Source organism: Helianthus annuus, chromosome 16 (assembly GCF_002127325.2).
Source record: "Helianthus annuus cultivar XRQ/B chromosome 16, HanXRQr2.0-SUNRISE, whole genome shotgun sequence".
Taxonomy (NCBI): Eukaryota; Viridiplantae; Streptophyta; class Magnoliopsida; order Asterales; family Asteraceae; genus Helianthus; species Helianthus annuus.
In genome coordinates, this window is record NC_035448.2 from 192,536,539 (window position 1) to 192,608,627 (window position 72,089).

At 38.1% G+C, this 72,089-nt stretch overlaps 3 protein-coding genes and 1 non-coding gene across 6 annotated transcripts; 2 read left to right on the forward strand and 2 right to left on the reverse strand.

Moving 5' to 3' along the window:
- Nucleotides 1-9,720: 9,720 nt before the first annotated feature.
- LOC110915038 (protein decapping 5) lies at nucleotides 9,721-14,081 on the forward strand. 2 transcript variants are annotated; one of them, XM_035985048.1, is made up of 9 exons: nucleotides 9,724-10,046; nucleotides 10,697-10,797; nucleotides 10,870-10,950; nucleotides 11,036-11,960; nucleotides 11,994-12,175; nucleotides 12,733-12,798; nucleotides 12,891-13,073; nucleotides 13,161-13,268; nucleotides 13,785-14,081. In XM_035985048.1, the coding sequence occupies exons 1-9, from the start codon at nucleotides 9,899-9,901 to the stop codon at nucleotides 13,935-13,937; spliced, it is 1,947 nt and encodes a 648-aa protein (XP_035840941.1). In that variant the 5' UTR covers nucleotides 9,724-9,898; the 3' UTR covers nucleotides 13,938-14,081. The 2 variants fall into 2 exon arrangements, with proteins under 2 accessions (XP_022015354.1, XP_035840941.1); XM_022159662.2 differs by having other exon boundaries at nucleotides 9,721-10,046; nucleotides 11,036-12,175.
- A 2,661-nt stretch (nucleotides 14,082-16,742) lies between these two features.
- On the reverse strand, nucleotides 16,743-17,216 carry LOC110920266. The gene has a single exon (XM_022164487.1). It carries the CDS (start codon nucleotides 17,214-17,216, stop codon nucleotides 16,743-16,745), a length of 474 nt encoding a protein of 157 aa, XP_022020179.1.
- Nucleotides 17,217-38,625: 21,409 nt separating this feature from the next.
- On the forward strand, nucleotides 38,626-38,698 carry TRNAR-UCU. The gene has a single exon. It is a non-coding gene; the product is annotated as a tRNA-Arg (tRNA).
- A 27,956-nt stretch (nucleotides 38,699-66,654) lies between these two features.
- On the reverse strand, nucleotides 66,655-67,980 carry LOC110915041 (transcription factor TCP24). Of its 2 annotated transcripts, XM_022159665.2 has the most exons (2): nucleotides 67,432-67,980; nucleotides 66,655-67,365 (listed from the first exon to the last, which is right to left on the reverse strand). In XM_022159665.2, the coding sequence occupies exons 1-2, from the start codon at nucleotides 67,853-67,855 to the stop codon at nucleotides 66,767-66,769; spliced, it is 1,023 nt and encodes a 340-aa protein (XP_022015357.1). In that variant the 5' UTR covers nucleotides 67,856-67,980; the 3' UTR covers nucleotides 66,655-66,766. The 2 variants fall into 2 exon arrangements, with proteins under 2 accessions (XP_022015357.1, XP_022015356.1); XM_022159664.2 differs by having other exon boundaries at nucleotides 66,655-67,979.
- Between the last annotated feature and the right edge of the window lie 4,109 nt (nucleotides 67,981-72,089).

The window sequence follows — 72,089 nt, forward strand, 5'->3', positions numbered from 1 at the left end:
TCCTCATGGACCAACATGTGGCTGAAGCTGAACAAAAGAGTCTTGACCTCCAGGCCATTGCAGTTGCCAAAGAAAAGAAGATCTCCCAGCTTGAAAACGAGAACAAGGCACTGCAAAAGGAGCTTCTTGTAGCTGAAATGACAGCCCAAAGGAAGAGGATAGAGGTCATGGAAGGGGCCAAACACTCTGCTGCAGTTGTGATGCTGAAGGTCAAACTCCAGATGGCTAAGGAGGCTGCTGATCCTGCCTTTGATAGGTCTGAGTGGGACTTGGAGGGATGGACCAAGAGGCTGGCTGAACTTGGAGATGATGAAGAACCTGAGGAGGTGCTGGCACTTGAAGCCGGTGGTAGTGGAGTTAAGGATCCCGAGGATGTAGCGGCTGGAGGCAGTGGTCAAGGTGGTGATGAGAAGGTGGAGGATGCAGCGAAGGTTTAGGCTGCACAAATGGGTGATGATGGATAATTCTAGACGTGGCCGGAGCCCATTTTTTATAGTTTAATAGTTTTTTGGTGATGTTTTGAACAATTGTCTGTAATAACTTGAACAATAGTTTTAGGGTTTAAGGATCACTGATCCTTTGGACAATAGAGGGTAGCAAAGGTGGATGGGTCCTTCTGTTTGTGGAGGATGAAACCTTTGATGCCCCTCGCCTTTTATTTCCTGCACTTATCGAACCTTTAGTATGGACACCCTTTGCCAACCCAAGTGGACGGGCCACGTTTTGCTGGTAGAAACTTGGGTTGGCAATTTTGACAACATTTTAAAGGGTTAACTTTGATAAATAAATAAAACTTTAACTTTTGGCTATCTTTGTGTTGTTTATTTTGCATACATTTACTTGTCAATTGTCATTGCATAGTTTTAGAATCTACAAGTTATTGGTAAAAGTATTAAATGAATATCAAAATTAGTTTATGTTAAAGAATTTAGGGTATGATCAAGAATCACATATCCTTTAATCAAAAAGTTTGAAAAGTGAGATAATTTAGGATCATATATCCTGTTGACAAAGAATAAGGGTATAATTGAGAAACCAAGAATAAAGTTAAAGTAAATAAGGATCATACCAGAGAATCCAAGTTAGGATCCTATATCCTTAACACTTATAACTGTGACAACCAAAAGATAAAACCTTGTAGAAAGTTAGGATCCAGGATCCTTAACTGTATAGCTTTGGAAACCTGAAATAAGACATAACTTGGGACTAAGCCAATTGTAAAACAAAGTGTTAGTATCTGGGGACAAGCCCAACAATCTGGGGACAAGCCCAAAAACAGGGGAGAAGCCCAAAAACTAGGGACAAGCCCAAAAACTGGGGACAAGCCCAAAGGATCTTGTGTAAACTAGAGTATGGCCCATACCGGCGACTATCCAAACTTAGTGACATGAAAATGCCCTAACTTTAGCTAATGTGAAAACGTTAGAAACCTTAGGAACAAATGTATGGTACGTCTACCATTATACTTAGGATCCTAAATACAGCCAGTACAATGAAATTGTCAGCCCCTAAAGCGGGTACTGGTCCCATTGCCTTTAACTGCACTAGGATAATCGTGCGTAACTGGCGAAGGTGTAAGAACCTGATTCGTAGAAGGTAGTAGATACCTTAAACTGGGGACAAGCCTACAACTGGGGATAAACCCAAAGACTTAAGAGATTTCAGTGGATACTTGATCCTTTGTCAAATATGCACCAACTTCTGCAAAACTCAGAATTTAGTGAAGAAGGATAAAGGATCCTGGATCCTTTTCCTTGTAATCAAATAAATAAAAGGATTAGATATATGATTAGTCTTTCATCTTTAACAGCATAAGAACCATTAAAATGATTAGTAATTAATAATGAATCTATATGTACCTCAACATACCTGTTCCTTATGTGCTTAGCAATTTGCAAACTAACTATTAAGGCTTCATACTCGGCCTCATTATTAGTAGTTTGAAACTCACAAGTAATTGAGTGGGGTATTATGTCCCCCTGTGGCGATTTTAGTAGTATGCCTAGTCCAGTTCCCTTGACATTTGAAGCCCCATCTGTGAAAAGTATCCAAGGATCCTTAGTCTCTTCAAGCTGTTGAACTTCTGTTGGGTCAAAATGGAGAATGATGTTATCAATTACGCCGGTGTTGTTTAGCGATTTTATTGTTTATATTTTGTGATGTTTGTTATTTGTAATAGTGGGATATTTTAGTGTTTTTAGTAGGTTTTCCAAGCAAGAGGCAGCTTGCTTGGAGGACAAGGCTCAAGGGTCTATAAATAGGGAACTACACCTCATTTGTTAGGTGTGCATTTGGGAGCCACCACCCCGGGGGAGCTCACCCGGGGTGGATCATTATCTTTTGTATTTGTTCATCACTATCAATCAAAATATCTTTGGTCTAATCATTAAAATTTCTATATTTCTTGTCGATTATCATTTGTTCTTGGCTCAAAATCACCCGTCTCATTATTTTTACCGAATCAAAGCTGAAACCGGATCGTTACGGACCTATCATTTGGTATCAGAGCCTCGTTAGCTCGTTTCAGTTTCGTTTTGGTCAGGTCTTTACCGGAAAACCGCCGGAGACGTTAAAATATGGCAGATCTGAAGATTTTTCGGTGTTTTTAATGTTGTTTCAGATCTGGGTTTGTAGAAAGAGAAACAAAGAAGAGGGATGAAGAGAAGGGTTCCATGCTTAGGTTCCGTTTTCGTTCTCGTTTTCCAACTTTTCACCGCCGGTTGACTGGTTGTCACCAGACACCACTGGTTGGCCGGTTTAGCCGGTTCATTCTTTGGCTCTTCATCTTTTTCAGTTTCATGTCGTAAATCTGAATTCTGTTTCGTTTCCGAGATGTATAGTTCGTAATTCTTGAGTTCACGCTGCAGTTCCAGCACTCGGAGGTTTCTCAGTGCTTCCAGCCACGGTACCGTGGCGGTGCCGGTGGTGGTGGTTGTGACGTCATCAATATCAACGGCATCGGTGTGGTTGAAACGTTGTTTAAGTTCGTTGTATTTCCGTTCGCAATGAAGGGGAGAGAGGTGGAAACGGGTCGGATCGGAGCTCCGTTTACGTAACTCGGAGGAGATGGAGTCCCAGCTTTTGGTGCCGTAGCTGTTGGCAGTTTATAGTGGATGGTGGCAAGGGTTTGTTTCTGGTTTAATCGGTTGTCAGTTTCCGGTCAAGGGTGATTATGGCGTCATACATGGTGGTACAAGGTGGTCTAGTGAACCATGTGGCGGCACAAGGAGGTGGTTGATGGCAGGTTATGAAAAAGATGGTGGTGCACGATGATATGTGGTTGTTTGATATGTTTGGAAAGTGATAGACGGAGATACATGATTACGATGTTCGGTACCTCCGGCACGACAAGTTGAACGGAATCCATAGAATTCCGGTGAAGTCGGCTGATGAGCATGTACCGGCTAGGGTTTGTCATATTTTTTGGTACATGAGCTCAATGCAATCTGACAGAAATGAAGATTCTCACAATGAAGCTAATTATTTAATTTTTATCATTGAAGTTTGAACCCTATCACATGCCTATTACAATTTTATCTTTAATAAGATACGGAGCTTTGATTAACAAGATATAGGAGGGTCTACATTTGCGGGGGAAAACGACAATGAAGATTTTGGGTATTTAGCCGATTTTTGAAGATTTGAAGATGGCGTCAGATTTATTTTTGAAGATCATTTGAAGAATTGATAGCATCATTCTCGGGGGAATATTGTTGGGTCAAAATGGAGAATGATGTTATCAATTACGCCGGTGTTGTTTAGCGATTTTATTGTTTATATTTTGTGACGTTTGTTATTTGTAATAGTGGGATATTTTAGTGTTTTTAGTAGGTTTTCCAAGCAAGAGGCGGCTTGCTTGGAGGACAAGGCTCAATGGTTTATAAATAGGGAACTACACCTCATTTGTTAGGTGTGCATTTGGGAGCCACCACCCTAGGGGAGCTCACCTGGGGTGGATCATTATCTTTTGTATTTGTTCATCACTATCAATCAAAATATCTTTGTTCTAATCATTAAAATTTCTATATTTCTTGTCGATTACATTTGTTCTTGGCTCAAAATCACCCGTCTCATTATTTTTACCGAATCGAAACTGAAACCGGATCGTTACGGACCTATCAACTTCCAATTCAGCTTCCCTTTGTAGATCACTACTGAAATCAGCCACAAAGTCAGCTAAGGCTTGGGATTTGATGGCATTTCTTGGTTTATATCTGATATCATAAGCACTAAGCTTGATTGCCCACTTTGCCATCCTTCCTGACATTTCAGGTTTCCTGAGAACATTCTTGATTGGAAAGTTAGTCTTAACAATAATAGTATGTGTCTCAAAATAATGGTGTAATTTAGTAGATGTCATGATTAAAGCAAGGATAAGTTTTTCTAGATGAGAATACCTGGATTCAACATCAAGCAAACTGTTACTTACATATTACACAGGATGTTGAGTACCTTCATGATCCTTAACAAGGATTGCACTTACCGCCTTAGAAGAAACTGCTAAATATAAGGATAATATATCCCCCTTTTTTCTGGTTTCATTAAGGCCGGAGCTGAGTATAGGTAATCATTAAGAGTCTTGAGAGCATTCTCATGCTTTTTAGTACACTCAAATTTTTTATTCTTTCTCAGGATGTCATAGAATTCTTTGCATTTCTCTGATAACTATGAGATGAATCTGTTCTAGGCCGCGATCCTTCCTGTCAATCTTTACACATCTTTTGCATTGGCAAGAGACTTGATGTTCACAATCGTCTTGATTTGTTCTGGACTTGTCTCTATCCCTCTTTTTGTCACCATATAACTTAGGAACTTGCCAGCTTTTACACTAAAGTGGCACTTGGAGGGATTCAATTTCATATTAAATTTATCAAGGATATCAAAGGTTTCCTCCAAATCTTTAAGGTGATCCTCAGCTCTCTTGAACTTGACCACCATATCATCAATATAGACTTACATTGTGTTTGGATCCACATCTTAATATATTTTGCCGATGTCACCACAAAATAAAAATATGTCACAATAACTAAAAGAAAAAAAGGAATTCGTGGATAATGGGTTTTCTTCAGTTATGAGGACTTCTTTCTAAATAATTAGTTTAATAATAACTGACCTAAATAAACGTGACATTAGTTTAATATGATACATTTCAAACATATATTTACCTTTTGTTATTTTGCTTTATGCCAGCAGTATCCTGATTCATTGCATTCATCTACCATCATTAGTTTTACTCTACTTTTCTAACCCTCACACAGTATCAATTATCAAAACATTATGTCTTTGAACTACCACTGGCACCTTCATAATTGTCTAATTGATGTGAATATATGGTAACTTGTTATCACAAATTTGAGTTTTTTTAACATATTAGTAGATATCTTAATTCTGTGACGTTAACAATTGAACATGAACACAATTTTGTGGTGATGTATATGTAACGTAATTAATTTATAATCTACATATTCGAGTAAGCAACTTATTATGATTAGTGTTGTTAGTTTAATAATACTAATTTTAATTTCATGGGGTGTCTGAAGGATAAAAGGAGATGAAAGAAACCATGAATTGAAGAAATCTTAAACATGTTAGGTCTAGAGATTGTGACTGTTTTTTTTTTTTTTTTAAGACGGAATCATATACAAGTTTAACTACAACTATTTTTTAGTCCGAAGATGTTGTTAAATGATATCGTACCCGATCACCTTAAATTGCTATCAAACTTTTTTAGCTATATCAAAGTTGTGAGGGTTTCATTTCATCTTTCTTTGGGTACGTGGACAAAAACGTGTAATTTAATAGTAGAACAGAAAGTTACTGTTCCAAAAAATATCAAAACCGAATATATGAATATTAATATTGAAACTTTATAAAATTTTTAAAAACCTAGAATTATTTAGAAGTTGTAACTGGTTGAATGATTTGTACTTGACTTTTAAACGTTTTAATTCAGTACTATTATTTATTAGAGTGGTAGTTGTTTTATTTTGACGAGTTAAATCGATGAAGCTTTAAACTATTCCGGAACATTAATCATAATCCAAACTTATTTAATATTTATGTGACTTGTATATGTCTGGTGTAATTCATTTAGCTAGACGGGCCAAAGTGGATTGTAACCAGGTCATAAATGAATGTATTAGATAGGTCATGAATGAATGTAATAGATAGGTCATAAACAAGCCGATGGCTTGATCCGATGCTGAGATTGTTTGTAGGGTTTTGAGCGTTTGTAGAATATCATGCCCCTTTGAACATATATGGGGAATCGGATGTGAGCGTGTTAAGAGTTTTTATAAAACCAACAAACTTTATGGAAAATGTATATTTTAGTTAAATTATATGGATGAGGATAGAAATTCCCTTGCGAAAAGTTCATACAATAGTTTAAAGCTTCATGATCACAGGTTCATCACACATAGGTTTAAAAGATCATATACAGTTAATACTAGATACAAGGTGATGTTATATTTTATTCAAAACTACTTGAAGAAATAGTAAAAATGTGTTGTTATATTTTATTCAAAAACTACTTGAAGAAATATTTTATTCAAACTTGTCTCTTAACTAACATGAAAATGATGATTGTTATTGGGGTTTCTCTCCCAATGTTTGCGTGTGATGATGATCTAACTTGGATATACAACCCAGCTTAGATATTAATGATCAAATGTGATTCAGCATTGTAGATCGATTGTAAAAACAAGTTTGTGTGTGATTTCAAGTTGATTTTAGCTAGTCAGGTTGGACATCACATGTTGGGTTATGTACAAGACTACTGAAAATAGATTTGTATAATATAGGACCTTTAGTAGAAGGAATGAATATTGATGCCTCAATTCTAGTTGTAGAGATGGTTCCCTAAACTTAATTTTCACCAACTTTTACTTTTATTTATTTATTAATAATGTGGTAATTGTTCATTTTGATAAGTTGAATTGATGATTGGGTACGACCCACATATTAAGGGCTTGTTTGACTTACGGGGTGTTTGTTTTTTCTTCAAACATCTTCAAGGGGTTGATGTTTGCAGGTGTACAGACGTTACCTTTGAAGACTGTTTTTTTTTTAAACAGATCTGAACTCAGCTTTTTTCATCTTAAAAAAATAAGCTATGGACCCCCTTCTTAAAACATCTTCACACCTCCCTCTTCTCCTCCCTCAAACATCAGCCTCTCCCACCGCCGCTCCTCCTCCTTCTCCGACATCCTCTTCTCCTCCGGCGACCTACCTCCTCCTCCGGCGACCTCCCTCTTCTCCTCCGGCGACCTACCTCTTCTCCGACCTCCCTCCTCCTCCGGCAACCTACCTCCTTCTCCGGCGCCCTCCTTCCTCCTCCGGTGACCAGCTCCTTCTCTGACCTCCCTCTTCTCCTCCGCTGGATCGAAGCGGAATTTGAATGTTTCGTCATTGTTTGATGCGCTTCAGACTGGTATCAACTTATAAAAACAAACATCCTTATATTTTCAGCTTGCAGATCTTCAGACCACATCTTCAGTTGCAGACATAAAAACAGATGAAATCAGCTTGCAGACAATTTATGTCTGCAAAAACAAACAACACCTAAGCTTATTTAACTTAAAAATGACTCTTTGTTAAAATGACTTATTGACTTATGACTTTTTGAAAATGAATAAAAGGGGTCGTAAAAGCCAATAAGTCATAAGCAACTTCAAAAAGTCACTTCTTACTAACATTTCAAAACTAACCTTTCCTCCTTTTAAAAAAGTTATTTTGAAAAGTGCTTATGAGTTTGCTAAACACTTTTTCTTCTTATTAGTTTTTTTTTTAAAGTCAATAAGTTATAAGGAGGTGTTGAAAAGCTTAGCCAAACACCCCCTAAATTGACAACATTAATCATGATCCAAACATACTTTTTTTTTGAACGGCAAATTTTGGATCACTGACGGATCACTGGAGTATTATCGTGCCACCAGCGGAACCACCCGATCATATCCATCTCCACTAGGCATAAAGCCTTTACACCAATTCAGGAGGAAACCCAATAAATATGGGAAAACCCCCTTTGTGGGAATCGAACCCAGGACCTATTGGTCCTAAAGCCTTATCCCACCCCCAAGATACCACTAGGCTATAAAGCCATGGGTATGATCTAAACATACTTAATATTCCGGTAGTATAAACCATTTAGCTAGATAGGTCAAAGGTAATTGTTTTTTTTTTTTTTTTTGAAAAGTAAATTTCATTAACCAGCACGCCAAACCTTAAACCGAGGCGGCAACCAAACACACAACAACTACATAATTACAAATTTACACAAATCATTTCAAGAAACCCTCAATAATTTCGCTCTACCGTCTAAACCGTAAAAAACCAACAGATTTGATCTCGCTTAGAATACCTCCAACACTAACCGGCTTGTTATTGAACCTCGCTTCATTTCTGGCTCTCCAAAGACTCCAACACGCTATTCTAATAATACCTTTAACCACTTCTTTTTTACGCCCACTAAGACCGCAAAATTCGTAAGCTTCCAATAGGTCCTTAACCGAAAAGCCATAATAAAAGATCTAATCAATGCTTTATTTTCATGTTTTTAACCTCAATCACCATAAATAGATCTCCGATAAGAGTTGCAACTTAATTTTTTTTTTTTGAAAGGTAAACTTTATTAACACAACCGCTACCTCAAACCGAGGCAACCCAAACAACTACAACCGCTAAATATTTACAAATTTACACCAGTCATTCCAAGACGTATCAATACCTTTATTCCTAGTTTTGAACCATAAAAAACTCAGTTTCTTCACTTCGCCGCAAATGTAATCGAGCTTCACCTCTTTGTTCTTGAATCTTGCTTCATTCCTTATTCTCCAGATCGCCCAGCACCCGATTCTAACAAGACCTTTAATGGCTTCCATCTTCATTCCGACAAGACCCACATGCTTATGAATATCCAGGAGGTCCCTGAAGGTGAATACCACCAACGGTTGGCACTTGCATCAGTTCCCTAACCAAGACCATAGCATAGAAGCGAAGTAGCACAGTGATTGTTGAGTTATAACCAAGTCGTGGACAAATGAATTCGACATGTCATAAAGAAGCTGACTTTGCCATATATGCTTTTATTAATCCTTTTATTTTAGCTTTTCAACTTGTTACGCATCTATTTAAGGAGACCATACCATGCTTGCTACATCAACACCTTATGACACTTTTGATTAAGTGATTTTCAACTCTTATCTCATCCAATGAGTAAATATCTACGTGCTCCCCATCTCATTGTCTTATGGTGTCTTTGGCGATCAAGAAATGACTTCATTCTCAATGGCAAGCCTATTACTCCACACAAGATATGAATGAAATCAAGAACTAAGGTTTTCTCTAGATCATAAAGCGTTGGAAGTTCTTTAGTATTAATTGAAACGCTTGGTGTAATTTGAATTTTTTTTCACCCAGTGTACCAAAAAACCCTCATCCAACCACAAACGTGCCACCACACTTGTACACAAAACTATCCGAATTAGTTGCGACGGTGTTCCCAAACTATCTAAAGTTCCCGAATAAACTTTTCAACACACAACAATCATCTGTCTTCAGTAAAAACCTCGGATTCACAAACCAAACTTTGCTTCCCGAATAATTTTCATCGGTGTTCCAAATTTACCCCTTAGTGATTAACAACTAGAAAGTTACATTTAGTGATTAACAACTAAAAAGTTACATTACTTATATTAGTTGTATGCATCATAAAATAATGTTGAAACAATATCAAGATTTATTTTGTAAAGAAAAAGGAATAATCTTTTTCTTTCTTTGTTGTCCAAAACCAGTTTAATATTACCGAAAGCACAACCCTAATCAATCATCGTCTCCCTCACACAACCCACAAGTCAACAAACACACCTGCACTTTGCTACTTGCAGGTGTTGTGATTATGGCCACCGAAACCCCAAGATCTTCAACATCATCCGCCGATTCCTACATTGGAAGCTTAATCAGTTTAACATCCAAAAGTGAGATACGATATGAGGGCATTTTGTACAACATCAATACAGAAGAATCCTCAATTGGGTTGCGTAACGGTACTCAATTCACTCAGTTTCATACGATCTTGTTTCTTTTTAATGGTTTTTGTTGTCAAGATTTGTGATTTTTGTTGGGTATTTGGGTTAGGGTTGTAAGAATTGGATACAGAATAAGTGATATGGATTTAAAGTTGATATTTTTTATTGATAGATTATGTATCCAGATTTATTCAGATCCCCTGATGCATTCATATGTGTGTTAGATACAGATTTGGTTGGTTTTGATGAAGTGAGTGATTAGGGTTTTGTGAGGATAGATTAGGGTCTTTTTTGGGGATCTATAGACTCTTGTCGAAAATTCTCGAGTTACGTAATCGTTAACGTACCGATGATGAAGGTTTATGGCGGATTTGTTGCATTGCATAACATGATGGATAGTATGTTGAAGTTAAGTTATGATTTTTGATGGTGTTGTGTGTATGTGTGTGGAATCCTGTTACTTTTTTTTTGTATTTCTGTAAGCGTGAGAACATGTTGCCGGAAAACTCACGGGCCCCACTAATATGTTTAGATAATGTCGTTAAACAACGAGATGTTGATTTTTAATTGGCACTTTAAACTTAACCGACAGCTATTCTCCAGAAGCTAGCTCACTGTAGGATAATATACGTCATTACGTATATTAATGTTTGTATGACTATCTGCAGTAAGATCATTTGGAAGTGAAGGGCGGAAAAAGGATGGCCCACAAATCATGGCGAGTGACAAGGTTTATGAATACATTTTATTTCGTGGAAGCGACATCAAGGTATTATATATTTATATTATAAATATTCATAATTTAGTTATGAATACGGATGTTATTTTGGTGCTTCTGCAGGATCTTCAGGTGAAAACTTCAACCCCCGCCCCTCCTGTTCAACCTACACAACCTATAAATAACGATCCTGCCATTATACAAGTAAGATTAACCAAACTTTCATATGCTAATATGTTTGCAACGGTATTATTATGTATAGGTTTTAAAGACTTTATAATACGTGCAGTCTCATTATCCTCGGCCCGGTCCAACGTCATCAAACCTACCGGCTGCAGTCCCGGGTAACCCTATGCCTGGTCTTAGCACACATAACCAACAAGCGGGACCCGCTTTTCAAGGTGGAATGCCTTTATATCAACCGGATGGAACTATGGGGTCGTGGGGCCCTTCACCGCCTCCACCAAACGTCAACATGTATTGGCCGGGATTCTATGCCCCGCCAAACGGGCTTCCACATCAGCAGTCTTTGTTTCGACCGACACCTATGCAGTATCCTGGTTTCGCCCCGTCATTGCCAGGTGGCGTTACCAACCCGTCTGATTATTCTACAAGCTCAGCTGGTTTTACTACTTCCACATCGTTACTTGCGTCCACTTTGCCTTCCGGTCTTCCTCCTGTACCGCCTTTGTTATCGTCTACTGAACCGCTGCCAAGTTTTATGCAAACGAAGGTCGTTAATTCTGTGGGCCCCACAGCAATGCCGCCCGTATCTTTGACCACTGCGACTACTAGTAGCTCTGATATAAATGTTACTGTACCTCCCGTTTCTCACAAATCCAACGGGCTTTCTGGTGTGTTATCCACACCGTCGTTAGTAACTCCAGGCCAGCTGTTGCAGTCTGGGGCTCAAGCGATACATAAGGTTGTTGAACCGGCTGCGCCAGCACCGCCGTCTGGACCTTTTGCACTACCTTCATCTGGACCTTTTGCACCAGCACCGTTATCTGGACCTTTAGCGCCATCGTCATTTGGACCTTTTGCGATAGCATCGTCATCTGGTCCTTTTGCGCCACCGTCATCCGGACCTTTTGCACCAGCACCGTCATCCGGACCGTCTGCACCAGCACCAGCACCAGCACCATCATCCGGACCGTCTGCCACACCATCATCTGGACCATCAGCACCAGCACCATCATCCGGACCGTCTGCCGCACCATCATCTGGCGCATCAGCACCAGCACCAACACCATCATCTGGACCATCCGCACCAGCACCATCATCCGCACCGTCTGCACCATCCACACCAGCACCAGCGCCGGCACCTGCACCAGCACCATCATCTGAACCATCCGCACCAGTTTCGGATCCTACAGAAACTCAGCCTCCAATATTACCATTACCAACTCAAACTGGTAATCATTCAAAGGTACAACGCTTCACCTTTTTTCATACAGTCATAAGATTATAATTTAAGGGTGTGCACGGTTCGGTTCCGTTATTAGCCTTAACCGAAACCGTAACCAAAGTCATCAGATTATCTATTTTATTAACTATTCGGTTTTCGGTTATAATTGGTTTGGATTATTCGGCTAAATTGTCGGTTTTTGGTTCGGTTAATAATCAAACCAAACGTGGGCTAAAATTTTTACTTAGAAATACATGATTTGGAGGTATAAATACATGAATTGGATGTATAAACATATGAAATGGAGGTATAAAAGCTAGACGTATATAAAAAATATGAATAGTTCGGCTCGGTTAATTTCGGTTAACCAATGGTACAAAAAATAACCGATGACTGATCTTCGGTTAATTTCGGTTCGGTTTCGTCGGTTTGGTTCGGTTTCAGTTAACGGTTCGGTTTTTGCTCACGATGCTACAATTTAGTATTTTTTTGTGGCTCTAAAGTTTCGTTCTCGAATAAAGAATAGGGCAATACGCGTCTCTGACATATTTTTTCTTATTATTAATTCTGATTGTTAGACCAACGGAGGTCCTTACCATAACCGCAACAGTTACAGAGGGCGTGAAAGAGGCAGAGGATCCGGGGTACTTTTTTCGAACTTCTTATTCATTTTAGTGTATTTTATAAGAAAAGGGTATATTCGTCAATTCAGTTTAATGGGTTCTTGACGATGCAGGGATCACGACCAGTGATGAAGTTCACAGAAGAATTCGATTTCACTGCAATGAATGAGAAATTTAATAAAGATGAAGTGTGGGGTACTTTAGGAAAAGGCAAAAAATCAAACTCAAAGGAAAGCGATGAGGATGATTTCGAAGATGAAAATAACGCTTCTGCTTTGCCAAAAATTGATGTCAAGGTATGGTTTCAACATGGTTTATAGGTTCTTGATCAATTTTCTTTTATAAAAATAAAATAAAATTAATGAAATTGGCTTGATTTACAGCCTGTTTATAGCAAGGATGACTTTTTCGATACTTTGTCATGCAACTCGAATGATAATCGAAATAACGGGAGGACGAGGTTCTCTGAACAGATGAAACTAGATACAGAGGTAATACTGATGTTATAACAATGCCATTTTCGTCCCTGAGGTTTGGCCAGTTTTGCGACTTTTGTCCAAAGGTTTGTTTTTCCGCATCTGGATCCAAAAGGTTTGAGATCTTGCTATTTTCATCTGGCTCGTTAACTCCATCTGTTTTTCTCCGTTAAGTAGGGGTATTTCCGTCTTTTTTGTTAATTTAAAAGGCAATTTGTTTTTTTTTTTTTCACTTTATGTAAAAAGACTGAATACCCCTGAAAAAGACCAAATGGCCATTTAAGTTAACAAAAAAAGACGGAAATACCCCTGACTTAACGGAGAAAAATGGATGGAGTTAACGAGCCGGATGAAACTTGCGAAATCTCAAATCTTTTTGATTCAGATGTTCAAAAACAAACCTTTGGATGAAAGTCGCAAAACTGGCCAAACTCAGGGACTAAAATGACATTTTACTCTTTTGCTATCGGTGGGGATTTGCTGAGTATAATGATGATTTTACTGTAATGGTCATGTCTTTTGGCGGTGCAGACATTTGGAGAATTCTCTAGATACAGAGGGGGTGGTAGGGGCGGGCGTGGGCCCAACCGTGGAGGTCGTTCTCGAGGTGGCGGTTATCATGGAAGAGGATACGGTTACGTTAATAGGGCCCGTGGTGGGAGAAACCCGGCTCGCGATTATTAAGGTTTTCAGGTGTGCTTGGAAAATCATTTTCAAAATTTTTATTTTGAGTATTTGTTACTTGCAAATGATTTATGAGATTTATCGATAACATGGAGACGCTCATCATAATAAAAATAAAGTTAGCGGTCATTAAAGTTTATGTGATTAGCGTTTAATATTATTTTTTTTGAACAAAAGACATGTGATTAGTGTTTATTAAGTTCAAATATATGTTGTTGGGTTTGGCTAATTGCCAACAGACTGTCACAATCTGAATACTGATTTTTTTATCAAAGCCAATAACGTAAGGTGCACAAACCCGGTATTTTAATACTCTATTTTCAGCATTTTGATACTGTATTGCGTTTTTATTACACTATTTTCTCATCTTTTTGTTTATCATTATTAAATATGCATTGTATAATGTAAAAAAATTAAAATAAATGCCGCAAAATAAATTTAAAAGATAGATATTAGAATCATGTATTGGGTATAGCCGGGTATAATTGGTTCCAGTTCAGGTTTTTGTTCGGTTTCGGGTATTAATCAGGTATGATCGGTTCCGGTTCTGGTTTCAGGTATTGAGATCAAAATGCATACCCTGTCTATACTCTACGGATAGGGTCGGTTTCGGTTTCGGGTATAGAATACCCGGGTATTAAAAAAACAGGTTCTGGGTTTTTTTAGTGCACCTCTAGTAATGACTAGAATCCGTCAACTTCAATATTTTTAGGTAAGGATAGGTTTGGCTTTGTTCGCTCTGGGTTTGTTATCCAAGTAGTTTTTTCAAGTAGAGGAATGCTAGAACCAAATTAACCTTTGAACATTTTGCTTTAAAACGTTAGAAACTGAACGAATCGCCCAAACAGAATCTATTGTCATATGTATATTTTTTCCCCCACCGGCACAGCCCTATATATAATGAAACCATTAATCTCTCAACTCGGTTTTTCCCTATGAGAATGTTCTATTTTGGTCTTGTTTTAGTGTTAACCGACATTGTGTTTAAACACGAAACTTGAAAAGTTATTTTGAGAAAGTAAACGCCAAACTTGATATAAATGAGCAGTTGCGCAAAAGACACGTTAAAAGGAAAAATGGCTAAAAACATGACTATACACATTATTATTAATCCATTTTTATCTACGAATTAGAAATAAGTAGTTCTTTTAGATGTGACAATTGATGAATAAAAGCTTTAAGTTGTCGGTGCATTACGACATGACGAAATTTGTAGTACTACATTCTTCACGACTAGCTTATTTATCAATTTTATATACGTCTAGTAATTATGGTATAAGGTAGGTGTGTAAAAAAACCGGTTTAACCGTAACCGGAAAAAAAAAAACGAAACTGGTTTCTTAAAACCGGTTTTAGAACCCCACCGAACCGGTGGTTTGTGACTGGTTACTATTCTTGATAAAAAAACCGATTAATAACCGAAACTAGTTTTAAAAAACCGGTTAAAAACCGGGTTTTTTGGGCAAAAACCGATTAAAAACCGATCCCAACTGATTACAATGGTTACTCTTTTGGACTTGAAAAACCGGTTAGTAACCGAAACCGGTTATTAAAAAACCGGTTTTTGTTTTGGATGAAAAAAACCGGTTCGGTTAAAAATCGGACCGGTTTTTCAAAAAACAAACCGATTTGTAAACATCTAGTATAAGGGAAGGAAATATTTAACTGATGGAGTGATATAGAGGTTATGCCTTTGTCTAGCTTTAGTAAATATTTAGAGAAAAATAATAGACATGATACACAACATTATTAAATAACAAGAAACACGTTTACACTAGTCCACATCGATCCTTTTGTTTTATAGCTATTTAAATGGTAAGACATGCAAGAAAAATACAGAATAAATAATTATTCATATGTTTTTAGAGCTATGAAACTTTATTTTATTTATTTCATGTTAATTTTCTTAGAAAAATCTATTCTAAAAATCTCCCACTTTTGAGTTAAATCTAACGTTAGTAAGATTTTGTGTAAATCTTGAGAAGTAGTGGAAGACATGTGATTTTTTTTAATCGTGGTTTTATGTGATTGAATGTCTTTTAACTTGATCGAATTTCAGTTCTGGTGGGGTCACATATATAACGACAATTTGTCATTACAATTGGTAAATGTATTTGTTACATTGAGGTTTTTAAAGTAATCATGATCATGACAACGTAACACACAACAATCATTCTGAAAAAAATAATTGAACTTCTTAATTGGATCCGATACTTTTTTTTTCGGTTTTAACTTTGTTTCCAAATCCAACATACATTACTTGATCGTTTCTAAGTAAGTTTAAAAATCTTGGGAGTAAACATCGAAAAACATTAAGGTCGATTGAAACACCATAATATAAATTACAAGCAAATAAAAAACCCGCAAGGTCATTTTTTTTTAACGGCAGATTAACTGGATTTCTAGCTGACTCCAAAGGGCCAACATATGCTGTTTAAATCTTTCACCCCAAGTTCGAATCTCTCCCAGAGGTTTTCTCCCATATTTACATAATTTTCACTTAGTAGGAATCGATCTGAGACTTTCCCAAGAGAAAACCACTTAGTGGAAAACCACCTGACCAACTGGGCTATACCATATGTCAGTTAAAAAACCATAATATGTGTTACATATAGAAGAAGAAAAAAAAAACTCGCAGGGTCGGTTGAACCTAACCGATGACAACTAAAACCAACTTTCACCACTCAAAATTGATATAAAAATTAATTAGGCGTAGAAAGAAGTTTCTTTCAATCAAGATGCATATACAATGTACAAAAAAGAAATAGACAACACTTAATACTAATATAAGTGTAATTACTTAACCTAAACTTGACTTTTGATCACCGGAAAAGTAAACTCCGGCGACGGAGCAATCCTAGGTGACCTTGGAGACCTTGGAGGAAACTCAGAAACTTGTTTCCCATCACAATCATAATATATAACCCCTGAAAACTCCGGGGGTTGACACTTTTCACCCATCAATATTTCTTTTTGCCACAAACCACCCTCACCAAACCCTTCATCCACCACCCTATCACCACCACCACCACCACCACCACTTCTTTTATGGTTGATGATTAATGAGCTCATAGCTTTATTACTAATGGTGGTGATAAGTTGTTTTGGAGACCTTAATGGAGATCTTGGTGGGAACTTTTCTTGATATTGATCATCCTTCTCAAGTGAATAATTATCAAACATGTTATTATTATTAGAAATAACATCTAGTTTACTTTCTTGTTTTCTTGAAGTACGTCGTCCGTGGTTGGCGCACAGAGCAACAACCGCGGACGCCATGACAAACAGGCCGATGCCGAAGGGTATAGAGAAGATATGATCATGATTAGTGGTGGTATGGATGAAGGTTGGACGAACCATCTTGCTAGATATTATTTGATGATAGGAGAAAGATATATATATGGTTGTCTAGTATTAATGTTGATTTTGTTGTGTATGTGTGTGTGGTGTATATATAGGGAGTTGGTGGCCAATATGCATTTAATATTATGGGAAGGTAGAGGGAGTAAAGATTGATGTTCAACTTTTAGTAGTAGGATTAATTAATGTTTTTGGATAGATATGAAACTAAAATTTCAATTTCAATACTATAAATTAGTAATATGTATATGCATATAAGGGTTGTATCTAGAGTTTTGGGAGTTTTTCAAAATTATTGGAGTATTTTACCTTTAGTCCTAAAGTTTTTGATTAATTACTTTTAATCAATTGAATTTTTACTTTTAACCCAAAACTGTTCATCTTTTACAATTTAACCTTACAGCCTTTTTACATTCAACTTTGGTCCCCTATATTTTTCATCTTTCGCAAATTTTTCGTGTTATGCTTCATTCTAAACTTCGCCAGTCAACACGGGGTAAAGTGCGTGTGTGGTTCAACGTTTTTACGTTTCGTTCTAAGTTTTCCGAGTTAACACGACGCAACGTGCGTGTGTGGTTCAACGTTTTTACGTCTTCTATTTTTTCCCGTTTGACAAGTTTGTTATAACGTGCAGGTCCGCAATCGACTTAGTTATTATTTTCTATGTTTTACGTTTCGGTCTAATTGCACCGTATTAACACGACGCAAATTCAATGTTGATGGTCGCTCGCGGTGGTATGACGTTGATACTATTTGGCATGGTTTTACGCCCCCTGCCGCAATGCGGGGGTGCTTAATACTAGTTAAAATTAAAACCTATGGTTGTGTATTAAGTTGATTTATAATATATGTTGTTGCATGATTAATGTTGTTAGTTTAATAATACCAATTTTGTGGTGATGTATTTGTAACATATTTTATTTAGAGTCTACATATATGAGTAATTGACTTATTATAAGTAACAGTTAAGTAAATATTAAATTGAGAACTATTTTTAAATAAAAAACTAAATAGTTTCATGGGGCGTCTGAAAAGGTAAACACAGAAATTGATCACGAATGGAAGAAATCTGAAACATGCTAGGTTTAGAGACCGTGCCAAAATTATCAAAACGGAATCATATACAAGTTGAACTTTAATTATTTTTTAGTTTGAAGATGTTATTAAATGATCTCATACTCAATTACGTGAAATTGCTACCAAACTTACAAAAATATGAAGTTTAGTAGTAAAACTAGAGAGTCTATGAGTTAACGTTCTAAAAATAAACACTGAGTATTTGAATGTTATACTGAAACTTTATATAATTATTAAAAACCTAGAATTATTTAAACGTTGCAACTGGCAGAATGATTTTTACTTAACTTTTAAATGTTTTAAGTTGGTGCTTGAGTTTAGGTTTGGGGTGAAAATTATACAACTAAAGATCATATAATGGGTCGTTAATGATTGGAAACCCAAAGCCCCCCAAAGAGATATGACGGAGTTTATGATCCAATCTTTGAGAATATGTAATAGAGGCCACAAATATAACCTTAAAAAGTTTCATCTTTTGAAAGTTTAGTGTAAAATAAAAGTATTGTTTTTGTTATAACAAATAAGAAACCTATTTATTAATGAAGCGAATACCTCATTAACCCCACAAAAGCCAATAGGAGATGTTCAAGTCAACTTTTCTTTTTGCTGTTTTTGTTGACTTTTGTTATACGATTTCGATTTCTATAGTGACTGAGTCATGTGAAGTTGGACACAAACCAACTCTAGGTGTTGATAAAAGGTCAAACCTTGTTGAAGTCGACCTCAGTCTTGACCAATTCCATAACCTCCACTTGTATTTTATTGATATTTTAGTAAATTATCAGATAATATTGAAGTTAATATTTTTACTTCAAATAGATTTATAGAAAAACCCTTACGATAAAGTGGTTATTTTATACATATATTATTATTTTTTATATAAAACTGACTTTTCAACAACTAACCATAAAGCATATTTTGACTTTAAAGAGAGTTAATTATATTTCATTGAAAGTTATACAATGGTGAAACCATTTCAAGCTTGCAAAATAAATAACTTCACATGAATTTGCATAACATTTCTTAACTCGTGTTGTTTGAACAAGATTTAAGACAAAACATGAGTCGACTTTATCAAAGTTTCCGACCAAGTCTACTTCTAATCTTCCATAAAAGTCCTACCAACTATCCTACTACTTCAAAACATCATTTTAACTTGTACAAAGTTGTGGATCCTTAGATCAACATTATCTAAATAAATTATTTAGTGACAAACATGGGCGTAGCTTATGAGGGGCCGGGAGGGGCGCCCGACCCCCCGAACTTTTCACTTCGTAATGTTATATATGTAGTTCTCGTATAGAAATTTTTGGGTTTATACATTTTCGACCCCCGAATTCAATAGAAATTTTTGAGTATATACGTTTTCGACCCCCCAGTCTTCGTTGTCAAGCTTCGCCACTGGTGACAAACTCATTTTTGTCTTAAATGAGACTTATTTCCATGATCACTTTTTGAAGCACCGTCACCGTTTGACAAAGAAAAGTTCTTTGTATCTAAGGGTGAAGGGGGCACCCCTAATGAGGTGAGGGGAAACTTTTTTTAACCCAATCATACGTTGCCATGTCATTTTCCCTTTATAACTTTCCTCTTGTCCAAAAACGTACGGGGTGCACCCCTCTTAGGGGAATTGTTTTTTTATTCAAAAAAAAAAGAAAAGAAAATAATTGATTGGTTGAAAATTAGGGTGACCCACCATCTCCTCTCTCCTTCATGCGGTGAACACTCCCCTCACACCCTCCCCGATTTGCCTCCCCTCTTGGATGGCGGCACCCTTCCCGCACGGCACACACCCTCCCCGCATGGGGTCACCGAGGGTGCTGCCGACACCCTAAGAGAATTTACCTATCCACTTGGGAATAGCCCAGTGGTGTTGGTGAGTTTAGATAGAGCTTAGGATAGGATAGGTCATGGGTTCAATCCCCATGGTGTGCAACGTTAGCCATTCAAAAAAAAAAAAAATCTAAGAGAATTTACCTTCATTAATCATTTTTTAAAACGCCATAACAACTATTCATCTAATTGTAAGTACCAAAGGGTATGCAACCAATGATACCAATATGTTGAAATGACATCCCTTCGAAGTGATGAAGGTTCAAGTCTCAATTGTTGGCAAATGGTGTATATTTTGGTTGTCTTTCAAAAAAACTTAATAATGATAATAATCTACTATAATACTTGACATTGCTAAACTAGCAATATCCTTACATGTAATTCCGCTTGTAAAACAAATATGTTGTTAGCTCTACTTTTTATTATTTGTTTGTATAGGTTCATATATGATAGTTTAGAAAGAAGCGAGCTAAAAAACAAGTTAAAACTATGGTGGATGTGGGTTCGTCAAAGCCAAAATAATGTCACATATCTCGGCGACTTATCTTCAGAGTCGTCAGCCATAAAGTGACATTTTAGAGGTCCAATATGCTGAAGCTCACAAGCGGAGTCTGAATATTAACAACTGTGAAAACATCGATTCAATGATTAAGTTTTTCCCCGACATATTTTCACAGTGGTGAGCTCTCCCATGAGAATCACACCCAACTCTATTTACATTGGAAACTAGGTTTTAACTAAATATCATTCCTTACTTTTCTTTATACACAAGTAGATTGACATTCAAGAGGTTCAAGATGGATATTTTGAGGCAATCTATGGTGAAAAATATCACAAGGATGTAATATATACAAATATACAATATCTATATGTTCTTCACTCTTTGGTTTGATCTCAATGCTTCATTTAGAACCATGTATATTTTTTGTAGTTATTTCCTTATCTCGTAATGTTTTTTTGGTTAAATGCTTTTATATATACTTAGATGACATGAAATTATGAACAAATGATTACATTTGATTAATCATCATTTGTGTGGATGAATCGAATATACATGTTTATTCAACGTCCATGTGTTACTATTCATTGTAATGATCGATTCTAATCGTGGGGTTGTGCTTGTATCTGTGGATATTTTAAACATGGTTAAGTAATTTGTTAATGATCGTCTATTGATGTTAAAAATGTTGTTAGGGTTATGAATCAATGTTCATGGGCATGCATTTATGCAACCAAACAACCTATAATGATTCACAATGCTTATGAAAACGTGATAATTAGAGGGATAGTTCTGATTTGGAGAATTATCCAGAAACTTTAAATTGTTTAAAGATAATTTAAGTGTCTTCGAGATAAAAATAGTTTGGTTTATTTGCTTAAATAGTTTAAATGGTCGGTTTAACAAATGGGTTTATCTAGTTGATTTATGTGATTAGTGTGAGTTTAGTATAATTAGATGGTTATGACTATTGTAATTTGTGTGCTTTGTTTAACCAATAAAAAGAGTCGAACAAGTTGTTTAATAAGAGTTTGGTGCCAAGGGTTTTGAGAGTCGTCTTCAGAGAAGAGATGGTAGCCCCCTTTTGGCCGCTGGGCTACAACGGTGTGAAGATGTCTTGCAAGAAGAAGAAGAAAAGGAAAAGAACAAAGGATGATTTTTCTGGTGTTGTTTGAAACAAATAAAAAACATGTAAGTTTGTTTCGTTAAATTAAAAAAAGAAAAAGAATGGAGCCAAGAGAGATAAAATAAATCCGTGGATCGTAATAATAATGCATTTTTAGAAGAAAATTGTCGTTGTTGGTTATGAAAATGGAAATGAGGTTCATAACTACTTGAATTAATTCAACCCACGTAGAATCAGGCCCACTATTTCCCACCAATGATAAAAACTTAATAACCAGGGTAGGTTTTTATTCTTGGCAGATTATATCTGTCCGGATTTGCGTGTAGGCATATACTAGAAAAGATTCATCAAAGTAGGATATTTTGAATCTAGTCTTGCCTAGCAGGCAAAAAAGAAAAACGGTACAAGCAGCAGGGTAGCGGACTTGTTTTTTTTTGTTGATCATTGATCAAGAACTTCTAAGACCCGAGAAGAGGGTATCAAGCTTGGTCAAGGGAGTGAACTTCTCGATAACGGTGTGGCTGTGAAGTGGATCCCAATCAGAATTAAGGGGGTCAATGACGGGATAATTATGATTTGGTGGATTATCTAGAAATTGTAAATGTGTTAAAGATAATTCAAGTGCATTCGAGATAAATATAGTTTGGTTTGTTTGTTTAAATTGTTTAAATTATCGGTTTAACAAATATATTTACCTGGTAGGTTTATTTGATTAATATGAGTTTAGCATAGATAGATTGCTTTGTAATTTATGTGCTTTGATTTATAATAAAAAGAATCAAACAAGGTTAGTCTTATATTTTTGTTTTCGTCTAAACTTGATTTTCCAAGAGTTGTTGAATTAGAATATATAGTTGAATGTTATTACTTATAAGTGCTTTTTCCAATAGTTAAATGATGTGAATTAAAAAGTTTAATTATTCGACGTATTATTGTATCGAAGTCGTAATTTTTCTTTTTTCTACAAAAATATGAATAACTAAGATTAGTGAGGTCCATTGGGCTCTCAGATTTTTTTTTGAAACTTAAACTTCATTAACACAAGCCGGCCCAAAAACAGGCCGACCAACCACAACAAACAACAGAAAAAAAAAAAAAACTTACATATTCACAAACGAGCACCAATCTTCCCAACCTATCCCCTTATACTTCGATCTATTCGAAAACCAAAGAAAACCCAAAACCTTTATCTCGCTAAGAATACTTTCTATTTTAACAGGACAATTCGAAAAAACTAAATTGTTCCTAGCTCTCCACAAACTCCAACAAGCGATAATGATGATTCCATGGACCGCGTCTTTCTTTTTCTCCGAAACACCGAGAGTTTTGTGAAAGTCAAGGAGATCGGAAAGCGAGAAAGCGAAGATATCGGGAATTCTGCACCACTTGCTGATACCGTGCCACATTGGGCTCTCAGATATAGCACCAAAAGAAGCCCGACAAGTAGTACAATTCCAAGGAGTTACATTACTCCAAATTCCAAACAGCAAATGTCGAGAATCGAGATCTCCAAACACCAACTTAAAAATTGCATGCTATATCTTTTAAATGCGAAGAGTAAATTAAACTAGGTTTTTTCATAATCGTCGCGTTTCATAATCGTCGCGTTGTGGCGAAACTTCTTTTATTATTTAGTATGCGTTTACATGTGTTTTGAAATCACTAAAAGCGCGTTACGCGGAACTGCTGACAAAAATAAAAAGAAAATATAGAAAAAACACTAAAAGATAACCGAAAGAAAATTAACAAAAAAGTTGTATGGTAATGATGTTGTTCGTATGAAACTCGTGGTCAGAGATGAGCAAATGGTACTCGTTATCGGTACCGAATTTCCCTAACCGAAAGATCTAAAGTACCAATTTGGTACCGACTTTTGGCGCCTACCGATTTTTACCTTAATATACTGGTACCGTAACAGGTATTTTCGGTACCAGTACCGATTCGGTATCGGTTGGCACCGAGCTCATCCCTACCCCAGAAACTAAAAAAAATCATTAAAAGTTGAAGAAAATTAACAAAAAAATTGCATGATACCGTTGTTGTTCATACGGTACCCGTGATCAGGGATAAGCAAATGGTACCGGGTAGTAGTACCGAATTTCTCTATTTTCAAAATCATTTCGGTACCTACTTTTGGCGTTTTCTATGCCAGGCTGGTGTCGGTTTTTACCTTCATGTACTGATAACGAAACGGACCGTACCGATATTTTCGATACCAGTACCGGTTGACACCAAGCTTATCCAACGTAAAGAAAATAATAATTATTATAATTATAATACTAAAATAATAAAAGTATTTAAAAGAACTATATATATATATCTTATAATATTAAAAACCACCGCCGACCACGAATACCACCCGCCAGGGGCGAAGCATTGAAGGAGCCCGACCCCCCGAACTTTTCGCTCAGTAGTGTTATGTATGTACATTTTGTATAGAATTTTTTAGGTATATATGTTTTTGACCCCTCGGTTTTATAAAAATAAAAAAAATTTAGGTATATACTTTTAGGTCCGGTGACTTCCGACCCCCCGGTGGAAATTTTCAAGCTTCGCCACTGCCACCCGCAACCACCAATGACCACCGACCATCGTCACCCACCCTCGCCACCACCAGCCACCGCCGATACTTCACCAGTTCTTATTTAAAATTTATCCCGTTTTTAATTGATTAAATGCTAAGCGCCTATTGTTCACATGTTTATTATTTGTTTCTTTATATGTATCGAGACCTAAATTGGCAAGAACATTGATTGATTTTGTTATAAGGAGGTATATCCTTAGCTCTACAAGTTCGACTACATCTAATTCCAGTAAGATAAAGCAAAAAGGCAGAAAGGTACAAGTGTAATTGTTTTATTGCAAACGTTGGCGAAGCTTCCCCCCCCCCCCCCCCCCCCCACACCCCTCAAATTTTTTGAAACCGGGGGCGGAAACGTATATACCTAAAAATTTTCTATACGAAAGTACTATTCATAACACTATGCGCCGAAAAGTTTAGGGGATCGGGCGCCCCCTCGGACTAAGCCTAAGTTGCGCCCCTGATTGCAAATAGTCTTTATGCTAATGAATTTTCTTATAATTGTCTGTTTTACCAGACTTGTAAAAAAAGAAATTCAAAACAACCAATTCGAATTCAAGCTTTTTTTTTCTACGGCTAACGAAAGAAATTTTATTAGATATCTAGCGGGCGGCTAGCATCAAACTTACACCCACTAAAGCAAATACATTAAAAAAACATATATAAAAAACAAAATCATAAAAAAGATAAAACTCGAGATCAAATTGGATATAAACACATAATCAACAAAATAAAGAATAATTTATTATTCATCACATATGAATCAATTCAATCCATCAATCCAACCCAAGACCCCAAATCAAACAACAACACGACATCATTTAACCAAGAAACCTCATCTTCAACCTATACATACAAGAAACTATTATAATGTAGATATACAACAAAACCAGCAATGATCACACCATCTCTGAGACCTTGGATTTAGAACAGGAAGAAGGTGGTTGATCAGTTGGATATGCATTAGGGGGTGCAATGGGAACCCCAAATGTCTGAGCATGAGTTCTAATATCTTGTCGTCCTCGTGCTCTTCCGAACAAGTAACATCCCACACCGAGCATCGCGGAGAATAGAATCAACGGGAGCGATATCACGAACACCATCGCCATCTTCTTTGTGCTTCAGATTATGAAAGTTTAGGTGAAGATCAAATATGTTGGATTATGAGAAACAACTCAAACAAGTTCTCTATTTAAAGTTGAAGGAAAGAGGGGGGTAACGGGTGGATTTTATTTACATTTCTAGTCCTTGTACTATTGGCCAAATGATCCACTCAACCACTCTTTTTTCTTCTTCTTTCTATTTGAAGAATTGAAGGTTTTTATTAGGGACGAGCATTTGATACCAGGTACCTATACCGAACCGTAGTGGTTATATTCGGTATCGGTACCGGTACCCATTTTCTCTGTTTTCCGATACCGGTACCGAACAAGTACTGTACTCATCCCTAGTTTTTTTTTTCATACCAAAAGAATAGTTGATGATGGTATCATTATCTCAAATGACTATTTGATCACTAATAATCGTTTTACTATATTATAGATATTATTTTTAGAGGATTTTAATGAAATTCATATGGGTGGGTGATTAAAAACGAACTAATTAGCTAGGCTAAGCTAATGACTCGTGTTTTACAAGGTCGTTATGGGGCTGAAATGATAATTCTATTTTTAAATTGGGTTAGATTTCTTAAAATCACTAATATATAATTGGCCTATAAATAATCAAAATAGTCATTGAATTCGAGTCAGTCTTCAAAAGTACAGGCTAAGCCATAGCTTGCGGCAAAAGCTGAAGCTAAAGTTGCCCAAAGCATGAGCTAAGCCGTAGCTAGCGACCAGAATCAAGTGACTGGAATTCAATGACTAATTTGATGATTTCTTGGCCAAATGTGACTATTTTGTTGATTTTTTATCATAATAAAGATACTCCAATATCATATCCAGTTCAATTTTCATTTTGTTTATTGTTTGTGGGCATTTTCACAGTATAAGGGCTATAAGAGGAGTTATTTAGAACACTAGGGGTACAAATGTTAAAAGGAGTAAAGATTGCCCAACTGGTAGCTACCTCCAACGGTACACGTAATAACGTTGTACTTCCCAACGGATACCTCAGACTGGGGTCGGATGTGACGGGGCCCACCTGCACTTCAATTTTGAAGTTCAATAATTCAATATTCTAAAAAAAATAAAATAAAAAAAATAAAAAAAATATTCTAAAAATCATAAAAAATATACCATATTATAGAAAAATCAAAAAAATATACCATATTATAGAAACCAGTAATAAGACCTCCGCACGTTGCGGCGCGAGTACTTCGCAAATATCGAACGGATTAGTTCAAACGTTATATGATGTGTTAACCATATGAAAACGTACGTTCTGACGTATCCGATTGAACTCAATGTATCCTATAGTTGCATTGCGATTGGACCAAAACGTAACGTAAATCAAATTTATATCCTACAATCATAATGTATTATACGTGACCCGACTAACTCAAATTTATATCGTCAAGCCAAAAACTCTCGAGGGAGTCAAAGTGACATTTACAAAGTTCATAAAAAGTTAAGTGGTTAAAAATTGCATTTCTTAAACTTAAGGGCTAAGAAACGGTAAAGATAAAATTTGAAAAAAAATTTGGGGTAAGAAGGAAACTATAACAAAGTTGGGGCTGAAAAAGAAACTACCAGAAAGTTGAGGAATCAAAAGCAAACTATTTGTAAAATGGAGAAGTAGTTTAGGGACTAAATTTGCAATTTTATGAAACTTTGAATGTACTAAAGTCAAAGGGATAAAATTGCAACATCGTGAAAGTATGAGGGGAGGGGGAGACAAAGCCGGTGGTATTTCTACCCACTTTTATCTTTTAAGAGTATGTATAATTACATGTAAAAAGATATAGAAAGGACAAGTTTTTTTTTTGTGTCATTTATAATTCAATATAAGTCGAAGTGAAATGAAAAATAAATTAGATGGAATCCCCGTTGCGTTACGGTCGACCACTTACAAATTAAGAGAAAAAGCAAAAATATGATAGATGGAAGCTCCCGTGTTGTTGTGGTGAAGGTTAGATGACATCAAACATTAACCATGTAAAACCTATAATAATACAAAACTTAAAAAAACATCAATCAACTTGGTAAAAGAAGAAGACAGGGATACGTGGAGAAAACGTGTCAAGCAACCAAGAAAAGCTGCATCAAGAGGATGTATCATGTGCTTTAACAGGTGGTACAATACATAACTTTGAGTTGTTATAGAACTTGTACTATTAGCATACAAGACTCTAATGCACAACACACCAATGAAGCACAAAGTATAATCTATTAAGCCAACAAATGTTACAAATTTATATTATATAATATAATTATGAGATGAGTAGAAGTGGCAGTGAAATAAAGTGTAAAAGATAAAAAACAAACGAGTCTTGACATTAACGTAAAAAGTGAATGAGATATATTTTTTGAAAATTTTTTCATACTACTTAAGAATGATGTTTAATTGCAAAACGTAAAAAAATGTGATTTTACAGTAGTAGAATAATTATTGTAGGGTAATTATAATTACTTTACAATTTTGTAGAGTAATTATAATTACTCTACAAAATTTCATAATTACTCTACTAGTGTAAAATCATGATTTTTTTTTAAATTCCAGGACTAAAATATATGCTTAATAAGATAGGAAAAAAGTTTCAAAAAAAAAAAAATTCCCTTTTTCACTTCTTACGTTAATGATATTTTGTATATTAAGACTAATTTATACAATAACTTAACCCGTGAAATATAAATATAAATATAAGATTACAAATACTTAGGGGCTGTTTGATAGCATCTGAATGGTCATTAAGAGGCTACCTCTTAATGCCTCTAAGAATTTTACCAATGAGAAGGTAGAAGAATGTGACATGTGATGATTTACCATTCAGAGGTTACCTCTTAACCATTCAGACTTGAGGTTAGAATTCATTCAGATATTTTAAACCATTAAGAGGTAGCATCTGAATGGTTATTAAGAGGCTACCAAACAGCCCCTTAGGTGAAACAAGGAAAAAAATTGTTACATCTTAGTTTCTTAGTAACTTAACCCGTGTAATATATCTATAATCTATATCTATCTATAATCTATAATATTATATAATACATTTCCAACGTACTAAATTGTAATTTTCTCTCACAATTTTAAGACGCTCATCAAAACTCATGCTTTGTTTCCCTAATTTTTCGTCTACGCTCCCAAAACTGCCCCCATTCAATGTCATCTCAACCTGTGTAAATTGAAGATGCAAATGAAACGGTCCAACCACCCTCGCCTCTTCCACATCCCCCCATCGTCCTCATCAATTGCAGGCAATGCGAATATTAATATCTGGTTGAATGCTACAATGAAAGGTCGTGATTTTATGAATGCGACTATTAATATCTGTTGCTCCTTAACTATCTCGCCTGAAACAACCCCTTTTCATCTCGCCAAAACCCTAATCGGATTTGTCAATCACCACATCTGCAAGTTTCTCTTTCCCTCTCTGCTGGTTTTGTTTATAATTTTCTGTAATATATGAACTCATTCATCATTCCTGTTGCAGAAACGTGTTATGATTCGAAATTGATGGTAGTCTAGGGGAGAATTCTACCGGTCACCATCGTTGATTGAATATATCCTGGTCTGGATCTTTTTATGCTTTTTCACAGCTTTCAATTTTCGTTTTTAACCCCAAAGAATAAAGAAAACAGGGGTCACACGTATCATACGAGTCAAGAACTGCAATAGGTATGTCGTTTTCTATTTCATAATCCTTTTCTTGTTGATTAATTTGTGATTTTTTTGACGATTTGTTTCATATTTTCTTAGAAACCACCTGTAGGAGTTACTCTCGAAACATGGAAGACAAATATTAAATGTTTATCCGCCACATGAACCCACCACAAGAGCAACTTTTGTCTTGTTTCCGCTATTTGTTTTACGTGTTTGACCCATTTGCTATATGACCTAACTCGAAATAACCAATTCAGTATGACAGTGTGGAAAAACACGTTTCAACTGTTCATGAACCATCATAAGGAAAAAGCATTTTTCTATAGCATTGTACATTGCTGAGTATGCTGCAACTGGGTAACGGGTCATGGCTTAGTGTCAAATCGGTACAATTTTGTCATAAAAAGTTTAAATTTTGTTATAAGTTAGTAGGTGAAGCAGGTGATGAATTAACTTTTTCAAAAAAAAAAAGTTAAAATTATGTTATAAAAAATCTAAATTTTGTTATAAATATGCATGTGTTGCTAGAAATTATCTTCGATCTGTTTCATTATTTGCAGGATATTGCAAACACTGAACTTGCCTCACACATCCGGTTCACCTCAGTCTGGCTCTTAATGTCTATTTTTTATTATGAAGTTTTGAACTCTCCAGACCACACTTGTTTATACTCTTCTTCCAAGATTTTTGATTAAGCAATTGCAGAGCTGGGTACCTTGGGTGAGGAGTCGTACAAAGAGAGCACCTTAATCACGTAACTCCTTCAACACAATCTCACTTTGTGGACCTCTGATGTAGGTACAAGTTTTCTTTTTCTATGTTTCTAACTTCTAACCCATTTGCTTATTAATAAGTCAAAGAGGGAACGTTATATCTCTAACACGTTCAATAAAAAAAATAAACTAAAGTAGAGTGTAAATAAGCTAAGGCGTTAAACCTCAAATAGAGCCAATCTTAAACTAAGCTTGAGCTCGTATTAGAGTTCATTTAACGAATTCAAATTCGACTTAGATTGGTTAGGTTCAAGAATCTAAAGGACCCCATTATTTATTTAAATTTTAGGATTTTTTTGTTTAATATTTAATAAACATATTTACATAGTGTGTGTGATATATACATATATATATATATATAATTATAATTATAAATAAGTATGAAAATTAGATGTGAATATAAATATACTGTTAAATTCATTAAACAATGATAAACGAGTCGAGCTCAAGTTTTTGAAACTACTCACAAGCCGAGCTCGAAGTTAAAGACAGAGAGCATGAAACACCCAAGGTCGAGTTCTCTAAACTGGTAGGCTATATTTGTTGTTATGGAACTATAAAAAGCTTAATATAGGTTGTATGTGTTACAAGACATTGTTATCAACCGTTGACCGGTTTGACGTCTTTTTCCTTCTTTCATTTGTAGTCGAGTACCTTTGTTCTCATTTGACCCACCATAGATAAAGAAATAACCAAAACTACTTATTAGTAATACCTTTTCTCAATATTGGGTCAAATATGGGCGTACATTTTCTTGTGGTGGTACTCAGTTCAAGAATGGAGCCCTTCATTATATAGATTTCATCCAACGATGGCGAAGTGCTGGGAGTTGGTGATCAACAATGACAACTTGAACGAGGTTGGTGCAACAATATACATAATGCCAACATCTAATCAATGCTATGAGAACAAGCAACAAAACGATCCATTTGCTAATTTGGACTTGCTATGAGATCACTCTGCTGAGATTTTTTTTTTTAAAAATTACTAAATTTCTGTTTTCTATAGCTACTTTGACCAACCAATAACTAGAAACTTTTGGTCTTTGAACTGTTGGACGGCTATCATGATACGAAGGAAAGGATTTGTTATGACGGATGCTTTGAGCCATACACTTCCAGTGTCTAGAAGAGTTTTGAGGCAAGTGATTATGTTCACTTGTAAGGAGTATTTGCTATATATGACCAGTAATTTTCTGCTACAATGGTGAATTTATTATTGTTATCAAGCATTTGTTGTATGATTTGATTGAGACGGGTCTCCTAATCGCTGGCCCAGATGGTTGTGTTTAGGTCTCTAAGGAAGCTTGAATCATCCTACTTAGACAGTGATGAAGAATCCGATTTTGGCAACAAGCAAGACGATTTTAGTAGGTTCTAGGCTTAGATCTGATTTTGATTGAGGAGAAACTATGAAGCGAAGATTCAGATCGAAAATGTTGTTTAGAAGCTTGTTAATTTAATTTCAATGCATAAGTGATATATGTGACCGTGGTCGCACTGAGGAAAGAACTCGAATTCGTTCTTGTTACACCCGATGATGTACCAAAGGTTGATAATTTATTTAATAATTCGTTTGTTGGGTCGGGTTAACGACATCCGAATATCTTTAGATAACTGGATTAGTGATTTGTGCCTTAAATGGCTCTTTGAAGTAAAAAACTGTTGTTGGACAAATTTAAAACGGATTATACGGTTTCATGACTTTCAAAATATGGTGCAAATGTGCACTTATTAGCTGACGTTTATTATAGACCAAATTGTGTATCACCCCCATTGGCTCTGATGTGGAAATGGTGATGCATCATCAGCAACAAAGTTGGTTAGTACACTGTCGAACTTCCATTCTTTTCTTTTCTACCGGTTTTTATTGTATTGCATTTGGATTTCAATCCTTGCTAAAAACTGCAGCCTCAAACCTTAAGCCACTGGATCAAAGACCTTAATATGGGCAGGGGCGGATATAGCCTTTGAATAGGGGTAGCCCCCGTTACCCCTTTACGCTCCGTGGACGGTGGTAGTGTAAATTTTTGGAAAAAACTTGATGTTTTTTCGATTTCGCTGCCTCTATAGAAAAGAAAATTTTGAAACATTACCGCTTAACGTATTTCTAGATCCTCCACTGGTTATGGGCAACTTCATCTTTTCAATTGAGGAAGACACGTGTATGTGTATGTGTTTGTGTCACTGATCTTTCGCTTATGTATTCTTTTCGACACATACTTATGCTATATGAAGAGTGCGAATATACTTAATTATGATGATATCTAACTGGGTTGTAATCTAAGAGTGCGGATATACTTGAAAAGTTATAAAATTAAAACACTATGGTTATTCTATGATAATACTCTTGTGATTATGCTATGACGTTGGCCATGTTTAGCTTACTGTACAATATCTCTTCACAAAGTGGTCTATAGATATCGTCAAATTTACTATTTAATGTCTCGAAGTTGCACGATGCAGCGACCTATATATATTTTATATATTAGCTTATCGTGTTATCTATTTATCATGCCATATCATCAGGAAACGTCATCAAACATTCACTCTGCTGGTTTTTTTGGCTTTTAACATTCTCGGGCTTTTGATTGATTGATTCATTCTACAGCTCAATTACGGTGTGGGAATGTGAGTAATGCATCTGAGTAATCATCAAAGAAGACCGGCCATGGCAGCTGCGCCTTATTGGGCTGAGTTAGGGGCATTAGAACGCTCACATGATAGGTCGGGCCATAATGTTGGGTTAAGACGTAAAAAGTGTTTAAAGGAAAATGAGAAAAAAAATCGATGAGACGATTGATAAATAACAGAAAATGAGTACTGCGTTGTAATTTTGTCGCCGCCGCTGCATCGTGCGGGTTTCCCAGTAGTACATAACAATACAAATACTTAGGTGAAAGAAAGAATGAAAGAAATTGTTACATCTTACTCTTGTTACCTACGATAGGATGGATATATGTCTGCTTAAGTATTTACTAGTGTTTTCAGACCCGGACCGGTAACCGGAGGTTGAGCCGGTCCGGGTCATGGTATCGGGCCGGAAATGCATTGAATCAGAGTTGAACCGGCGACACGGCGGTTGGACCGGGAAACCGGCCGGTCGGACCAGTTTTTGGAAGGGTTGGACCGGTTTTTTATATATTTTTTCAGATTTAACCCTATTAATTTTTATAATATTTACGATACCTTCCGGTTCTTACATTCGGTCTGACCAGTCAGACCATTGACCCAGTAAAAAGACTGGTTCAACGTCCGATCCAGTTCTGAAAACATTAGTATTTACTAAAACTCATTATTTCAAGAGTCCTCAGGGTATTGGCGTTCAAAAAAGTCTTTACTAGAATAATAGTTTGACTATAAATTGACGGCACAAACTTTATTTTAAGATAGACATTCGATGCCAATGCTTCGGATATTTAGAGTAACAACTTTTATCTTTTATCTAAGTTTAAGACCAAAATGATAACTAAATAGTTTACGGTTAGTGGGATGCATTTGTATTTACAACAAATTCATTGTTCTAGCTTTTATTACTGCAAAGTATTTGATAGTTGATGATATATACATTTTTTTTTAATCTATTTCATCAAGTAAACCTTGTTCGAATCGCGAGATCATTTGGGTTTTTCATTTGTAATATACTAACATGCCTTATGTGTTATTTTTTTTTATGAGAAACGTAATCATTACATGAATGGTTAACATGTTATTTGAAAAAGAACTAAAATTTTAATATAATTTATTATATTCTCTATTTTAAATTTTTAAATACAAACTATAAATTTTCAACAACTTTATGCATAAAGGAATTGTACCGAATGCTTAGGAAGGTTTTCAATTTTTCTTGATATTACACTTTTAACCCACAATTATTTGATTTTTTTTGCTTTTAACTCAAAAGTTGTCATCTTTTACAATATAACCTCACATTTTTTTTACTTCCAACTTTGTTCCTCTGTACTTTTCATATTTCACATTTTTTTTTGTTTTTCACGTGTTTGTGTGGTTCAACGTTATTACGTTTCGTTCTAATTTTTGCGAGTTAATATGGCGTAACGTGCGTGTGTGGGTAAACGTTTTTACGTTGCTTATTTTTTTTCCCGTTTGACAGGTCTGTCGCAACGCGCGAGCCCTAAATCGACTTAGTTTATATTTTCTATGTTTTACGTTTCGGTCTAATTTCTTTGCATTAAAATGCCACAACTTCAGTGTTGATGGTCGTTAGCGGTTGTGTGACATTGGTGGTATTTGACACAATTTTACGCCCCACCGCAATAGAGAGGCTTAATACTAGTTTTTGCAATATAAATGTAACTATGAATTTCTGAAGTCATTCTTGGAGGCCCAATGAAGTAATGAAAGGCTCAATGAAAGTCATACTTGGAGGCCCAACTAGTATCTGAGGTGCGGTAGCATCTTGTACTTTGGTATCCCCTTATAAGCAAATATTGTGATATTTCACCCTAATCGTTGTGAGAATTCAACCCCATATATAAAGTTTTCATCTGGTTTTACTAGTATATATCGAATTAACGCTTTGAATTTAACACAAAATAACTTTTTGTTCATAGATAAAACTTTTTGTCTTATGTGATTATTAATTTCATGTACAAGCGAGATTCTAAATTTCTAATATGAAAGTGATACATACACTATTCAGAAATATCCAAGTCAGATTGAAACGAAATCTCAAAACCTACATACGGTTTAACCGGTTCCTTATTCGGTTTTCCTAAAAGAATGCTAAACCGGAAAGGATTTAGGAATGGATACTTCGCACTAAATACAATAAAGTTACCTGATCTAAAGACTATGGGGTATGGGGCAGGGATTGGGGCGTGGGTTGGGTACAAACGCCCAAGTCATCACCCCGGGTGGGCTTGGTTTTCGGCGTGGCCCCTTGGGCGGGGGTTTCAGCCCGGGCGTTGGGTGGGCCTAGCGGTCTTCGTGGCCGGCTCTCATTGGCTAGGTTGGCTAGGCTATAGGTGGCTGGGATTTAAATTTTAATTTTGTGTGTATTTTTATAAAAATTGAAAAAAAAAATTATAACACGTGGCCAACCCACGCGGGCTAGCCATGCCCCGCCATACCGACCCAACATGCAACTGACCAGCGGTGCCCCTCGAAGTTCACGTGTCAACCCATGCCCCAAACCCCCGCCCCACCATACCCCGGCCCACGTTCTAACAAGTGGAAGAACTCAACACAATGATAGTTTGAAACGACTACAAAATTGAAAAGTCGGACCCGCATTAGATGAAATGGTGTGTCACGTGCACTGCACACTATCATAGCTTTTACACTAACCAACCTTCTTAATTTATCATCATTATGGTTCTATAGCAAGTTAGCAACGTTTGACCTTTGTTCCGTGCCGTTGCAGCTACTCATGTTTATTTTCCATTAAATTAAACCATAATTATCATATGATCGTAACTAATAATGAATATATTTCCCACAAACACATATATATTGTCTTAAAAATCTTTAGTATAAATCAATTATACATTTCATGCAAATACAAATTTAAAACACATATGAACAAAAGAAAGCAATCATACACACAAAGTATACGTATGGAGGTAGCTAAGAGCCACCTCTTCTAGTTGTGCAATGGGTTTGGACCAGTCGGCACGAGTCTCTTTTCAACACCATAACGAGGATCGATACGACTTCCACTTTGCTCAGGTAAGTTGTCATGATGGTGTTTTAGAAATGGAGTGAAGTCGAAGTTAGAGGCTAGGGCTTTTCGGTTAGTTAAAGGGTGATGGCGTCGGAGAGGTGAGGGGGTGGTAGATTTATACTTGATATGGAAGATGAGGAGGATTAGAGAGAGCCAGAAAATGAGGTGGAGGAGGAGAGATATTTTCATGGCCATGGTGGTGGAAGGTTTGAAGAGGAAACATGGAGCAAAGAGAGAAAAAAAGAGGATGAAATATAGGGAGGTTTAGTTGTTTGAGAGTTTTTGAAGGTTGACAGCTTGAATTTCCTGGATCAAATACATGACATAGAAAAATGTTCACTACTCAATCTTCTTTTAATACACACACACACACATATATATATATATATATATGTGTGTGTGTGTGTGGGGGGGGGGGGTATTCTTCTACTATTTAGAGTTTTTGTGTGAACCTTAAGGAAACTTGGTTTTTCTTACAACATGTTATATGACAACTTCTCAAACTACATGATAAAAAATGTTTGAGAACTAGGGGTCGGGTGGATCCCTAATTCCCTATTTATGTGTGTTATATTCTTCTACTATTTAGAGTTTTTGTGTGAACCTTAAGGAAACTTGATTTTCTTACAACATGTTATAAATGTTTGAGAAGAACTAGGGGTCTGGTGGATTCCTAGTCATCAGAATTTGTCAAATATTTGTTATAAAATCTAAGATTATTTTCTAAGAAAAGTAATCTTTAATGATTCTATCTAAGAAGTTGTGATTTTGTGATAAGGTATTATGTCTAAATTTTGTAAGGCTATAGGGTATGGTCATGACCCTCATGATCACCATGACCCTCCACATCAGCGTCATATCACCTACTTCTAATTCATTATTCAAAACAACTATCCTAAGGGTGTGGTCATTACTCAAACCACTATTCTATTACTTTAATTCATTTTTGTAAAAAGGAAAGAAAATATTAAATTAGGAAAGGAGGTCCATAGTTGCCATGGTTTAATCCATGGGAATCATGGTGGATGAGACAAGGGGGTGGTGTAGCAATCCATTAATAATCCTACATGGCTATTAATGACCCAACCATGTCCCTCACACCCTATAGCCTAAGATAATACAATTATGATATTACGACTTACACGCACTTGTATCTTTGTTTTGGTTATATAAACAGAAAAAAAGTGGACTTTATGTTTAGTTAATTTGGTGAGAGAGAGAGTGGGAATGTGAGAATGGAAGCACACTTGTTCCATAAAAGTTCATTTGAAATAAAGGAATGTATTTCTCAAATCCTCAATTATATAATCATTGAATATTTATATATTAGTGTTGGGTTAACTTTTCATCTGAACCAACAAGCAAAATAGTCTCCAGCACGCGTTTGGCTAGCTTGCAATTTGCAAATATTAATTAATCAAGCCAAGTATGATGTTTAAAATCATACATTAAAGATATTATCAATCCCTATCATTCTAATAAACCATACTTTATATCCCCTGTTACCCGGCAAAACACGGTCTATGGTAATACGCCCCTTGTCGCTACAATACAAAACATAGCGAGTTAGTCATTTCATTATCACATTAGTGAGCTATAAATGCCATTATTTTCTTTCGAGCGAATAAAGACAAAATCAACTTCATACTATATCTATATAGAGAACTTAGACGTATTTTCACATCAGATCTTAATCACGAGGGCCTAATTCTTATGATGAACGAGACTAATACGAAAGTCAAGAAAAATAAAGCCTTTAACATCAATGATTAAATGGAGTTCCTATCAAGGCACTCCAACCTATCATTTACTAGAATTTCTTCTTTATGGTTTAATGATTTTCCTTTTAATTTGAAAAACCAAAAATAAAAAAATTAAATAAACAATATGATTTTACATTAAGATTGAAGATTATAATCTTTCCAAAAAAATTGTGTTTTATATCATTATTAATTTCAAATTTTAATTCAATCATACATATATCTTTTTATTGACAATGTAGCTTTATAAAACTTTAATTTACTTTTGGCTTGGAGCAGTTGTTGATGAAAGCAGAAACGAGGGCTCTCCCACCCTTTTCAGATTCGGAAGTAACGTTATAATGCATCAACGTGTGAGATTATACAAAGTATATTTAAGTGTTATATGCCTAACGCATTTATAACTTGTCAACCCATATGACAATTCTTGATAAACGAGTTACACGAGCTATGTCCAAGTTATATATGAATTAAACGGGTCCGGCTCAGTGTCAAGTATTATACCATGATTCTTTTAAAAGTGGCCGGTTTGGTAATTATTAATTTGTAGAACCTGACACACAAATTGCCACCATAAAAATTGTGAGGGTTTATTATAAGTATAATATAAGTTTTATTTTCTTAGGTTTTGATAGATTAATTTGTGTATTGAAAAAGTATATATTAGTGAAAAACTAAATTCTTCTCAAGACATTTCCTCAAACAATATTATATCCATGCATTAATCATCCATTCATCCTCCACAGTTTAGGTTAGGTTCAAGACCATCATCCTATTTTTTAAATACAAATCCTGCTCAAACACAGGATTAATAATATAACTAAACACTACTTTAACTCCTCTAATCGCCTTCACGTCACACTAACATAAAAATTCGAAATTTAAATATTTCTAGAGCATCTCTATATCTTTTACAGTGGACCAACTTTTCAATCTAGCCACAACGTCATAAACTAGAAGTTAAAAACTCTCATCTGTGGCCGCTCTTCGACGTGGTTTACTTCTTCACTTCACCAGTTCACCGTGACAACTGTTTAGCAGTTTCGCCCTGATTTAAGGACATAATCGCTTTTTTACGTAAGACCAACTGATCCCAGATGCATGGATTGGAATCATTGTATCTTCTAATTAAGGCCCAGAAAACAAGTGTCTTTCAAAAACATGTTAACGGTAACTTTAGAAAACATACTAGATATGATTATGAGTTATTGAGAATAATCTTAAGCAACAATAGCACCCGTGGCCTAATGGATAAGGCGTCTGACTTCTAATCAGGCGATTGTGGGTTCGAGTCCCACCGGGTGTGTGTGATTTTTTTATTTCTTTGTTTAATTTTTTTATGTAGTTTTTAATTGTTGTGAACCTTTTTGTAAGGATTTTTATTTATTTCAGTTCTTTTTCTGAAATAGTTTATAATCTCTGTGAAACATTTTTAAGGTTTTTTCTTATTTCAATATCCTTTTCTCAAATGGTTAATAACACTGTTGTGACAGGTATTACAAACTTAAGTGCTAAAAGACCAGTCATTTATAATCGTTAGGTAAACATTTTTAAGGTTTTTTCTTTATTTCAATACCCTTTTCTCAAATAGTTAATAACACTGTTGTGAAAGGTATAACAAACTTAAGTGCTAAAAGACCAGTCATTTATAACTGTTAGGTTTTAAAACTACTTTTATAAATTGGTTTGTGCTGGGTGTTACTAGGTTAAAATAGGTGGTTGTGTATTAGATTGAAATGGGTACTTATGTGCGGTTGTAATGTGTAATACTTTTTAATATGTTAAAAAGGTGAACCTAAAGACTTTGGTATCAAAATGATTGATAATTTTCCATCAGGACAAAAACATATAAATACAACAATAAGTAAAAGACTGAACAACCAAAGTTTGAAAATACAACAACGGTCTTATTTACACGACAATATACAAGGGTAGAGATATATCGGTAAAAATAATATGCCTTCCTTTACTTCTCATTAAGCTGGAGGATGTCTCGAACACCCAACTTGCCAAGTAATGTTTGTAACTGACGTACGCCAAGGGCCTTTGTGAACAAATATGCTATTTGGGCTTTTGAGTCATATGCCTAAGCATTGTCACTCCTAATTAAATTATTAATGTGACGAAATAACAACTCGTTTCTACATTTTAGTTCTTAATTTCGTGGAAGACCGGATTATTCGCTCTGTGTCTAGCAGCCTGATTATCACATAAAATGGAGTCGGTCCTCTGGGAGTCCCCTCGAGTTCCCTTAATAGCGTTTTGATCATTGTGAATTGATTTGTTATCCGGGTCTATTAAGAATTCGTAAAGCCTCTCCTTTTATCTTCATACGACCATCTTCTACCTAGTCAATGGCATTAGGGTGATTGCCATGAGAATTCTTCCCATCACATTTCGGTCGCATGAACAACAAAGCATAGGAAGAACATATATTATCTCATCCCACAACCCTCGTATTTTGGTGTAGCAGGCAAACATAAGTTTCTGTTGGTGCACTTGTGTCTGTACTTTGTCTGTATTCGGTCATGATGTAAAACGATGTCCTTGTTAGTTCTGTAAGTTGACCAAGTCAAACCATCCTCCTGGTTTGACTTGGCCAAACAGTTAGAAAATGGTTGTCATATATTTGTGTCGAAGGATGAGTTGTCGAAGGATGACTCATCGAAGGATAAGCCTTCGATGGATGCAGAAGGACCTCGAAGGATATACCATCCTTCGAGGTATATATAGATCCTTCGATGGCTGACTGATCGATAGATGAGTTCACTTCATTTGATGCACACAGACAAGTTAGACGAGAGATAAGGCAGACAAGGAGAGACACTTCTGTCAAGAACACACACACACTTAGAGAGTTTGCAAAACAGATTTGTAAACATTGAGCTTGTAACCGAACCTTTCATACGTATTAATACAAGTGGTGTTAATCGGTGAATATTGTGTGTCTTGTGTTTGTGCTTGTTTCATCTCGGTTTGCACTCTAGCTTGGATTCCGCACTTGCTAGTGTGTTTCATATAACAAGGTTAAGGTTTGACCTCATCCTCCGAGGGACCTACAAGTGGTATCAGAGCTTTGGCTCTTTTCCTTGTTAAAACCGAGTTTTTACAAGACTTTGGAGTGTTTGGACACTTGGTTTAGCACCCGTTTTTAGTGTTTTTCTTGCTTTTCTTGACATAAAAACGTGTTCTAAACTAACCGGGTGTGTTAAAGAGCGGGTTGGGTAACTTTAAACTTGTTTTTAAGAATCTTGGTGATTTCCGGCCAAAATTCCGGCTTACTCCGGTGACCGGTTTCTGGATAAGATCTTTCCATTTTAAGCATATTTTATTGGTCAAATCGGGTTTGGTGAAAAAGTATGGTCTGACCATACCTTTCTGCCGAAAGATCTCTACCAACCCATCACCTTTTCACCAACCTGTCACTTTTGTGTCAGCTGTGTCAGTTCACATCGAAAGATATCCTTCGAAGTCGAAAGATCATCTTTCGATCAAAGGGGGTTCGACAGATATTGATCCTTCGAACATCCTTCGAAGTCTGTGATTTATCTTTCGAGCCAAGGGAATCTTTTCGAAGGATATATATTCGAAAGATAAGGATCTTTAAATTGTGAATCTTTCGAAATCATTGTTCGAAAGATAAGGATCTTTCAATTGTGAATCTTTCGAAATCATTGTTCGAAATTCAACAGTGATCTTTCGAACACTGTTGATCCTTCGAACAAGTCTTGATCCTTCGATTTTAGTCTGTTTAAGTTTAACAGTTTGTGTTTGTCTTGTCTTTCGATCAGGATTGGATCCTTCGGCTGGTTATTATCATTCAAGATATTCATATAGAATTTACTTGTCTTATCTAACATGAATCCGAGTTGGTGGGGAACTCCGGCTCCAGATAGTGGAAAATATACAATTACAGGTTCCACTCCCTCATGGTAGGGTACACCGGCTCCAGACAGTGGAAAGTACACGAGTACAAGTTTATCTCCTTCATGGGCCGAGTCTCCGGTGTCGACATCTTCACAAGCAAATGCCATATCGTCAGGTCAATGGGCATTAGTATCGAATTTTACTCCAAGTATTCAAAGTATTTTATTGAGCGAAAGCGAAACCGGAAGTTTGAATCGACCTCCAAAGTTGATGCACTTAAACGAGTATCCGGGCTGGGTTGATAGATTTCGTACATATGTTCTTGGTCAAAATACCGAACTGTGGATACGTTTCACTACAGATTTCGATCAAGCTATAGAGGTTGCTGCTTCAGATACTGCTACGTTTGCCGATCTTCCTGAAGATCAAAAGAAAACGTATGATCTGGAAAAGAAAGCATACGCCATTCTCACTCAGGCGTTAAGCAAAGATATCTATCACCAGTTTGTCAGTTTCAAGACAACGAAGAAGCTGTGGGACGGGTTGAAAACCAGAGGAGTAGGGAATGAAGCAACACGTCAATTGCGTCATGATCTTCTCAAGAAAGAATTTGACTGTTTCACGTGCATGGATAAGGAGTCTTTGGGAGACATGACAAGCCGGTTTTATCACTTGCTTACAGAGTTGAACAATTTTGGAGTAGCAACAACTACAGCAGAAGTGGTGAAGAAGTTTGCTGATGCTTTGCCTCCACAATGGAACAGTTTCTTGGAAATCTTGAAGTATAACGGAGTCTTGAGAACTACAAATATCAATGACTTCGTGCAGCTTTTAGAAAACAAGGATCAGGAGGAAACATTAAAGGCAAAAAGAGTTCCATTGCCACAGAATCCAGAAATGTATTATGGAACTTCCAGTTCTTCGTCTGCAAGAACCGGTCCACATGCTCCACTTCAAACGGCGTTTGTCACAAGTACAGATATGTATGGCAATCCGGTACAAGTTCCTGTTAAGCCACCTCCCACCACAGACATGTATGGAAATCCAATACAACCACCTCCTCCTCCTCCTGCTCAACAACATGCGTGTTATGGAGGAACATCATCTGCTGGTCAGCAATCAAAGCCAAATACAGTACAGCTCGACACTTCAAGCCTCTCTAAGGTCAGTGTAGAAGTAGCAAGGGAACACATGGAGCTGCTTAACACTATAGTGAGCGCGTACTGCGGATTAGTGGAAGGTCAGATTGGCAACATTAATCTGACGCAAGAAGATTATCGGCAGATTGACAAGGAAGAGATGGACTTGATGGATATCAAGTGGGCCTTTGCTAGTGCTGTAAGAAGGGCAAAGGATTTCATGGAAAGTACTGGCAGAACCAGCTTGGAAAGCAAGAAAGACACCAAGTATGGGTTCGATAAACAGGCAGTAAAGTGCTTCAATTGTGGTGAACGGGGTCATTTTAAAAGAGAATGTACAAAGCCAGCACAGCACGGGAACCAGAACCCCTTCAGAAACCAAGGCAACCAGCAGAACCAGAACAGGAACAATGAACGTACATTGATACCTGTCAACAACCAAAGTCAAGCTGGAACATCAAATGCCAACAGGGCACTTGTGGTTCAAGTGGATGAAGGTTGTGACTGGTCAATCCAGTTGAGTGGTGATGCTCCAGATGGAACAACATGTTTTGCTGAAGTGGTTAAGGATTTAGTTCACACCAGTGGTGGAGAATCTTCCGCCAATGGTGGTGAATCTTCTGAGGATGAAGACTCTTCGGGTTATAGCAGGAGTTCAGATGAAGAATCCTCAAGTTCAGGCGATGATCATGTGGGTGAGACATCAAATGCGTCAGTCGATGCAGATATTGATGAGCTTTTGGAGGAAGCTGAAGCAGGAACTCAAAGAAGATCTATCTTGGTGGATCAAGCTGCTTATTCTTCGTCTTCTCTCCATTCAGCCTTTATGGCTAATGTCGACAGTTCATCAAGTCAGGTATGTGTCGATGAACCCACTGCTATAAATTGTGCTAATTGTGATAGTTTGCGTGCTAGATGTGCTGATGTAGAGAAAAGTATGTCTGAGTTGCAAGGCAAACATGATGCTTTACAAGCTAGTTTGTTTGACTTGCAAGACAAACATACTACAGTGAATGAGAATTTGTGTGACTTGCAAAGTAAGCATGAAGCGTTGCAAGAAAAGCATGATGTGACTTTTATTCACAATCAGAAATTGACTGTGGACCTTTCCAAATGTACAGAAGCCAATATGTTTTATGAAAATCATGAAAAGGAGTTTAAACCGGTAATCGAAAAGTTAAAGAAAGATAAAACCGAGTTAACTAAAATGGTTTCCAGAAAACAAACTGACATTAATTTGTATATATCTCGCCTTGAGACAATGCAAAAAGAGATGGCTTGTGTAAAAACGGAAAGTGAGGCAATCCAACTCAAGTTAGATAGTTATTTGAGTTCTAGCTATGTGTTGGATCACATCATTGATGTCCAAAAGGAGAAAAGGGACGTCACGTGCATAGGTTATAAGAATTGTCCACCACCAGTGAGACATAATTATGATGCCATGCCGGATGAGGAGGACAGAGTGTTCTTTGAACCATCTTGTAACACCTCGAAAAATTTCGTCCAATAATGTCTTGACACGTGTCATAAGGTTCCGTTATGTGAAAACATACTTTAGAGGGACTAAAAGTGACAAACAGTGAAAACTATGGAACGTAAGGGTCCAAAGTGTCAACAATGGATAAATAGGCTCTATGATAACCCCACATAATGTTTGTAACCTTAAACGGATGGTTCATGGATCATACGACGCGGAAATTGCACAAAAGTGAAGTATTGTAAACTATAGGGGCCAAAAGTGTCAACATGTTTAATTTATACCTCTGAGTGAACTTTTGGCAGACCCGAAGCTTTGTATAGCTAAAATATACTCACTAGAATATGTGGTAAAAATTTCATAAAGTTTCGTCAACGTATGAGAAAGTTATGGCCAAAACCGTGCTTAAGGGACTAAAAGCGTCAACGTCGAATTCAGGGCTTTTCGGTTGAGCGCAAAGTTATCCGAGGGCATTACCATGTTGGTAAGAGTCCCAAGGTTCTTAAAAACCAAGTTTGGGGGTTTACGGGTCGAGAAAAGTAGCCGAAACATCACGTACAAGTTCAGGGGTCAAAGCTGTCAACATTGGAAAGTTGTTTGGCTGAAACAAGGGTCAGGCGACCCGCCTGGGAAAGCCCAAGCGGGCCGCGTGGGTTGCCCAGCGACAGAATTCGCAAATATGGTTGAATTGGGTCCGAATTTAAGTTGTTTACAGCTCAATTGCACCTCCCAAATGCTCCAATACGTGCCCTTGCATGCCTACATCAACAGTAGCCTACTACAAACATCTGATTCACTCTTTAAATCAGATTTGATCAATGTTCTTGGCACTTGCATTTGTAAACATAAGCTCTCTCTATCAAGAACCTTCAAGGCAAGACTTCTGGAGCTAAACTGATCATCAAGGCCGACTTCTAGTGTCCACTAAACATCTTTAGGACCATTGTAAGCTTTCAATTCGTTCCTTAATCCGTTCTTGTTGTGTTAATTGCTAAAAGTCAAACTGGGTGTTCATAACCTTTGACTTTCTGATTAAACGGATTTCTTTCAGTAATTTCTCGAATTGAAACTTGTTATAGATTGGTATTTATGTGGGAAACAAACCCTCTAAAGGTTACTAACTGATTCCCACTACATGCATGCTTAATGTCGAGTCAAACCTATTTCTAAAAAGTCAACAGAAGTGATTTTTGCGAAAAATGACATGATTAATGATATAGATGACATGCAACCTGATTGATCATTGAAAATAACTTGTAATATACATATAAATGTGTTTTAATCATCATCAACTCGACAATCTATAGTATAGCCACGAATCGGAACCGAAAGTCTTGTAAAACGATTATTTCGTAGACTATCGATTCGGATTCGTACATGCATGTTCAAGATCTGTATTGGATAGTATTTTTGACTATTTTTATTTTTGTTAAACTTTCTGGAATTTTCTTTGATTAAGTCTATGCTTAGCCTATTCGAATGCTTGTTTCCGGTTTATGCATAAAGTTGACTATTTTGCCCTTTTTGATTTAAAACGGGATTTTTGGAAAAGTGAAAGGATAGAAATCTTTATTTTTATTATATAAACTTGCACCGAAAGTTTCGGATCAGTTGGTGGTCCAGATTGTGAGTTATGGCCATTAGCGTAAAACTATATTATAAATTTACATAAACGGTCCTTTTCGCGTAGAACCCGTTTCTGGCCACATTTTGACACGAAACTTTTTACCAACTGATGTATTATAATATTCTGGGAATTTTGATGATTTTTAATTAATTTTTGGCTGAACGGATCCTAGGTCGCCTAGTCATTTCGGCTTATGTCGGTTTTGACCGTTTTAGCCATAAAATGAGTTTCACACATCCTTTTGACCCGAAACCTTTTTCTACTGATTTTATATGATGAATAAATTATTTTAAGTATTCTGGAAATATAAAAATCTCAGATTTTATTTGAAAACCCGAAAACGCCCTTGAATCGCATATTTAGCGTTTTTAGCGCATAGTAAGCGTTGTACTTGTTTTAAACCTATAAGACTTATACCTACTGATGTAAATTACATAATTTCATATAATAACAGTAAGAATAAAATTTTGAACCCAGGTTTCCAGTTTTGGCGTTTTTAGCCCTTGTGAAATTACTAAATTACCCCTACGGTGCATAGTTTGGTTTTAAATGATATATTTGACATATGGGTCATACCCTACTGATATAATATGTTATATTAAGTATATTTACTGTATGAACCAGACCCGAAACTCAGATTACTAATTTCACCCTTTTATTATCCTTTAAATGACCAAAATGCCCTTCTAAGGCATAAAATTGAGTTTAAAATTATCCCGGGCAATATAGAACATAACTTACTGATATAATATCATATTCTAAGCATATTAATTCAGGGAACTTGCATTTGAATCTTTTGGCTACCCGTATCGCCCTTTTCGCGTTCGGATCGGTTTACGCAACTAGTTTGCGTAAATTGACCAAAACGGGTCAAACGATATCGTTTTTACTTCAAAATCCAGAATGTATTTAGTATACCCATATTATACAAGTATTCAAACTTGTCGGGTCTAAATCACATTCTATCCGGTCTTTCGCTTAATCGTGCGTAAACCGTATCATTCCTAAAACTAACCGGTCAAAGCTTAAGCTTAAATAAAAGGCCGTTAGGAATCTAATAGGTTAATTATAAACCTTTGTTCCAGATTAGGAAGCCCGGTAAAAGCTACCACCACTTATCGTTTGTGACTTATACTTGCTCAGGTAAATACATTTTGACTTATTTTCCCTATACGGGCTTGGGGTACGGTATTTAAAATACCGCTTGATCGGGCGCACAAGTCCTGCTCCTTATAGGTGTTCAGTCTTGAATAGCTTGTGCGACTTCGTTTAAACAGTTTTGTCTTACTTAAAAGGCTTTGGGGGGTTGTTGACCGTGTCCCGGATATCCTTGGCATTATCTTACGAGATGGCCACGACCAGAGCACGGGGTGTAGGCGTACACCCGTCGTGTATAACTCTTTAATGTGGTGTGTCAATTAAATCTCTAGCCCGGACAGTAGATCCCGGGCCACCAGAGATATAAGTGCATGTAAATCGTTCACAAGTTTATATTATATAATTATCCCAAGTTAATAAAATATTTATGCCTTGTGCATTTAAATAAATTTTCAATCATTTTCAAAATGAGTCAGTCGATTTGTATTTACCAGTGTAAACTGACGTATTTTTCCCAAAAGATTAAGTGCAGGTACTATACGGAAATAGGCTGGCTGTTTCCTAGAGAGCGTCCACAATAGTCTCGCAAACTCGGACGACATTTATCTGTTGAACTATTTATTTCTATTTTTATTTGATCCGCCTGTGGATCCATTTCAACTACCGTGATATTTATTATTACACTTTATTTAAAGGTTGAAATGTTTCTATTCTGCTTCCGCTGTGCATTATTATATTGTGTTGATTGTCTATGACGATGCCAACTACGTCTCTGTACCCCACACCGGGCCCACCGGTGACACGTGGAAATTGGGGGTGTGACAGGTTGGTATCAGAGCCAACGCTGAGTGAATTAAACACTATCCTAATGTGTTTAATCTCAGTTACACAATTGCACATTCCTCGATTTTCGAGTCTAGACAAAGAACTTAGGAAATGTTCAACATTTCGTTTAATTTATTTCTATTTATTATTGCATTGTCTTACATATATTGTTGTGCAACTTGTTTGATTTTTGACAGGATCAGGATGCCGCCAAGGATGAGAGGTCGTGGAGGATTTCCTACATCGCACGATCATGAGGCTGGCCCCTCGCATAGGCGGGCTCCATCCGCCACACACAACACAGCCGCCAACGACCTTTGGAGGTCTTTTGCCGAGCCTGCTAGGCATTCGGTTTCCGCGAGCACTTCTCCGTCATTACCCCACTCGTTTGGACCCCATTCGGAGAACGGGCCCCATGGTTCGCTTGGATCCTACATACCTTTACAGCAGTCACCGCACCAGTATCCAGCGCCAGCCTACCAGGGTTTGTATAACCCTAATGCTTATGTGGAGGAGCCAGTGGGCCATAACCCACTTGGACAGGAGGACCACTTTTCTGGTGGTCACGAGATGGACGTAGACGAGGAGACGGACCCTTCGCTCCCACCATCAGGTACACCAAACCACCCGATTGAGATATCGGATGGGTCACCATACACAGGATCACCATTTAATGGTGTGGACAGCTTCCAGGAGAGGTTTAAGCAGCATGATTGGTACTTCACCCCTAGCCACAACTCTCCGATGCTTCAATCACTCCATGGTACTCCGATGCTCCAATCGCTCCATGGTTCGCCGGTGCACTCACAGCACCACTCGCAGCAGCAGCAGCTCCAGCAGCAGCCGCCTCTACCGCAGGACCTATCTGAGGCCCTGTGGCGTGACGTGATCACTCCGTCACCACCGCCGCCGCCAGTTTTACCTCCTCCACCTCAGAGGCCGAGGAGGAATGCGCGCATGTCTACGCGCGGAGGGATTCGCATAGGCACCCCTCCACGTGTTAGTAGCAGCCGCTACACGTCTCTACCCGGGGAGTCTGAGACAGGGGAGTCTCAGCATCCCGTATCGGAGGTTACTTCTGTTCCAATCCCGCCTCTGCCGCCGCAGAATTTTGGAGAGCCGATTCCGGCTTATGCTAGTGCCGCTCAGTTCAACCCGTTCGAGCAGGTATTCCCTCAGGGTTACGACTACACGGGAGACCCTTATTGGCAAGCTGCCAACTTCAGCTCACTCCCACATAGTGGTCCACTTGGAGACCCTTGGGCTGCTGGCCCATCTACTTTTGGTTACCCTCCGGGTTACCAGCAGCCACCGCAGCCGCAGCCTTACCAGCCGCCGCAGCCGCAGCACTACCAGCCACCACCACCGGCGCCTATGATGTCGCCGCCGCAGGTTCAGGAGATCCTGCAGGGGATCGATAGCATGCGACGCGAGTTTCAGCACAATATGCGAGAGGATCGCCGACGCACCAGTGGCATGTTTAAGAAGGTATTTGATTTGCTCAAGGGTAAGAGCAAGAAGGATCGTTGAATCCTTCGATTATCATTACATGTACTCATGTCCCTGCGTGGACATTTATTCCAGTACTCTACCCCTGCGTGGGTATATCTATCTTTCTCTACCCCTGTGTGGGTATGTTATCCTGTTAACCCCTGCGTGGGTTTGTTTTATTTTATTTTGTTATTGTTGTACTGTTTAGCCCCTGCGCGGGCATGTTTTTCATGCTAGTTATGTTATTTCAAAGTCCCGTTTAGGGCAATTATGTACTGGTATTTTATTGGAAATTTAAATGGTTAACTTGAATTTATCATTTTACTTATATGCATGAATAATATTAAAATAATGGAAAATATCAATTTTTATTTGATTTGCCATTTTATAAGAATCTTAGTAAGGTATAACCTAGCCTGAATGCCTTATTAACAGGCCTGGCCCTGATGGTAAAACCTGGTTGAAAAGATTCAACTCCCTGTTAACATCTGAGAACATGTTAACATTCTGGGCTAAGCGTGATCTGTAGAATCACGCGACCCACCTTTTAATAAATTATCTACAGATTTTTCTGTATACAAGTCTATTAATGACTTGATACCTACGGGTTATGACTATGTCATACAGTGGCAGTTGTGGTCTATGACTCCCTGCCTAGTAAAGAATTATCTACAGATTATATCTGTACACAAGTCTATTAATGGCTTGATACCTACGGGTTATAATTATGTTATATAATGGCAGTTGTGGTTTATGACTCTCTGTCTAGTAAAGGATTATTTGTTTAATTATACAATTTATAATCCTATAAAAATCTAAATTTATCATTTAGTGATTGTCCTTGTGACTAGGCCTATGGTGCCAATATATATAATTTCATTCCTTGATTGCTATTAAGAGCCTGAATGAAATTTATTAAATTAACTGCTAAGGTTTTTGATACCATGGTTAATAAATCGTCTAGAACGATAAAACTGTTAGGTTCTAAATAAGACCTTGTCCTTTATTGTAGCTTAAAGCTACGATGGCCAAATCGGAAGAAACCAACAGTCATTCTGGGGAACGCTCAGATAATGCAAAGATTCACGTTACCGGTGCAGAGTTACAAGCACTGATTGATAATGCTGTCGCCAAGGCTATGGATAGGCAGTTCAAAGAATCTAGTGGTACTCAGAGTAGAACCCGCTCAGTGACGCATGTCAAGGCTAAGACTCATTCTGGGGCCCATAGTAAGCCTCCATCTAAAAAGAGTGAGCCAAAGAAAGTCGAGGATGATAATCATTCCTCCAACCACAGCAGCATCCCAAAGCGGGAGATTGAACTAAAACGTGACACGTACAGCAGGTCCTGTACGTACAAATACTTTGTATCTTGCAAGCCCAGAGATTTCACTGGGGAAAAAGGAGCCGTCGACTGCATGACGTGGATCGACGAGATGGACACTGTAGTTGATATCAGCGGGTGTGCTGATAGGGACGTCGTGAAGTACGTGTCCCAGTCATTCAAAGGAGATGCGTTAGCCTGGTGGAAGTCACTCCTACAAGCTGCCGGTAAGGCCACACTGTACGGTTTGTCATGGGAACAGTTTGTGGCCCTGATTAAAGAGAATTTCTGTCCGCAGCACGAGGTCGAGCGAATTGAATCGGATTTTGTATCCTTAGTTATGAAGAACCTCGATTGTCAAGCGTATCTTACTACGTTCAACACGCTGTCTCGTTTAGTGCCTTACTTGGTGACCCCGGAGCCGCGTAGGATTGCTCGATTCATTGGGGGTCTGGCACCGGAGATTAAAGCCAGCGTCAAAGCTTCAAGACCCACTACATTTAGATCCGTAGCGGATCTATCCCTCTCCCTCACTCAGGACGTGGTTAGATTAAGAGCCATGAAGAGCTCTGAGGAGAACAAACGAAAACGTGAGGATGACACCTCACGAAGATCTGAAAAACGACATAGAGGGAACAACGACCACAGGAAAGGGTCGGGGTCTAGGAAAAATGATCATCAGTCGGGTGAGAAACCCAGATGCAAGATCTGCAGGAGGCACCACTTTGGGAGGTGTCGGTTGGAAACTAAATCCCAGTCTTTCGAGAAACGTTGTGGAATCTGCAAGTCCACAGATCATAAGGCTGTGGATTGCAAGAAGATGAAGGATGCAACGTGTTTTGGTTGCAACGAGAAAGGGCACATTCGGCCCAACTGCCCAAAGTTTGCGAAGAAGGCCGAGGAAGGGAAGAAGACTAATGCGAGAGTCTTCAAAATGGATGCAAAGGAAGCAGTCCTTGATGATAACGTCATTACCGGTACGTTTCTTGTAAACGATGTTTTTGCTAGAGTCTTGTTTGATTCTGGAGCTGATAAGTCGTTTGTAGACAATAAGTTTTGTAAACTGTTGAACCTTCCTGTTAAAACCTTAAGTGTGAAATATGAGGTGGAACTAGCCGATGGAACCATAGAAACCGCCTCGACTGTTCTAGATGGATGTGTTATATCCATTAGGAATCATTCTTTCCCGTTATCCTTGCTTCCCTTTAAGTTAGCTGGATTCGACATAGTGATAGGCATGGATTGGTTGTCGAGTAACCAAGCCCAGATCCTGTGCAATAGAAAGCAAGTAATAGTTAAGACTCCGTCTGGTGAGTCACTTACTATTCAAGGAGATACCCAGCATGGATTGCCGGAGCAAGTGTCCATGCTCAAGGCATCCAGGTGCATGCAGAAAGGATGTGTCATTTATATGGCACAAGTTACCATTGATGAGCCAAAGCCGAAGATTGAAGATATTCCTGTTATTTCGGAATACCCTGAGGTATTTCCTGAAGAACTACCCGGATTGCCACCGGATAGACAAGTAGAGTTTCGGATAGATATCATTCCAGGCACTGCCCCTGTAGCAAGAGCACCGTACAGATTGGCACCAACGGAGATGAAGGAGTTAAGGACGCAGTTGGATGAGCTTTTAGCTAAAGGCTTTATTAGACCTAGCTCGTCTCCTTGGGGAGCGCCAATCTTGTTCGTTAAAAAGAAGGATGGTTCGATGCGTCTATGCATCGATTATCGTGAGCTTAACAAGGTCACTATCAAGAATCGGTATCCGTTACCCAGGATCGACGACCTGTTCGATCAGTTGCAAGGAGCAAGTTATTTCTCCAAGATTGACCTAAGGTCAGGTTATCATCAGTTGAAGGTCAAGGAGGAGGACGTACACAAGACCGCGTTTAGGACTCGTTATGGACATTACGAGTTCCTAGTGATGCCGTTTGGGCTCACTAACGCACCAGCCGCATTCATGGATCTCATGAACCGCGTCTGCAAACCTTATTTAGATAAGTTCGTCATTGTCTTTATTGACGACATCCTTATCTACTCGAAGAGCCAAGCTGAACATGAGAAACACCTTCGTTGTATTCTCAAACTTCTGAATCAAGAGAAGCTTTATGCCAAATTCTCGAAGTGTGAATTTTGGCTTCGAGAAGTCCAATTCCTTGGACATGTTGTAAGTGAGCGTGGTATCCAAGTAGATCCCGCTAAAGTAGAAGCAGTCATGAACTGGCAGGAGCCGAAGACTCCTACTGAGATTCGCAGTTTCCTCGGATTGGCAGGATACTATAGGAGATTCATCGAGAACTTCTCAAGGATTGCTGCGCCCCTAACCTCATTAACCCGTAAGAAGATTAAGTTTGACTGGGGCCCTAAGCAGCAGGAATCCTTTGACATTCTGAAGCAGAAGCTGAGCAATGCGCCAGTATTGACGTTGCCCGATGGTATAGATGAATTTGTGGTGTATTGTGATGCATCACATACTGGCATGGGCTGTGTACTCATGCAGAAAGGCAAAGTCATTGCCTACGCTTCTCGACAGCTTAAGGTGCACGAGAAGAACTACACCACCCACGATTTGGAATTGGGTGCGGTTGTGTTTGCTTTGAAGTTATGGAGACATTACTTGTATGGAACCAAGTGTATCATTTATTCGGATCACAAGAGTCTTCAGCACTTGTTCAATCAGAAGGAATTGAACATGCGTCAAAGGCGATGGATGGAAACTCTCAATGACTATGATTGCGAGATACGATACCATCCAGGCAAGGCAAATGTGGTTGCCGACGCCTTAAGTAGAAAGGAAAGGGTTAAACCGATCAGAATCAATGCCAAGCGCATTGAAATCAGAAATAATTTGAATGAAAGGGTGTTAGCTGCACAGAAGGAAGCTGTGCTGGAAACTAACTATCCTGCAGAAAAGTTGGGAGTAACTGAGGAGCAGTTATCCCACGACAAGGATGGAATGTTACGCCTGAACGGACGAATATGGGTTCCAGTATATGGAGGACTTCGGGATGTTATCCTCCAGGAAGCCCACAGCTCTAAATATTCCGTTCATCCTGGAGCTGATAAGATGTACCAGGATTTGAAATCAAACTACTGGTGGATTGGTTTGAAAAAGTCCGTGGCCGAGTATGTGGCCAAATGTTTGACTTGTGCGCAAGTCAAGGCTGAGCATCAGAAGCCGTCAGGTTTGCTTCAGCAACCTGAAATTCCCAAATGGAAGTGGGAAATGGTGACAATGGATTTCATCACCAAGTTGCCAAAGACGAAAAAGGGAAATGATACCATATGGGTCATAGTAGACAGACTGACTAAGTCAGCTCATTTTCTACCCATCAAAGAGACGTATAGCTCAGATATGTTAGCTCAATTATACGTCGATAAGATAGTAGCGCTACATGGTATACCTATATCTATTATCTCTGACAGAGATACTAGATATACGTCACATTTTTGGAAGAGTTTCCAACAGTCGTTGGGCACTCGTTTGAATTTTAGTACGGCTTACCATCCTCAGACTGATGGTCAGAGTGAGCGTACTATTCAAACTCTGGAAGACATGCTTCGTGCATGTGCGATCGACTTAGGTGGTAGTTGGGATAAGCACCTACCACTGATTGAATTCTCCTACAACAATAGCTACCATTCCAGCATAAAGGCTGCGCCTTTTGAGGCCCTATACGGTAGAAGGTGTAGATCGCCCATTTGTTGGGCAGAAGTTGGAGATGTCCAGTTGTCTGGACCAGATATCGTCTTTGAGACGACAGACAAGATCGTTCAGATCCGTGATCGTTTGAAAGCTGCCAGGGATAGGCAGAAAAGTTATGCGGATCCAAAGCGCAAAGATTTTCACTTTGATGTGGGTGAAAAAGTGTTGCTTAAGGTATCACCTTGGAAAGGTGTAATGAGATTTGGAAAGAAAGGCAAGCTGAGCCCGAGATATATAGGACCTTTCGAGATAATCGAACGTGTCGGGGCAGTCGCTTACAAGTTAAACTTGCCTGAAGAGCTTAGTGCCATTCATAATGTGTTTCACATCTGTAATTTGAAGAAGTGTTTCGCTGACGATTCACTGGTTATACCGCATACAGATATACACATAGACGAAAGTCTAAAGTTTGTTGAAAAACCTTTGTCGATTGAGGATCGACAGGTAAAGAAGCTTCGAAGGAAGCACGTGCCTATTGTTAAGGTCAAGTGGGATGCCCGTAGAGGTCCCGAATACACGTGGGAAGTGGAATCCACGATGAAAGAAAAATATCCCCAATTGTTTGAATAAATCTCGGGGTCGAGATTTCTTTTAAGGGGGTGAGGATGTAACACCTCGAAAAATTTCGTCCAATAATGTCTTGACACGTGTCATAAGGTTCCGTTATGTGAAAACATACTTTAGAGGGACTAAAAGTGACAAACAGTGAAAACTATGGAACGTAAGGGTCCAAAGTGTCAACAATGGATAAATAGGCTCTATGATAACCCCACATAATGTTTGTAACCTTAAACGGATGGTTCATGGATCATACGACGCGGAAATTGCACAAAAGTGAAGTATTGTAAACTATAGGGGCCAAAAGTGTCAACATGTTTAATTTATACCTCTGAGTGAACTTTTGGCAGACCCGAAGCTTTGTATAGCTAAAATATACTCACTAGAATATGTGGTAAAAATTTCATAAAGTTTCGTCAACGTATGAGAAAGTTATGGCCAAAACCGTGCTTAAGGGACTAAAAGCGTCAACGTCGAATTCAGGGCTTTTCGGTTGAGCGCAAAGTTATCCGAGGGCATTACCATGTTGGTAAGAGTCCCAAGGTTCTTAAAAACCAAGTTTGGGGGTTTACGGGTCGAGAAAAGTAGCCGAAACATCACGTACAAGTTCAGGGGTCAAAGCTGTCAACATTGGAAAGTTGTTTGGCTGAAACAAGGGTCAGGCGACCCGCCTGGGAAAGCCCAAGCGGGCCGCGTGGGTTGCCCAGCGACAGAATTCGCAAATGTGGTTGAATTGGGTCCGAATTTAAGTTGTTTACAGCTCAATTGCACCTCCCAAATGCTCCAATACGTGCCCTTGCATGCCTACATCAACAGTAGCCTACTACAAACATCTGATTCACTCTTTAAATCAGATTTGATCAATGTTCTTGGCACTTGCATTTGTAAACATAAGCTCTCTCTATCAAGAACCTTCAAGGCAAGACTTCTGGAGCTAAACTGATCATCAAGGCCGACTTCTAGTGTCCACTAAACATCTTTAGGACCATTGTAAGCTTTCAATTCGTTCCTTAATCCGTTCTTGTTGTGTTAATTGCTAAAAGTCAAACTGGGTGTTCATAACCTTTGACTTTCTGATTAAACGGATTTCTTTCAGTAATTTCTCGAATTGAAACTTGTTATAGATTGGTATTTATGTGGGAAACAAACCCTCTAAAGGTTACTAACTGATTCCCACTACATGCATGCTTAATGTCGAGTCAAACCTATTTCTAAAAAGTCAACAGAAGTGATTTTTGCGAAAAATGACATGATTAATGATATAGATGACATGCAACCTGATTGATCATTGAAAATAACTTGTAATATACATATAAATGTGTTTTAATCATCATCAACTCGACAATCTATAGTATAGCCACGAATCGGAACCGAAAGTCTTGTAAAACGATTATTTCGTAGACTATCGATTCGGATTCGTACATGCATGTTCAAGATCTGTATTGGATAGTATTTTTGACTATTTTTATTTTTGTTAAACTTTCTGGAATTTTCTTTGATTAAGTCTATGCTTAGCCTATTCGAATGCTTGTTTCCGGTTTATGCATAAAGTTGACTATTTTGCCCTTTTTGATTTAAAACGGGATTTTTGGAAAAGTGAAAGGATAGAAATCTTTATTTTTATTATATAAACTTGCACCGAAAGTTTCGGATCAGTTGGTGGTCCAGATTGTGAGTTATGGCCATTAGCGTAAAACTATATTATAAATTTACATAAACGGTCCTTTTCGCGTAGAACCCGTTTCTGGCCACATTTTGACACGAAACTTTTTACCAACTGATGTATTATAATATTCTGGGAATTTTGATGATTTTTAATTAATTTTTGGCTGAACGGATCCTAGGTCGCCTAGTCATTCCGGCTTATGTCGGTTTTGACCGTTTTAGCCATAAAATGAGTTTCACACATCCTTTTGACCCGAAACCTTTTTCTACTGATTTTATATGATGAATAAATTATTTTAAGTATTCTGGAAATATAAAAATCTCAGATTTTATTTGAAAACCCGAAAACGCCCTTGAATCGCATATTTAGCGTTTTTAGCGCATAGTAAGCGTTGTACTTGTTTTAAACCTATAAGACTTATACCTACTGATGTAAATTACATAATTTCATATAATAACAGTAAGAATAAAATTTTGAACCCAGGTTTCCAGTTTTGGCGTTTTTAGCCCTTGTGAAATTACTAAATTACCCCTACGGTGCATAGTTTGGTTTTAAATGATATATTTGACATATGGGTCATACCCTACTGATATAATATGTTATATTAAGTATATTTACTGTATGAACCAGACCCGAAACTCAGATTACTAATTTCACCCTTTTATTATCCTTTAAATGACCAAAATGCCCTTCTAAGGCATAAAATCGAGTTTAAAATTATCCCGGGCAATATAGAACATAACTTACTGATATAATATCATATTCTAAGCATATTAATTCAGGGAACTTGCATTTGAATCTTTTGGCTACCCGTATCGCCCTTTTCGCGTTCGGATCGGTTTACGCAACTAGTTTGCGTAAATTGACCAAAACGGGTCAAACGATATCGTTTTTACTTCAAAATCCAGAATGTATTTAGTATACCCATATTATACAAGTATTCAAACTTGTCGGGTCTAAATCACATTCTATCCGGTCTTTCGCTTAATCGTGCGTAAACCGTATCATTCCTAAAACTAACCGGTCAAAGCTTAAGCTTAAATAAAAGGCCGTTAGGAATCTAATAGGTTAATTATAAACCTTTGTTCCAGATTAGGAAGCCCGGTAAAAGCTACCACCACTTATCGTTTGTGACTTATACTTGCTCAGGTAAATACATTTTGACTTATTTTCCCTATACGGGCTTGGGGTACGGTATTTAAAATACCGCTTGATCGGGCGCACAAGTCCTGCTCCTTATAGGTGTTCAGTCTTGAATAGCTTGTGCGACTTCGTTTAAACAGTTTTGTCTTACTTAAAAGGCTTTGGGGGGTTGTTGACCGTGTCCCGGATATCCTTGGCATTATCTTACGAGATGGCCACGACCAGAGCACGGGGTGTAGGCGTACACCCGTCGTGTATAACTCTTTAATGTGGTGTGTCAATTAAATCTCTAGCCCGGACAGTAGATCCCGGGCCACCAGAGATATAAGTGCATGTAAATCGTTCACAAGTTTATATTATATAATTATCCCAAGTTAATAAAATATTTATGCCTTGTGCATTTAAATAAATTTTCAATCATTTTCAAAATGAGTCAGTCGATTTGTATTTACCAGTGTAAACTGACGTATTTTTCCCAAAAGATTAAGTGCAGGTACTATACGGAAATAGGCTGGCTGTTTCCTAGAGAGCGTCCACAATAGTCTCGCAAACTCGGACGACATTTATCTGTTGAACTATTTATTTCTATTTTTATTTGATCCGCCTGTGGATCCATTTCAACTACCGTGATATTTATTATTACACTTTATTTAAAGGTTGAAATGTTTCTATTCTGCTTCCGCTGTGCATTATTATATTGTGTTGATTGTCTATGACGATGCCAACTACGTCTCTGTACCCCACACCGGGCCCACCGGTGACACGTGGAAATTGGGGGTGTGACACATCTGTGCCTCTAGATGTGAAAGAGTTTGCAGCAGGGCTCGGATATACAAAGGAAGTATCATCAGATTCGGATGTATCAGCAGATACATGTGTGTCTTCTGCTGAACTGAATCAGGATCCTCCAGTCATTACTGAGGATGCTGATTCTTCTGATGATGAATCTGATGATGCTGTCCCAGCAAAGTCTGATGCGGTAGTCAAAAATGAGGACATACCTCTCGTGAATCACATTCTATGTGATCCTCCTGCAAAACCCGCTAAGACTGTTGCAATTGAGTCCTCGTCTGCAAAAGAGTCGGAGAGTGTGAACTTGCTGTACACTCTTATTGGTGATGATAAAATCTATTCAGACAAAGACTTTCCCATTAAGAATGTGAATCAATCCTTAATCAGCAAAGTTTTTGAAAACTCGACAAGTAAGTTTTTGGGAAAGACAGGACCACGTGTTACAGTTACACAGTGTCCTCCTATTCCAAAGGCCGAAATTCGAAAACAATTTGGCAACAAGAAATTACCAACAGTGCAGAAACAGCAAAATCATACCAAGCCAAAAGCAAAATCACCGGCTCAAACTCAAAAGAAGCCGAATCGGAAGAAAAACAAGAATGTAAACTTTGTGAAATCGACGGGAACGGACAAAATTGAAACGTTTGAAAATAAATCTAACTTAGATTTTGTCAAGAAAGCTACTGTTTTGAAAAGAAATGAACAAACCAGTTCAAAGCCTAGTACCCCGGGTTCACAAAGTTCAACATCATCGGCTAAACGATCACATGATACTTCGGGGTTTGTTGAACGAAGATCATGTTTTGAGTGTGGAACAATTGGACATATAATTCGAAATTGTCCATATCTTCATAAACAAAAAGAAAAGGTTGATGTTCCCCGTGACCAAACTGACCGCAGGCAAACTGTTTCCGCAAAACAAGATCCCCGACTTGTAAAAGAAAAGGAAAAGAAACAGAGACGCCAACAGGTCAAGAAAATTGAAAAGGCGATTAAAACCGATGTGGTTAACAAAACATCTATTTCTGTCAAACCAGAAAATTCAAAAACTTCAGACAACCATGAAGTTAAAATTTTAAAGAACAACACTGGTAAAACAAAACAGACCTGGAAACCAAAAACGGTTAATGAATCAGGGGGACCATCACAATTTACCAATCATCAAAGACAAGAAGTTATTGTTATTGATGAAAATGGAAGACCCAAGACCACAATGGCTTGGGTCCCCATCTCCAACTAATCATTTGAGTTCATGTGCAGGGTGTTCCAGGAGGAACTATCAGTAGTCATTGGATTGTTGATAGTGGGGCATCCAGGCACATGACAGGCGACATGAAGCTTCTCTACGACGTCAAATCTATTAGAGGAGGTTATGTTGCTTTTGCTGGAGATAAGGGAGGTTATATTACGGGTGAAGGAATGATCTCCAACGGGATTGTCAGCTTTGACAAGATCAACTTTGTGCAACAACTTGATCACAATCTTCTTAGTGTTTCTCAAATTTGTGACAAGCAATTCTCAGTACACTTTGATGCTAATGGATGTTATGTGCTGAAACCCGGCTTCAAAATTCCAAAAGAATGGATTCTCTTGTTAGCTCCAAGGATAAATGATTTGTACGTCCTTGATATGAGCCAAGCTATTACTACGTCTGCACAAGCAACTTGTTTCGTTTCCAAAGCCACAGAAAAAAACTCTATCTCTTGGCACAGACGAATGGGTCACATTCACTTACGCAAAATGAATCATTTGGTTTCAAATGAATTGGTGAATGGTGTTCCTCTTAAAAATTTCCATCTTCAAGACGTCTGTGTTTCATGCCAGAAGGGAAAACAAACGAAGAAAAAGCACCCTACAAAGAAGATCAACACGGTGGCAGTTCCTCTTGAACGCTTGCACATCGATTTGTTCGGTCCTGTTAAGCACAAGAGTATTCGGAATGATCAATACTGCCTCGTGATTACTGATGATTATTCAAGATTTTCTTGGGTGGCTTTCATGGCACACAAGAGTGAAACCTTTGGCATTATCAAAAACTTGATCATTCAGATTGAGAATTTGTATAAGTTGAAGGTTAGGCGGATACGTAGCGACAATGGTACTGAATTTAAAAATCATGCCATGGCGGAGTTTTGCACTTCAAAGGGTATTCTTCATGAGTTTAGTGCAGCTTATACTCCACAACAAAATGGCGTCGCTGAACGTAAGAACCGCACATTGATCGAGACTGCTAGGACAATGTTGGTAGAGTCGCAGTTGCCCATTCCATTCTGGACTGAAGCTGTGGCCTCTGCATGTTACACATTGAACCGATTCCTTACAGTCAAAAGGCACAATAAGACCTGCTTTGAGCTTCTTCAAAAACGGAAACCAGATTTGTCTTATCTTGAACCGTTTGGAGCTCCATGTACAATCATCGATCCTAATGGAAAGTTTGGGGCAAAAGCAATAGACGGATACTTTCTTGGGTATGCCACCCCTAACTTACGAGTCTGGAATCTAGAGACTAAAAGGGTCGAGGAATGGTCTGAGGTCAGAGTACAAAGGCACACTTTGCCAGTTAAATGTCCTGGTCAGCCTTGGATGTTTGAGTACGATGACTTTTTCAATTCGATCAATGTTGAAGCCGTTGAAGAAAGTGCTGCGGCAAGGATGTTTTTCGAGAGTGACAATGCAACAGTTTCACCGGTGGTGCGTCCAATTCTTGTCAATCAAGAACCATCTTCGGTGAACAATAATGCTCTCGACAATGAGGATTTTCATGATGCAACTGAATTGAACGAATCTTCAGAGGATGATGAATTTCTAGATGCAGATCAAGAAGCTCCAATAACAGCAGTTCATGGTATTTCAGAGGGTACTCCTCCAGTGGATGCACATAGAACAGCTGAAGCTACTGCATCATCCTCTTCGTCAATTCCGGGCATTGATTTAGTTGTTGATCTCAATTTCAACAATCTGGGTATAAATATTCCAGTTCCAGATAATCCAGAAACAAGGATTCATAATACCCATCCTCAACAAAACATCATCGGAAATGTGCAAAGTGGCATTCAAACAAGAAACATGTTGCGAAACAACAACAATGCAGGACTGTATGCAGCTATTCGAGAATCCGGGCAACAAAACGATTGGTCTTTCGCGTGTTATGTTTCACAGGAAGAGCCAAGAACTTGGAAAGAAGCCATGAAAGATAACTCTTGGGTTGAAGCAATGCAGGAAGAACTGCAACAATTCCAGAAGCTTGGTGTCTGGAAACTCGTAGAGAAACCTGCTGGTTACAAGAAGATTGGTACCCGTTGGGTTTTCAAATGCAAAAAGGATGACCACGGAGTTGTTATCCGGAACAAAGCACGTTTAGTCGTTCAAGGTTTTCGTCAGATAGAAGGAATCGACTACAACGAAGTGTATGCACCTGTTGCACGTCTGGAAGCAATTAGGATCTTTCTGGCTTATGCCTCATTCAAAGGATTCAAGGTTTACCAGATGGACGTCAAAAGCGCATTCTTACATGGTGTGGTTGAAGAAGAGGTATATGTCGAACAGCCTCCAGGTTTTGAAGATCCTATCCATCCCGATCGGGTTTGGTTGCTCAACAAAGCTCTCTATGGTCTTCATCAAGCACCGCGAGCTTGGTATGCAACCTTATCTAACTATCTGTTGGAGAACGGTTTTCGAAGAGGTCTTATCGACTGTACTCTTTTCATCAAAGAACAAGATGGAGATCTTCTTCTGGTACAGGTATACGTTGATGATATTATTTTTGGTTCTACTAATGATGTCTTGTGTAGGAATTTCGAGCGCATTATGCAGGATAAATTCGAGATGAGTGCTATGGGGGAAATGACTTTCTTTTTGGGCCTACAAGTGCAACAAACTGAGTCTGGGATATTCATCCATCAGACTAAATATGTTGGTGACATCTTGAGCCGGTTCCAGATGTCTGATGCAACGCCCATTGGTACCCCACTGCCACAAAATCACGGAATTACTCCAGACTTGAAGGGTGAAGCTGTTAGCCCCTCATACTACCGCGCAATGATCGGATCTCTTATGTACCTCACAGCATCAAGGCCAGACATAATGTACCCAACGTGCCTGCTTGCCAGATATCAAGTCAACCCGAAGGCCTCACATCTTGCAGCTGTCAAAAGGATTTTTCGTTATTTGAAGGGTTACCCTGACACCGGTCTATGGTACCCTAGGGATAATAACTTTGAATTGGTCGCCTTCAGTGATTCTGATTTTGTCGGATGCAAAATCGACGGCAAATCCACAACGGCTGGATGTCAGTTTTTAGGAAATCGCCTAGTCACATGGCAGTGCAAGAAGCAGACGTGCGTCGCTACATCAACATGCGAAGCTGAATACATTGCTGCCTCAAGTTGTTGCTCCCAAGTTCTTTGGATCCAACAACAATTACGCGACTACGATTTTGAATTCCTAACTACTCCTATTTACGTTGATAATTCTGCTGCATTACAGATCACTAGAAATCCTGTGCAGCACTCAAAGACCAAACACATCGAAATCAAATATCACTTCATACGTGATTGCTTTGAGAAAAGGCTAATCGATGTTGTTAAGGTCCACACCGATGACCAACGTGCCGACCTTTTTACCAAAGCATTTGACAAATCAAGATTTGACTTTTTATTATTGGTAAACGGCATTAAGGTCAAGCAAGAGTAAAACCATCATCGGAAAATCATTTTTGTAAATATCTTTGTGTTTTAAATTTATCTTAGTTTATTGATTTTAGGGGGAGTAAATCCAAAATCTGAAAATCCAAAAACATCGAAAAATTTCAAAAACACAAAAATAATAGAAAAACAAAAATGAGTTTCCTGGCGAGCAAAAGAGAAAATGATAGTACATCAGTGGTCTATCCAAACCTCTTTAAACCTTAAATGAAAAACGATAAGCAGCTCTATATAAGATGTATCGGTAGGCTCACAATCAGTTTAAAGTGTGCAGGGTGATATAAACTTAAATCGACTGAAGACCAGGTGGGAACCATTCATTGGCATATGGTCTTAGTACCGAAATTTCGTTTGATAGATTGCCGAGGTTCTGAGATATTCGGTGTTTATGCTGCTTATCATCTGGGTATCATGGTTGTTTCTTTTACCGAAAAATAACGGGGACGCAAGTCTAGATCTTCCATGATACTATACATACATGTACATATACATACTGCATTCGACCTCAATAAGTGATAAACAATCACATGTCCAAACAAATAAGTGATAAAATATCACATTTATCCGGGAGTCAAGTTCGTCTCTCTGCTGTACGGAAGTATTGACCTGTTCACGGACTTGCTCCTGTGCCCTCATGCATATGAAAATCAAGTTCCTCATCAATAAGTGATTTTATCACATAGGGCTTGTTTTCAAATCAAAATAAGTGAGAATCTCACATCATATACGGTCAAACAGATGATAATCGGTATACTCACCGGTAAGATGAACTCTCGTGCATACCTTGATACGGAAATGTGTCGTTATGTGGATGAACACCGGTCGGTAAGTATAAATCATACTTAACGTATCCCCTCGCCATGATTACATCTGATAAGTTGAGTTTAAGTGGACAACAATACCGATAATTGTTATAGGATGCTTATCTTAATGTTAACTAACTGAACAACAAGAGTGTTTTGGCATGACCGTACACTGATATGATTCTCTTACCCTCGAAACTCGCAAAAAGAATGTCTGTATATATTTATTTACTGCTTAACTTTTATTGTCTTATTTTAAACAATTTTGTCGTTTGGTGCATATCAGCACGACATTAGCGGTGATGTCGTTTGATAACACTCAAAGGATATTAAAATTGTTGTCTTTTAATATAAACTTTATAAAAGCCAAAAAGATTTTATTTCTATTTTATTTTCGACCGTACGATGTTGGATCTCGAGTCTTCGTTACCTGAAACCTGAACGAAAACCGAATTGACTAAATCTTCATAAACGGTCGAAATTTGCAAGTTTTGAAAGTTAGAAACTAAAACTGACAAATTTACTAAACTTTCAAACTGTCGGACGGTGTTTGATTGAAACATGGTCATTCGTGTGTCATTTGTTTATGCTAACTATATTCCAAGCAGTTGTTCTCATTACGCGTTTAGATTTCTTGCATGTGCAGATTCTAAAGGCAAGGAGAACATGGTCGATGACAAAGCTTCGGAATGAAGACACGACGTGAAGGCACTCAAATGATGAATATGATCGAGTTGCCGCTGACCATCATCAACACCACAAGGATCTCAAGCATTGAAGATCAAGTCATTCACGAGCATAACTCAAGGGGGAGCTTATGTTAAGGGGGAGTTTGTCAACACACTTTCTACACGATACGGGTAGTTTGTTGATACACTCTCTGCTTTCAAGGGGGAGTTTGTTGGTGCACTTGTGTCTGTACTTTGTCTGTATTCGGTCATGATGTAAAACGATGTCCTTGTTAGTTCTGTAAGTTGACCAAGTCAACCATCCTCCTGGTTTGACTTGGCCAAACAGTTAGAAAATGGTTGTCATATATTTGTGTCGAAGGATGAGTTGTCGAAGGATGACTCATCGAAGGATAAGCCTTCGATGGATGCAGAAGGACCTCGAAGGATATACCATCCTTCGAGGTATATATAGATCCTTCGATGGCTGACTGATCGATAGATGATCTTTCGATCATCTATCTGATCCTTCGATCTGCCTTTCTGATCCTTCGACCAGACGACCAGTGCTGGGTATATATACCCATGTAGTGTGTTCACTTCATTTGATGCACACAGACAAGTTAGACGAGAGATAAGGCAGACAAGGAGAGACACTTCTGTCAAGAACACACACACACTTAGAGAGTTTGCAAAACAGATTTGTAAACATTGAGCTTGTAACCGAACCTTTCATACGTATTAATACAAGTGGTGTTAATCGGTGAATATTGTGTGTGTTGTGTTTGTGCTTGTTTCATCTCGGTTTGCACTCTAGCTTGGATTCCGCACTTGCTAGTGTGTTTCATATAACAAGGTTAAGATTTGACCTCATCCTCCGAGGGACCTACAGTTTCGTCACGTCGAGTGGTGGTGAGAGTTTGTTTTTGTTCATATATCGAGGGGAACTTTCTTTGCCAAACCTTTCTTTCCATAGTAGTCGTTAGCAAACCTTTGAACATGGCGTCACATCTCATCCATGCCATGTAGTTTTGCAACTCTTTTTCGGGTTTTCCAATCATCCCATTGACAAAACCTACCTTATTCTTGGCAAACAGAATATTAGTCATCTCTTGTACCTAATCACCATCGTTTACATCCCTGAGGATATCATTAACTTGCATTTGTTTGGGATAATCGAATGCATGGATGTAATATGGTGAATTGAAGTCCATTGCCTCTCCTTCGCCTTTGGTGTTCAACGATTTTTCGCTAGCTATAATGATCAACGATTAAGCTTTCTCAAGTTTCTAACTTTCCAGCTCTGATAACATAAAGACTTTGGTATCAAAAGGATTGATAATTTTATTAAGAATATATAAGACACATCTAAATACAACAATAAGTAAAGGACTAAACAAGGAAAAGATTAAAAATAAAACAACCGTCCTAGTTACACAACGATATACAAGCTGAAGAGATAAGTCGGTGAAATCTATATATTTATCTTTAGAACTATCTCGATTCATATATTTGTTCGTGTCAAAAACATTAACGTACTCTTACCCGTACAGACATAATATCAGTCAAAGCAGTCTAATTTTGAGTGAACCCTTCCTCTCCACTAGGCTCAAAGTAAACCCACCCTTCTCTAGCTAAGACCCAAATCCCTTCATTTGAAAACCTTGATTTTGACTTCAAAGAGTTTCCCTTAATTTTCTTGTTTGTATTGATTCCATTTTCACCTTAATTGGGTGTCAACGGTAGAAGTCAATCATATACGTGTTTGTTTAGATGTTATTCAGCATGTCATATTTATGCTCCATTAAAGAAAACGTGTTTGATGTAAGACTTAATGTATTAAAAATATAATACGTCTTTTCATCTCAAAGGTTATTTATCTTTTGTACTTTCTTCAAGTTTGTGCCAAAACATCATAATATAGAAACAACCTCCACTGTATTCTACCAATTAAGAACATTAAACCTCCATCATGATTGTGCCAGCATTCAGTATGTCAACCTGAGTCTTTGTATATGTGTAGTTGGTTCCATAATGCTAATTATTGAGTTTATTTATCAGCACTGCCTCAAGGAACAACTGAAGTAGCTTGCAATGCCTTGCATTTAGCGCCGACCAACTTGATTTTATTCTGATTTTCTATGTACATTCATGTTCTATTTCACTTCTAAATTAAAAGTAAGTTAAATATTCAAACCTAACTCTAACATCTCACCAAGAATTGTATACATTTTTTGCCACCTTTACCACTTTGATGAATCATTAATATAATCAAAACTGCATTCTTGAAATAACTTCTTATGCATTACAGTAAGAAATATAACATGAAATGAGCTATAATGTCGAGTAAGTTCGACAACAAACCCGCAAAACTTTTAATACATGATGCTCGATCCCTTTATTCTTATCATTTATAATCGAATGCTCAAACAGAAATATATAGAAAGATAATTCAAAAACAACAAGTGATTCCAGCATAACCTTGCTAATCTCTTTGGTATGGAGTTTGGTAATGCATAAGATTATATGGGGGAGGAATAACAACCGAACTAAAGTGTTGTCCATGATATTCATCACCTGTGGTTGGGGCAAGATTAGGATAATAATGTCCATAGTTTTCTGTGAAATGTTCAGAATCCCAACCTCCAAGAAATCCCAAGAATGTATTGCTTGAATTTAACCAACCAGCAGGAGGATTTTCGAAACTTTTGTTGTAACCATATCCGGAAAAATATGCTGATGAGCTTGGAGCAACATTATTCAGATGTGTAGGGTCAAAGAAGTGATGCGTACCAGAATATTCAAGGTGGGAACTTGATGACCCTTCAGTGTAGGGATTATTAGGGTTTTCTGAATACCCTAATTGTGGTTGATCATAATCATCATTAGGGTTTGTTGAAAACCCTGATTGTGGTTGATCATAATCATCATTAGGGTTTGGTTCGTACACTTGCTTTGATTTCATTCTCTCTTTTGTTCTTGCTCTTGCTCTTGCTCTCGCCTTGTCTCTGAGTTCCCTTGCCAATAGCTCGCTTTCGGTCGGTTGTTTAACACCTTTGTTTGAAGTAGCATCGAACTCAATACCTGAATTGTAATCAACTTCACAATCAGAATCAGGACATTGATCACAACTCTCGATATTCTCTCTACCTGCAACGCTTTGTGTAGTGTTTTGTGATTTAACGCTTTCGGTGACTTCATCTATGGCTTCCTTAGACTTGCAAAAAAGCCATTCAATGGTTTTACTTGCTTTATCAAACCCTAACATATCTTGAAGACCAAAAAACTTGCGAGCGATATGGAGAGATAGCCTCATTCTCCTGTCTCTAAGGCCTTGCGCGGTGTGGATCTTGCTATGCCGGTCCGTCTTTCCAGCACTTCTTTTCTTCCTTACGCGTTTAGTTTTAGGAGTTGAAGGCGGTGGCTCGTCTGTGGTGTTGCTTTTCTTATGCTGGTGGTGGTTATGCGGTATGTCATCAAAGAAAGGAGACGGGAACTGCCCGTACAAAGGTGCATCTTCTTCATAGTTTGAATCAAGATTTTCATGATTGGATTCGTTGTTTTCGTATGCCATACTCGATCAAATGTAGAGCGATAGATAAATAGATAGATAGATAGATGTATATTTAGAGAGAGAGAGGGAGATATTGTCACATTTTTGCATATAGAACTGAAAAGATAGACTATGTGTAGATGTATTTTTTTTTTTCAGATTTATAACTATATTATTACTGTTAAAAATTAATGGATTTAACGAAGCTATGCAGTAATATATATACAGTTCATGTGCTTGATATAAATTGGTGGATAGTGCGAGAGATTAAAGAGGGCATTAAGTTGATAGGTGTAGAGATGTGGCCAAGGCTAATACGAGTACAATTATTTATAGCCTATTCAGAGACAATCAATTAGCCTTAGCTAGGTGTTATGAGAATGACAACTTATCACCTTCTTTGACTAGATGACTCAAAAAGAATCTATCTAGCTTCATATATATGTGAAACTCACCTGTATTTGATACATACACAAGGGTGTTCATGTGTTAATGTTTACTGTATGTTAACTGGTTGGTTTATTAAAGGCATTCATTTGCTTCAGGTATTGTATAGGTCCTCTAACCGGTAAACATAATAGTATAGTGGGTTAATTTTAAATCTATATATGATAAAAAACAAACATAATGAACAGTGATTTATTTTTATTAAATTAAAATTAGAATTAGATTAGAATTATTTAAAATTTGAATGGAATGTATACTAACATCGTTAAGAGATGAGCAAATGGTATCAGGTATAGGTACCGGTCTTAAATTTACCAAACCAGTGTATTTTCAGTACCGGTTCTGCACAGGTATTCACCTGTTTTTACCCTCAAATACCGGTGTCGTACCAGTACCGACCGGTACCGAACCGTGCCATACTAGGTATATTCAGTACCGGTACCCACTTTAGGGGATTTTGGTAATGGTATTTTCGGTACCGGTTGGTACCGAGCTCATCAAATCCTGTAGCAACCCAGCAATGCAAGTAATTGCACCGTTTAGATTACTTTTCATGCACACAGTGAGTAAACTGTATTTTGTTTGAATAAGGTTTTATATACACAACAACTTATTTTGCTTTCTTTTTTGTCTTTTTCTGTAATGAATGAATTGTAGCATGTAAAATCAACTTGGATATTTAGAATATTGATGAGCAAATCGTATCAAATTCGGTAAACGAACCGGTATCGTATCGGTACCAAATTTACTATACCAAATCATTTTCGGTACCAATTTGGTACCCACCTTTTGGCATTTTCATAATCGTTACTTTCGGTTCGACACCGGTCTAGCACCATACCTGTATTTATTGATTTTTACCTTCAAATACCATACTGTATTGTACCGAGCATTTTCGGTGCCGGTACCTAATTTCGATGATTTTCCGGATCGGTACTTTCGCTTCCGTTACCGGTACCGAGCTCATCCATATTTTAACGTCTTAGCACCGTAATAACTGAACTGAAAACAATCGAATTTCCAACGTGTAGGACGTGTGGGTCCTATTATTATATATTAGGTTATTTAAAATCGTTTTTTATGACGGAGTGACTATCCTTACCACGTCATTTTATTTATGTTTTGATATTCGGTATCTGTTTGTCGTTGCTGACACGCCTTTTTTAGTCATTGGGACCCGCCGCAACGCGCGTGTGGAGAATAACTAGTTGATATAAAGTCCAACAAATTATTATGATTTTGTATAGTGAAGAAACACTGACCTATATGGTGATTTTGGGCTTCAATGATTAGTGACCCGAACGCTTGGCTGCAAAACAGAAACACCGTTAGGACTCGTTACAGGAATGGGGTTATTCCTGTAACCACCCTCCGGCGTGAGAATAAGTCTCGGTTTATGGGAGTAAAAGAAATTGAGGAGAGGAAGTTATGTGAGAGCCAGATGATCATACCTTATACGTTTACCTTTATTTATAGATTTTCCATTAGGGTTTCCTCTAACCTAGGATATACTCCGATAAGTTAGAGATTTATATGATCTTCCCAAAAAGTTGGAGATTTGGTTGTGTAACTTCCATGCAGATATGGAAGGTTCTAGAATAATCATTTATATTTATATTAAGATAATAGGTTGTAACCGGGTCGGGTTGACCGATGCGGGTCACACCTCGTCATGTCCCCCCAGTCCGAGTTCATGGAAAGAAATCCATTAGCTCGGACTAAGAGAGAAAAAAGGAAAAGTTATTATACTATGTTTATTGCCAAATACGTTGGGCTTAGTGCCGTTATGTTTTGGGGAAATGACGGCAAAAAGATAGGATGTGACAGTTGGGTCATCATTGGGATGACAACTGTTCTTACCCTGTTTGGACACGTATTTCCGCCCGTACGTCTTTTTGAATTTGAAAGGTTGCTTTTGCGTATAAATAATACCTCTATATGTGAGAGTTCAAATCTCTTTCCCCAAATCGTTCTCTTATCATTCTTTCCGAAAAATGGCCTCGAAACCTAGTGAATCGTCTTCTTCTGCTGCCGCCACTACCGACGTGCTGTTCTGCAAGTGGGGCGTAACGTCGTACAACAACCTTGTTCAAGACTACGGTATCCGGGCCGAATGGAACCCTATACTGCCGTCCAAAACGGATACTGCATTTCCCTTGAAAACGGGTAAAATCACATTGTTTAGTGATTTCTTCAAGTTCTGTAATTTCCGGTTGCCCGTTACCAAGTTTCTCAAATCGGTGCTCGACTTTTACCGTGTTCACATATCTCAATTGCATCCCCTTGGTTTAGTGAAACTTCGGCAATTTGAATTTGCCTGCAATGCCCTAGGCCATATCCCGGAACTGGTTGTGTTTAGGGCTTTCTTCGTGCTTGTGTGGAAATCCCCTTTCTTTACCTTCGATCGGCGAGATACTGATGTGTCCTGCCTTAGGGACATTCCTACCAGTTCTAGGGATAAAGATTGGAAGAAAAAGTTTTTCTACATTGACGCCACTGTTATCCCTGGTGAAATGTACTGGAGGGAGAAAGGGCCAAAGGATAAATTGAAAGACGATGGTCCGTCTGAGGATCCGTATGTATCGAATGTTCTGTACACGAAGTTGTGTAGCCGCCCCTTCGAGTGTACGATTATCCCTGAAGGTGCTCTGGTGATGGCGGGCATGAGCTTGTTGTGGCCTGATATCCGGCGTTACCCCTCGTTCCAAAGGGATGATGCAGGTATGTTTACTTATCATTAGTAATCTGTGTTGTTGTTGTTTTTTTGTTTTAATGCCCACACGCTACGCAGGGGAATGGAGTATGTTTGACTTCATTGATCCTCCGCGGCATCTCGCGTTGAGACCTGCCGACCGCGTGTTGGACGGAGGAGAGCTTGATGTGCTAGGGATGCACCTTGAGCAATTTATTCTACCCGCTGTACCGGCGGACCCTGATGTATACATCTCTCCCTTGTCGGCTGTTGCAAATACCAGTGTTTCGGTATCGGAGAAAAAGCCTGCTCGGATGAAGCTGACCGGGAAGAAACATACGGCGACCAATGTGGTTGTTACTTCTGTTGAGGAATCTGCCTGTGTTGGGCGTGATATTCCCCTGGCCGCCGATATGACGAGCCCTGGTCGTGCCTTAAAAAAGAGGAAAACCTTTGTTGTTCCTACTCTAAGTGCCTTCGAGGCGGTACAAGCTGCTTATGCTTTTCCAACAGGTATCTATTAACCGACTCAGTATGCCGATATAGGTGGAAAAATTTATGTTGCTAAACCCCCGCCGTGTTATTGTGCAGGTACCTCTGCGGGAGTACATCCTGGGGTTGTTGCACCAGTGCTCGTGTCAACTGCGGCGTTGTCAGTGCCCGGTTCCAGTATTAGCGTATCCACGGACCCCAAAACCCCGGCTTCCGCTACTTCTGCTATTAGCTGTGCCATGCCGCTTCCTACTCCTACGTTATCGGTAGCTGTGACTGTTGATCCCATTGCTACACCACGGACATGTGGCGTTGGTACATCCCTGTTTGACTCGCCCATAGGCATTCTTTCTGATGCAGACAAAGATGTTACTGTCGTGTCAGTGGCACAGGAGGTGACCAGCCTTGGTGGTGCTGCTGCTAGTGAAGCTGGGGGGTCAAGCAGCGGCATTGCTGATGACGGTGTCCGTCTGATTGATGACCTGTTCTTACCAACCGTTCGTTGGGATCCTAATGCTAAAGACAAACGCTACCAGCCCCAATGGAAAATCGCTGAATCCTCAAGGCTGATCTTCCCCCCTGTGATTCAACACTGGGTTGAGCGGGCGTATCCCCCTGCCGAGG

What these genes read in the sequence shown, in the direction of transcription:
- LOC110915041 (XM_022159664.2), bottom strand. Translation starts at nt 67,855, where the DNA reads ATGGCATACGAAAACAACGAATCCAATCATGAAAATCTTGATTCAAAC.
- LOC110920266 (XM_022164487.1), bottom strand. Translation starts at nt 17,216, where the DNA reads ATGGCGTCCGCGGTTGTTGCTCTGTGCGCCAACCACGGACGACGTACT.
- LOC110915038 (XM_022159662.2), top strand. Translation starts at nt 9,899, where the DNA reads ATGGCCACCGAAACCCCAAGATCTTCAACATCATCCGCCGATTCCTAC. An exon ending in CTCAATTGGGTTGCGTAACG is followed by an intron (nt 10,047 to 10,696) that starts GTACTCAATTCA and finishes GACTATCTGCAG; the next exon opens with TAAGATCATTTGGAAGTGAA. An exon ending in ACGATCCTGCCATTATACAA is followed by an intron (nt 10,951 to 11,035) that starts GTAAGATTAACC and finishes TAATACGTGCAG; the next exon opens with TCTCATTATCCTCGGCCCGG.